The sequence below is a fragment of the Aquarana catesbeiana genome, linkage group LG11 (assembly GCF_042186555.1).
Source record: "Aquarana catesbeiana isolate 2022-GZ linkage group LG11, ASM4218655v1, whole genome shotgun sequence".
NCBI classification, from domain to species: domain Eukaryota; kingdom Metazoa; phylum Chordata; class Amphibia; order Anura; family Ranidae; genus Aquarana; species Aquarana catesbeiana.
The window spans coordinates 282,919,468-282,991,556 of record NC_133334.1 but is presented as its reverse complement, the minus strand read 5'-3'; the positions used below and the strand labels follow the sequence as shown (position 1 = coordinate 282,991,556).

Here is a 72,089-nt window from a genome sequence, read left to right as displayed (position 1 = left end):
CACTAGCAGTTCCTCCCATCCAATTTCAAGTATCCTTCAAGCTGTTATGGGAACTCTGCCTGTTCTCCTTCAATGATCAGACTTGTCCTGACACCCCTCCCCCGGGAGCTGCTGCTTCTCCTCCCCCAGCTCTTATGCAGCTGAGAACGGAGGGTGTGTGGTCGCTTATAAAAAAAATGGAAAAAAGGTATTTATGTTTTTTATATCTATACACAAATGTTTTTCCTTTAATAATGTAAATGGGTTGTTTTAAAGTGATTGTAAATGGTTAAATTAAAATAAAGTTGAAGTTCAAGGACCTGAAGAGAACTATTTTTTTTTTAAGAATTTGGAATATATTTGACCTTAACCTTGAACCCTTTTGGTTGACGTGGCCTTTCACTGTATTGTCCATTTAAACACAAGAGACTCCATCTTGTTCACGCTATTGAAATGTGTTCTGTAGAAGATATCCAAAAAGAGCTAAAGCTCTATACTTCCAGACCAACGACCAGCCTGACTGTGATGGGGGAATTCTATGGGAAGCCCATAAGGCAGTGATGGGGGGGAATCCTTATCAAACATGGGTCACGGCTCAAAGGGCTACGGGAAGAGAAACTTGCTTCTCTCCTAAACAGAATCCACAAACTAGAACGCCAACATAAACAGACCCTGACTCCTGCGCTCGAACGAGAACTCACGTCCCTTAGCAAACAAATATCGGATCTTCTAAACTACCGGGCCAAAGCGGTGATATAAAGGTGTCGCAGGCTTAGCTACGAATCAGGAGACAAATGTGGAAGACTGTCAGCCCACTCGATCAGAGACCAAAAATTGGCTTCTTGTATTCCCCAAATCATTACCCCTCAAGGCCACGAAGCAATACTCCCTCAACAGATTGTCGATGGCTTCCGAGAATTTTATTCTTCCACCTCAGACTCAAATAGAAGATTATATCATAGCCAGTGGTGGCTGGTGCTCAAAATTTTTGGGGGGGCGCAAACTAAAAAAAATAAAAAAATCAAACGCAACCACTGTGCCATCAAACGCAACCACTGTGCCATCAAACGCAGCCACTGCGCCATCAAACGCAGCCACTGTGCCATCAAAGGCAACCACTGTGCCATCAAAGGCAACCACTGTGCCATCAAACGCAGCCACTGTGCCATCAAACGCAGCCACTGTGCCCATCAAACGCAGCCACTGTGCCCATCAAACGCAACCACTGTGCCATCAAACGCAGCCACTGCGCCATCAAACGCAGCCACTGTACCATCAAACGCAGCCACTGTGCCATCAAAGGCAACCACTGTGTCATCAAACGCAACCACTGTGCCATCAAACGCAGCCACTGTGCCCATCAAACGCAGCCACTGTACCATCAAACGCAGCCACTGTGCCATCAAAGGCAACCACTGTGCCATCAAACGCAGCCACTGTGCCCATCAAACGCAGCCACTGTGCCATCAAACGCAGCCACTGTGCCCATCAAACGCAGCCACTGTACCATCAAACGCAGCCACTGTACCATCAAACGCAGCCACTGTGCCATCAAAGGCAACCACTGTGCCATCAAATGCAACCACTGTGCCATCAAACGCAGCCTGTGCCCCAGCAGATGCCCCCAGTGTGCCCCATCAGATGCCACCAGTGTGCCCCATCAGATGCTGTTAGTGTGCCCCATCAGATGCCGCCAGTGTGCCCCATCAGATGCCACCAGTGTGCCTTATCAGATGAAACCAGTGTGCCTCATCAGATGCTGCCCGGAACTTACCTGTCTCGGAGTGGGTCAGTGGTGGTCTCCTGCCTATGGCTCTAATAAAACCGTAAACATATATATATGTGGCAGCGCTCGAGTCCAATGGCATAGATCACAACAATAGTCCGATGCTGGTTGCTGGAAAGTATATATGGAAGAGTCTATAGATGGTCCGTGATAATAGGTGGGTATGGTAACCAGGGAGATCTTGGTGGACACAGCACTAAGGGCAGCTTCCTGTTGAGCTAAGTCAGCTCTCCATAACAACCATAAAAAAACCAAAAGAAAGCGCCTCTGAGTGCAAGTATTTAATAAAGAATAAAAGGCACATATTCACACTTACATAGAAGTAAATTGATTGCAGCTTCCAATGAAGAGAACATCCTGGGTTAGTCCTGAAATCATATGCAGTAGGCTGCGATGTAACTCCGAGGGGGTGGCTGCGGACCTCCACACGGAGAAGCAGGAAGCTGGGCTGCTGAGCTGGATCGGCACTTCCGCGTTCCAGCAAGGTGCTCGTGAGCGTGTGACATCACCAGGATGGCTCAGATGGGCGGGGATACACGACGCGTTTCCGAGCATGCGCGAGGCTCCCAGTGGGCATGCGCGCTCCTTTGTCAAGTGTTGCCCACTGGGAGCCTCGCGCATGCTCGGAAACGCGTTTTTTATGGCTCTAATAGGGTGCTTCCAAAAAACACCCCCGCCGCTATAATTCAGATGCCTGGTGCCCGAAAATGGGCCGGGCACCTGAATAGGGGGTGTCAGCAGCGCGTACATAGATTCATGCAAAGCATGAATCTATCTATGGTGATTAGAGAGTGACAGGAGAGGGGGCGGCGCTCCTGCGCCCTTTATGGACGCACAACCACTGATCATAGCATCCCAGCTTCCTCAATTGACACCTGAGATATGGGAAGACCTGGAAGCCCCAATAACTTTAGATGAACTTCGAACTGCAATTAGTCTTTCAAAGACAGGCAAAGCCCCAGGCCCAGGCGGCTTCTCGCTGCAATACTACAAAACTGTTTATCCCTCTTATAGGCCCCCATATGGTAGAACATTTCAATGCACTAGAATCGACAACTCCTTTCCCGACAGACTCCTTAAAAGCCCATATCACAGTGATCCCTAAAGAGGGAAAGGATCCGACATGCTGCGGTAGCTACAGACCTATCTCACTCCTAAATTGTGACCTTAATTTATTTACAAAGATAATTGCCAGGCACAACACTTACAACTATTGATTCATTTGGATCAAGTGGGGTTTATCCCAACTAGAGAGGCCCGCCATAACACGCTCAAAGTTGTAAACCTCATCCACGTAGCACAAAAGACAGGTACCCCGTGTGTATGTATCGGCACAGACGCGGAAAAAGCGATTGATCGCGTTCACTGGTGATTCGAGCTTGCAGTACTACGCCATATAGGCCTGGGGGAACATATTGCTCCAATGGATCTCCAAGATATATTCACACCCATCGGCACAAGTCAAGGCTAACAGGTTTCTCTCAAACCCCTTCCCCGTCACGAATGGGACTCGACAAGGGTGGCCGCTATCCTCACTGCTTTTCGCCCTCTCCCTAGAACCTTTCCTTAGCACTATCTGTCTTAACACAGACATTACTGGAGTCACTGGAGGCAACACACAACATAACATCTCAGGGTACGCAGACGACTTGCTCTTCACCCTCGCTAATCCATCAGTGTCCCTCCCAAACCTTATTCGGGAATTTGATGTCTATGGCCAATTATCCAACCTGAAAATAAATTGTAGTAAATCAGAAGCCACGGGGGTGGGAATATCCCCTTCACTACTTCAGTTACTGAAACTGAACTTTAAATTCAAATGGACAGATACAGCTCTCAAATATCTTGGATCACATATCCCTTCTGATCTGTCGCGGATCTTCAAACTTAACTTCCTATCAGAAACCATGAAATCAGGCCGAGACAGAAGTACAGTTAAATCACACTTGTTTAATAATAAAAGTAAAAAGAACAAACGTAGTCAAAACATAGCCAGAGTTCTGTAACCGCAATGGATAGTCAGCCAAGCCAGAATTCAGGGATCAATGTAGTGGAACAGCAAGCAATATCTGGAGCCAGAGGGGATGTCAAAGCAAGTCTTGAACAGGATCGCAGGAGATCGTTTCCGTGATGTTGACCAAGGCATAGGCAGAAATCCTCTGGACTGGACGGCCTAAATAGACAGGACTGATTGATGAGCAGGATATCATCAACAGCTGAGTAACTGTTGAGAGAGATAAGAGCTGGCAATTAGCTGACAGCTGAGCGGCCAGCTTTGAGAAGGAAGAGCTGAGCCCAGCCCTGACACTTCCCCCTCTTCTCACTAGAACCCGCATTTCACTAGAGTCCTGGCATCAGGAAATGCATTCATTATTAGGTAGATGCAATCTCCTTAAGATGTGTATCTAACCCAAATATTTGTACCTCTTCCAAGCCTTACCGATCAAGATATTCGCTATTTTCAACAGGTTCACAACAGGTAATTTATCAAATTTGTACGGGCACACAGACGACCCCGCAATCCACCGATGCCAATGACTCTACCTAAACAGAGGGGAAGGACACATAGCCAAATTCTGCCATCTTCCTGACCATAGACTGGAAAGGAGCTTAGAGGCCCCTCATGCTGATCCCAGTTCACATGCTTAGAAGTTCAGAGCCGTGTTGTCATGTTACAAAGGACAGTAGAAGCACATTAATGTTACATAAACAGGTATTTATCTGTACTTGCAGCGTGTTTAAAGCAATCCATTTCTTTTCAGTCTATGACATACAGTGAGGGAAAAAAGAATTTGATCGGCTGCTGATTTTGTACGTTCGCCCGCTGACAAAGAAACGATCGGTCTATAATTTTAATGGTCGGTTTATTATAACAGTGGGAGAATAACAAAAATAACCAGAAAAACGCATTTCAAAAAAGTTAGAAATTGATTTGAACTTTAATGAGTGAAATAAGTATTTGATCCCCGATCAATCAGCAAGATTTCTGGCTCCCAGGTGTCTTCTATACAGGAAATGAGCTGAGATTAGGAGCACTCTCTGTCTTTCTCTCTTAAAGGGAGTGCTCCTAATCTCATCTTGTTACCTGTATAAAAGACACCTGTCCACAGAAGCAATCAGATTTCAATCTCTCCACCACGGCCAAGACCAAAGAGCTGTCCAAGGATGTCGGGGAGAAGATTGTAGACCTACACAAGGCTGGAATGGGCTACAAGACCATCGCCAAGCAGCTTTGTGAGAGGGTGACAACAGTTGGTGGGATTATTCACAAATGGAAGAAACATAAAATAACGATCGATCTCCCTCGGTCTGGGGCTCCATATAAGATCTTACCTCGTGGAGGTTCAATGATCATGAGAACGGTGAGGAATCAGCCCAGAACTACACGGAGAATCTTGTCAATGATCTCAGCTGGGACCATAGTCACCGAGAAAACAATCGGTAACACACTACACCGTGAAGGACTGAAATCCTGCAGCCCCCGCAAGGTCCCCCTGCTCAGGAAATCACATGTACAGGTCCGTCTGAAGATCACTAATGAACATCTGAATGATTCAGAGGAGAACTGGGGGAAAGTGTTGTGGTCAGATGAGACCAAAATCGAGATCTTTGGTATCAACTTAACTCGCTGTGTTTGGAGGAGAAGGAATGCTGCCTATGACCCCAAGAACACCATCCCCCACCGTCATACATGGAGGTCCTATGATCCCAAGAACACCATCCCCCACCATCATATATGGAGGTCCTATGACCCCAAGAATACCATCCCCCACCATCATATATGGAGGTCCTATGACCCCAAGAACACCATCATACATGGAGGACCTATGACCCCAAGAACACCATCCCCCACTGTCCTACATGGAGGTCCTATGACCCCAAGAACACCATCCCCCACCGTCATACATGGAGGTCCTATGACCCCAAGAACACCATCCCCCACCGTCATACATGGAGGACCTATGACCCCAAGAACACCATCCCTCACCGTCATACATGGAGGTAGAAACATTATGCTTTGGTGATGTTTTCCTGCTAAAGGGACAGGACAACTTCACTGCATCAAAGGGACGATGGACGGGGGCCATGTACTACCAAATCTTGGGTGAGAACCTCCTTCCCTCAGCCAGGGCATTGAAAATGGGTCATGGATGGGTATTCCAGTATGACAATGACCCAAAACACACGGCTAAGGCAACAAATGAATGGCTTAAGAAGAAGCACATGAAGGTCCTGGAGTGGCCCAACCAGTCTCCAGACCTTAATCCCATAGAAAATATGTGGAGGGAGCTGAAGGTTCGAGTCACCAAACATCAGCCTGGAAACCTTAATGACTTGGAGAGGATCTGCAAAGAGGACAAAATCCCTCCTGAGATGTGAGCAAACCTGGAGGCCAACTCCAAGAAACGTCTGACCTCTGTGATCACCAACAAGGGTTTCTCCACCAACTACTAAGTCATGTTTTTTGAAGGGATCAAATACTTATTTCATTCATTAAAATGCAAATCAATTTATAGCTTTTTAAGAAAAGTGTTTTTCTGGATATTTTTGTTGTTATTCTCTCACTGTTATAATAAACCGACCAAAAAAATTAAAGACTGATCGTTTCTTTATCACAAGATCAGCAGCCAATCAAATACTTTTTCCCCTCACTGTACACCTTCATTTTGGTTAAAGTATTTATACCAACACAAGCACATTTTTTGCTGGTGACATACTGATGATATACTGGTGATATACTGGTGACATACTAATGACATACTGGTGATAAACTGGTGACATACTAATGACATACTGGTGACAAACTGATCGCAGTCCATTTACCAGCAGAAAAGACTGGGTGATTGAACTCTGGTGGGCAGGAACAAGGAGAGGGGTTTGTTCACAAGTCATTCAATATTTTGCTTTGGGGGACATCCAGTGATGTGGATTTGCTATATTTATCGGGGAAATAAATGAAGCTTTTGTAGCAAAGAGTAAAAATATCACATCTGATGTTTGACATGGGTGAGAAGATTTTAACCACTTGAAAACTTCCACACCACAACAAGGAGGCTGATCTAAGTGCAGGTCAATGACCTCCCTTCCCATGTAAGGGACTCCGGGCTTTTTCCGAAAAGCAATACGCAGTAGTGGTTATTCCATTTAGTCCTGGCCAAAACAGAAATATACCTACCTGACAATTCTCAGGGTCAGGAAAATTGTTATATAAGAGTTGTCAATAGGATTGCCCTTCTCTGTGAAGGAATGGTCCTGGAAAAATATGGCAGGCTATATTTCTATATTATCTTAGTGAAGGTCCACACTTTTCCAGCAGGTTCCTTTTCAAGAGTATCCAAATAGGTTCTAAATATATCCATAACACCTTTATCCTTTCCAACAGGAGTCTAATAGCATGCAGATTTTCTGAAAGACCCAGGTACTCCCATTGCTACCAGAGTACTCTAGTTCCTGCGCCATGGCCCTCTGTATCTCGGGGCCTTGTACGATATCCTCCCAGTTGTGCGCTGTGTTACCAGAGCCTTGGATCCTTCAAGCTGTTCAACTGTGTTAGCAGGGCCTTGGATCCTTCAAGCTGTTCACCTGTGTTAGCAGGGCCTTGGATCCTTCAAGCTGTTCACCTGTGTTAGCAGGGCCTCGGATCCTTCAAGCTGTTCACCTGTGTTAGCAGGACCATGGATCTCTCCAGCTGTTGGCCTGTGTTACCCTGTTTCCCCCAAAATAAGACCTAGTGTGATTGTCGGCGATGGCTGCAATATAAGCCCTACCCCCCAAATAAGCCCTACCCTGTTTCCCCAAAAATAAGCCCTACCCTGAAAAGAAGACCTACAAGGACTTTAACTAGGGCTTATTTGGGGGGTAGGGCTTATATTGCAGCCATCACCGACAATCACGCTAGGTCTTATTTTCGGGGAAACAGGGTAGCAGGACCTTGGATCCCTTCAGCTGTTTGCCTGTGTTAGCAGGGCCTTGGATCTCTCCAGCTGTTTGCCTGTGTTAGCAGGGCCTTGGATCCTTCAAACTGTTTGCCTGTGTTACCAAGGCCTTGGATCCTTCAAGCTGTTCACCTGTGTTAGCAGGACCTTGGATCTCTTCAGCTGTTTGCCTGTGTTAGCAGGGCCTTGGATCCTTTAAACTGTTTGCCTGTGTTAGCAAGGCCTTGGATCCTTCAAGCTGTTCACCTGTGTTAGCAGGGCCTTGGATCTCTCCAGCTATTTGCCTGTGTTAGCAGGGCCTTGGATCTCTCCAGCTATTTGCCTGTGTTAGCAGGGCCTTGGATCTCTCCAGCTATTTGCCTGTGTTAGCAGGGCCTTGGATCTCTCCAGCTATTTGCCTGTGTTAGCAGGGCCTTGGATCTCTCCAGCTATTTGCCTGTGTTAGCAGGGCCTTGGATCTCTCCAGCTGTTCACTCGTTAACAGGGCCTTAAATTCTTCCAGCTGTTCGCCTCTGTTACCTGTTATGTACAAAGTACAGGGGTATGTAACATACTGTGTGCAGGGGTTAGGAAAATGTAACACGCAGAGTGCAAGGGACAGGAGTGTGTTATGTACAGACTGTAGAAGTCAGGAGTGTGAAACATACTGAATGCAGGGGTCAGGAAAATGTGGCATACATATTGCAGGGGCTTAGGAGTGTGTTATGCACAGAGTGTAGGGTTCAGGAGTTGTAATGTACTGAGTGCCGTGGTCCAGGGTATGTCCAGAGTGAGGAAAATATAACACACAGATTGAATCAATAATTTGGTACACAGGAAATCCGCCCCCTCCTATGTGCCAAACGCTGCGCTCGTGGAGTCAGAGCCTAAAATTGAGCAGCCGCTTAAAATAATTTATAACACACAGATTGCAGGAGTGTGTTGTGTGCAGGAGTCAGGTTACATAGTTACATAATAGGTGAGGTTGAAAAAAGACACAAGTCCATCAAGTCCAACCTATGTGTGATTATGTGTCAGTAAGGTGTATGTAACATACAGAGATCAGGGATCAAGAGTGTGTTATGTGAAGGGGTCAGGTGTATGTAGCATATAGAATGCAGAGGTAAGGAGTGTGTAATGTACATTGTGCAGGGTCAGTAATATGTAATATACTGAGTGCATAATTCGGGAGTATGTAACATACAAAACACAGGGACCAGGAGTGTTCTATGTACAGCGTGCAGGGGTCACAAGCATGTAATCTACAGAGTATAGGGGTCAGGTGTATGTATCGTACAACATACAGGGGTCAAAAAGAACACCGCAGATAAACACAGACTGACATCCACAGACATTAACACACACACTAAAATACACAGCAGCCTTCACTCACATTTCTCTCCCCTCTGGCAATATGACTGGGAGAACGTCGATCCAGCTTCAGTGACCTTTTTCCCGCTCCTGCAGGAGACGGTGCGGGGGTCAGCAGGGAAGAGGAGGAGCAGCAGGACAAGCTATGCCCTGTAGAAGGATGCCCTCCTCGGTACAGCTGTGGATGCCCAGTAGAAACACGTTGGGCAACCACAGCAGCAGAGAGAAGTCATAGGTAGCAGTGGCATAGGGACCCAGGAAACCAGGCAAAGGATAGGGGGCATATACCCGGGGTGTCTGGTGCTAGTGACACCCATGAACATGAGGAAGCAAAGATGAAAGTGTCTTTGAATACTATAGCACAGAGAGTGTCCTCCTATTGAACTTTACAGCCAGGAGCATCCCATACCCCACACCCTCCCCCATTATTCAAGTTTCAGCAATAAATGATAAAAAAGACATCCCCTAGACTGCTCCTTGTGTCGGTGTGCCCTGTACTGTGCTCTGTATTGTGCTCTGGCCTGTGCCCCGTGCTGTGCTCTGGTCTGTGCCCTGTACTGTGCCCTGGTCTGTGCTCTGTACTGTGCCCTGGTCTGTGCCCTGGTCTGTGCCCTGTACTGTGCTCTGGTCTGTGCCCTGGACTGTGCTCTGGTCTGTGCCCTGTACTGTGCTCTGTATTGTGCTCTGGCCTGTGCCCTGTGCTGTGCTCTGGTCTGTGCCCTGTACTGTGCCCTGGTCTGTGCTCTGGTCTGTGCTCTGTACTGTGCCCTGGTCTGTGCCCTGGTCTGTGCTCTGGTCTGTGCCCTGTACTGTGCTCTGGTCTGTGCCCTGGACTGTGCTCTGGTCTGTGCCCTGGACTGTGCTCTGGTCTGTGCCCTGGACTGTGCTCTGGTCTGTGCTCTGTACTGTGCTCTGGTCTGTGCCCTGGACTGTGCTCTGGTCTGTGCCCTGGACTGTGCTCTGGTCTGTGCTCTGGTCTGTGCCCTGTACTGTGCTCTGGTCTGTGCCCTGGACTGTGCCCTGGACTGTGCCCTGGTCTGTGCCCTGTACTGTGCTCTGGTCTGTGCCCTGTACTGTGCTCTGGTCTGGTCTGTGCCCTGGACTGTGCCCTGGTCTGTGCCCTGTACTGTGCTCTGGTCTGGTCTGTGCCCTGGACTGTGCTCTGGTCTGTGCCCTGGACTGTGCTCTGGTCTGTGCTCTGGTCTGTGCCCTGGACTGTGCTCTGGTCTGGTCTGTGCCCTGGACTGTGCTCTGGACTGTGCCCTGGTCTGTGCCCTGTACTGTGCTCTGGTCTGTGCCCTGTACTGTGCTCTGGTCTGTGCCCTGGACTGTGCTCTGGTCTGTGCCCTGGACTGTGCTCTGGTCTGTGCCCTGGACTGTGCTCTGGTCTGTGCCCTAGACTGTGCTCTGGTCTGTGCCCTGGACTGTGCTCTGGTCTGTGCCCTGGACTGTGCTCTGGTCTGTGCCCTGGACTGTGCTCTGGTCTGGTCTGTGCCCTGGACTGTGCTCTGGTCTGTGCCCTGGACTGTGCTCTGGTCTGTGCTCTGTACTGTGCTCTGGTCTGTGCCCTGGACTGTGCTCTGGTCTGTGCCCTGGACTGTGCTCTGGACTGTGCCCTGGTCTGTGCCCTGTACTGTGCTCTGGTCTGTGCCCTGTACTGTGCTCTGGTCTGGTCTGTGCCCTGGACTGTGCTCTGGACTGTGCCCTGTACTGTGCTCTGGTCTGTGCCCTGGACTGTGCTCTGGTCTGTGCCCTGGACTGTGCTCTGGTCTGTGCTCTGTACTGTGCTCTGGTCTGTGCCCTGGACTGTGCTCTGGTCTGTGCCCTGGACTGTGCTCTGGACTGTGCCCTGGTCTGTGCCCTGTACTGTGCTCTGGTCTGTGCCCTGTACTGTGCTCTGGTCTGGTCTGTGCCCTGGACTGTGCTCTGGACTGTGCCCTGTACTGTGCTCTGGTCTGTGCCCTGTACTGTGCTCTGGTCTGTGCCCTGTACTGTGCTCTGTGCCCTGTACTGTGCTCTGGTCTGTGCCCTGTACTGTGCTCTGGTCTGTGCCCTGGACTGTGCTCTGGTCTGTGCCCTGGACTGTGCTCTGGTCTATGCCCTGGACTGTGCTCTGGTCTGGTCTGTGCCCTGGACTGTGCTCTGGTCTGTGCCCTGGACTGTGCTCTGGACTGTGCCCTGTACTGTGCTCTGGTCTGTGCCCTGTACTGTGCTCTGGTCTGTGCCCTGTACTGTGCTCTGGTCTGTGCCCTGTACTGTGCTCTGGTCTGTGCCCTGGACTGTGCTCTGGTCTGTGCCCTGGACTGTGCTCTGGTCTATGCCCTGGACTGTGCTCTGGTCTGGTCTGTGCCCTGGACTGTGCTCTGGTCTATGCCCTGGACTGTGCTCTGGTCTGGTCTGTGCTCTGGTCTGTGCCCTGGACTGTGCCCTGTACTGTGCTCTGGTCTGTGCCCTGGTCTGTGCTCTGGTCTGTGCTCTGGTCTGTGCCCTGGTCTGTACTCTGGCCTGTGCCCTGGTCTGTACTCTGGCCTGTGCCCTGGTCTGTACTCTGGCCTGTGCCCTGGTCTGTACTCTGGTCTGTGCCCTGGACTGTGCTCTGGACTGTGCCCTGGTCTGTGTTCTGGTCTGTGCCCTGGACTGTCCCCTGGATTGTGCCCTGTACTGTGCTCTGGTCTGTGTCCTGGATTGTGCCCTGGACTGTGCTCTGGTCTGTGCCCTGGATTGTGCCCTGTACTGTGCTCTGGTCTGTGCCCTGTACTGTGCTCTGGTCTGTGCCCTGTACTGTGCTCTGGACTGTGCCCTGTACTGTGCTCTGGTCTGTGCTCTGGACTGTGCCCTGGACTGTGCTCTGGACTGTTCCCTGGACTGTGCTCTGGACTGTCCCCTGGATTGTGCCCTGTACTGTGCTCTGGTCTGTGCTCTGGACTGTGCCCTGGTCTGTGCCCTGGACTGTGCCCTGGTCTGTAATCTGGTCTGTGTTCTGGTCTGTGCCCTGGACTGTGCTCTGGTCTGTGCCCTGTACAAAATATTTCAAAGATCAAATCCACCTCATATGCTGCTGCTGGCTGTGTTTGTCAGAGCCTTATGTGAAGTGGCAGAAGGTATGCAACCAAGGTGCTGTCCTTATGTTCTGCCTTTGCCAGCCACGGCTTTTAGCACCACTTGCATACTTGGAAAACATGCAGGACTCTGATGGCATGGTTGGATCTGAACCGATAACCCCAGGGCTGCCAGGTAGAAGCACTAACCACCAAGCCACTGCGCTGCCTATGCAAAATATGGGTATACCTCTGCTGTACCAACATTTCTTTTAGCACAAGGAAACATAAATGCAGCAATATAGTGCAGACAGTGCACACACCCAGACACTTGGACTGGGAACCCACGCTGCCCGGGCCGGTTCCTGTCAAGGGGGTATGCCACTTCCAGTCATGGCCTTCGCCAGGCACAGAAGGACAAAGGGAACCGGGGGGTTATTTACTAAAAGCAAATCCACTTTGCACTCCAAGTACACTTGGAAGTGCAGTCGCTGTAAATCTGAGGGGGACATGCAAGGTAAATAAAGAAAAAGCATTCTTGCTTGTACATGACTGGATGATAAAATTAGAAGAGCACCACATTCCTCTGAGGAGTCGTCTTGGAGGGTCATCCTGCAGAAAATCCTACTAGCTGCTCCCAGTGGAGCCAAGTAGGTAATGATGTGGGGGGAACAAAAATAAAGCCAGAGAACAGAGGCCTCCCTCACACAGGTTCCAGGTGATAAATCTCCTCCAAAAACACCAACCAGTTCAGCAGAGGGACTGCCTTTTAACGTGTATTGGTGATGCTATTCCTGTTCCTGTTGGAGGAGGAGCTTCTCTCATGGGCTGTCCTGAAGACGACTGGGGAAAACACGTCAAGCCTGCTAGGACTCGAGCAGAACACAGATACACGCTGGTCACAGGATGGGTCACTGGGTCACTGTCCCATCCCCCTGCTGGGAGCCATATAACCTGAAAGATAAAGACTTCCTATGTCCCTCCATACACAAGAAAGAAGAAAATACTTTATATGTGAAGACTGGAGCCCCTGTCCGATATTTATTTCCCTCACTTCCTGTCAGGTGGAATTGTTGTCAGCAGGACAGGAAGTGAGGGGAAATCTCTCAACAGATCCCCGAATAGCAGTAAAAACCTAAGATTGGTCCTAATCGTTCCCCACAATATCCAAAACAAGAAAAGAGGTTTTTGTGACACCTAAACCGGGTACAATGTCCGCACGCTCCCCTCTAAATAATGACACCCCACCAGCATTGTGTTCTCTATTTTTATTTTATGTTTCTGACTGTACAACGTTGTCATAAAGAAAAAAGGTGCGTCCATGGTCAACTTCTTATTGAGGCTGATGGATGCCTGGCTGGTCATCCTCATCTTCTGGCTGTGTGTGGTATTGGGTCCGTGTCACAATAGAACAGAGGTCAAAGGTTAGGACTCATCTGGCTACATACTGGCTGCAGGTAAATGACAAAACTACAGGAGGAGCAAGAAAACCAGGGAACCGGAATCTTCCAAAAGGAATTGTGAATGGCACCGATATTTCCATCATGACAGGTTCACTTTTCAAGAAGTGTGCTAGAAAAAGGGGGAAAATTTAGTCCCATTCCCCATCAACTTCCTCATCAGGATTGTCTTCTCTTGGGGGTTCCTGGAACTGGATATTTGCCAGCATGTCTCGCATGGCCGCCATGAGCCGGTTCACACCGCGATTCAAGTCCTGAGCAGCACCTGCGTTCTCCCCCTCCGGCAGAGCCTCCCCCTGCAAACAAAACCCAGATCACCGTTATTTGTCAACCCCTTGTCTTACCAGTGGTCTTCAAACTGGGGCCCTTTGCTTGCCTTTATCTGGCTCTTGGGACTATTCCTCCCACTGACACCAATGATGGGGCACTATTCCTCCCACTGACACCAATGATGGGGCACTATTCCTCCCACTGACACCAATGATGGGGCACTATTCCTCCCACTGACACCAATGATGGGGCACTATTTCTCCCACTGACACCAATGATGGGACACTATTCCTCCCACTGACACCAATGATGGGGCACTATTCCTCCCACTGATACCAATGATGGGGCACTATTCCTCCCACAATGATGGGGCACTATTCCTCCCACTGACACCAATTATGGGACACTATTCCTCCCACTGACACCAATGATAGAACACTATTCCTTCCACTGATACCAATGATGGGGCACTATTCCTCCCACAATGATGGGGCACTATTCCTCCCACTGACACCAATGATGGGACACTATTCCTCCCACTGACACCAATGATGGGGACACTATTCCTCCCACTGACACCAATGATGGGGCACTATTCCTCCCACTGACACCAATGATGGGGCACTTTTCCTTCAACTGATATGGACATCTGACTGCCCATAGAGAGAGTGGGCTGTGTCCATGTTTGGTCTGTATAAGCAGAGTGGACACAGATCTGTCATCCACCTGCAGGGATCAGCAGACGGATTCCTCTCTGAGCAGGCGGATTTCTGGCGGAGTTCACTCCATGTGGAAGGGGCCTTAGATTATCAGAATTGGTCTCATCAAATTATAATTATTTTTTTTTTTTTTAATAGTAGAAAAACAGCAGAGAGTTGTGCAAAACAATCATTTACTGACTCAATTTTGCTGCCCTTTCATAATTGACAATCTACCAATGTAGAATGGACAGCGCGGTCTTCATAGTGTGCGGCGCATCGCACGGCGCTGGCAGTAAAAGGTGTCTGGAAGCTGCAGCTGCTAAATAATGCAAATCGCCTTTAAAACTCACCTGCAGGTTAAAATTTGGCAATAGGGATCTAAAGAAGAGAGAGAGAGTTCCTTCATTAGACGGTCGATTTGTTCTAAAAAGAAACAGAAAAGAGACAGATAAGAATCAGTTACAAACCTTCTATAATAACGCAAATCTTCATGTGCCCAGATAAAGGCTACAGCGCATGTGCAGCAAAGCCGCGTGCGCCATGGCCGCCAAACAATCTGCTGAGCCCAGTGGCGCTCTTGCGAACGCACGAGCGCCATGGCGAAATGGCGCACAGTCGTGCGCCATCATACAGGTAAAAAACAGCCAGACACAAGCAAAAAAAGGTACACTTTGCAAACACCCACAGCTAGCCCAAAAGCAGCCCCGTATGGTCACCGCACACAGGTGTCCACCCTCTAGATAGCTTGACTGATCGTTACAAAGACTGGGACACCCCATAATTAAAAAATAAAGCAGTTTCACTTACCCGTCCAGGCGCAGGGCAGCTTAGAAACTAAGAGCCCAATCTTCACCCTTCACGGGCGGCAGGGGCAGACTGACCATTCGGGCACTGCCCGAGGGCCCCATGCCACTAAGGGGCCCCATCAGGGTTGCCAGCCTCAATAAAACCAGGGACAGTATGTAAAAATCTGTTTTATTTTAAAATCCCAAGATTATAGCTGCCCCGCCTCTCCAGTACCTTTTCAGTGTGTGTATGTGTATTCTGTGTGTGTATACTGTGTGTCTGTGTGTGTATACTGTATGTGTGTGTGTATACTGTATGTGTGTGTCTGTGTATACTGTGTGGCCCCATAATCTATTGCCTGGGGGCCCCATAATCTCCTATTGCCCGGGGGGCCCCATAATCTATTGCCGGGGGCCTCATAATCTTCTCCTATTGCCCGGGGGCCCCATAATCTCCTATTCCCGGGGGCCTCATAAGTTGTCAGTCCAAACCTTGACGGGCGGGTTCCTATTACTTGAGGACCTTCAAGGACCGGGTACCCTTTTCATGTTTACGGTCCACTCCCTTGGACCTGTATAGCACCCTGCAGGAATGCCTTAGCGCTGCGGTGTCCAGGATTCCACTTCTCAGGGTCCAGCGCCCGGAGGCTGCATTTACAGGCAAAACCTCACAGGATCTTGAGTGTTCTTTGCGAGGCTCGGGTACCATTTATCTAAGCATATAAAGCCTGTGTCAAATGGATCCGATCGGTCAATCCCTTGATTCTTTTAAGAACCGTTTGTGGGACTAGAGACCTGGAGCTCAGAGAGCTCAAACAACTGTGTCATCCACCTTGCAGACAATGGTAAAAAACTGAAGTACTTCCTGTATGGGAGGGGTTATATACGGGATCACTTCCTGTCTGGTCTACCAGTGTCCATTCACCTGGAGATGAAGTATAACCCAGCAGGTCATGAATATTAGCCTCACTCTGTGTCCCATGATGTATGAAAAATACATTTGTTTTTTAACTGTGACAAGTGCAGTCCTCATTCTCTCAGAAGTTTGTATTTGTTGTGTGTTTATCAATAAAAGTGAACTCTGTTACCTCTCAGGTCTTGTATAGGACACAACAGAATCCAGCGGAGGTAGCGGATCGAAGCTGAGCACAGGCTGTGATGTCACTTCCTGCGGGTACAACAATGAGCAAAAAAAAAAAAAAAAAAAACAATAAAAAGAGTTACACAAATAGTCACATTGACAATCACTGACCATCTGACGAGCATGCAGAAGCCATTTTCATGGTGAAAGGAGAAGGTTGTACAAAGCAGGTCAGTGTTCAGGACCCATAGATCTGCATTTATAGGACAGGCGAGCATTCATTTCCATTTATAACATTTGTTCACAGGCAAAAAAAAAACATTCATATCCTCATCTCATGAACAGTAAATACAAAATAACATGACCGATGACGAATGAAAGACCTGCTTGTACCATACAGAGTTCCCGGAATCTGCTGGGTGTAAGGTACAATGATGGCACGATATGGCCAGAGCTGTGATCTATCTCCAGTATATATCTACAGTATATATCTCCAGTATATATCTCCAGTATATATATCTCCAGTATATATCTCCAGTATATATCTCCAGTATATATCTCCAGTATATCTCTCCAGTATATATCTCCAGTATATATATCTCCAGTATATCTCTCCAGTATATATCTCCAGTATATATCTCCAGTATATCTCTCCAGTATATATCTCCAGTATATATCTCCAGTATATATATCTCCAGTATAGCTCTCCAGTATATATCTCTCCAGTATATATCTCCAGTATATCTCTCCAGTATATCTCTCCAGTATATCTCTCCAGTATATCTCTCCAGTATATCTCCAGTATATATCTCCAGTATATATCTCCAGTATATATCTCCAGTATATCTCTCCAGTATAGCTCTCCAGTATATATCTCTCCAGTATATATCTCCATCTCCACTGACAGATAACAGAACGATCGGCTTCCAAGGGCAACCAGACCTGAGAAATCGGTCAGTTTCCCGGACATGTTGTTTGTTGGTCTCCATCGTCACCTATACTGGTTACTTTTTATTTTTTATTTATGCATCTTCCCCTGGAATAATCAACCCACTTCACCCTCCAATAAGGGAAGAAAGTGCTTGTAATAGTTATACAATAAACAATGTAATCAAAAGGTATAATATTAACCCCTTCTCACCGAGTGTACGTAGATCGCTGTACTCGGCTTTCGGGGGTTAAACTGGGATGATGTCCACAGCTGCAGGCATCATCCCAGTACCGTTTTGTAGAGCCGGCGATCGGCTATCCCAATATAACAACCCATGTGGCTAAAAGCCGCTTGGCTGTTATACCAGAGGAGCGGGAGCGGGAGAGGACTCCCCCCCCCCTCCCGCCGCTCTAACCGGGCCTCCCGATCCACCGGGAGGTCCGATCACCAATCCGCCGCCTCCGGCAGCTGCTGGCAGTATGGAACGAAGCCGTGAGCGTCTTGGTTCCAGCCTTCTAATTGTAAACACAGAAGCGACGTGATGATGTCATTTCCCGTTTATTCGTCTGCCAATGACGCCGGTTTTAAAAAAATATACAGTATTCAGAATCGCCGTTTTCGGCCATCTGAATACTGTGAAGTGCAAAGGAGGGATCGGGGGTCTTTTAGACCCCCCCCCCCCAAATCCCTCCATAAAGAGGACCTGTCACCTCCTATTACTGTCACATGGGATGTTTACATTCATTATAGACCCCAGATCTCTCCATAAAGAGGACCTGTCACCTTCTATTACTGTCACATGGGATGTTTACATTCATTATAGACCCCAGATCTCTCCATAAAGAGGACCTGTCACCTCCTATTACTGTCACATGGGATGTTTACATTCATTATAGACCCCAGATCTCTCCATAAAGAGGACCTGTCAGCAACTATTACTGTCACATGGGATGTTTACATTCATTATAGACCCCAGATCTCTCCATAAAGAGGACCTGTCACCTCCTATTACTGTCACATGGGATGTTTACATTCATTATAGACCCCAGATCTCTCCATAAAGAGGACCTGTCACCTCCTATTACTGTCACATGGGATGTTTACATTCATTATAGACCCCAGATCTCTCCATAAAGAGGACCTGTCACCCCCTATTACTGTCACATGGGATGTTTACATTCATTATAGACCCCAGATCTCTCCATAAAGAGGACCTGTCACCCCCTATTACTGTCACATGGGATGTTTACATTATAGACCCCAGATCTCTCCATAAAGAGGACCTGTCACCTCCTATTACTGTCACATGGGATGTTTACATTCATTATAGACCCCAGATCTCTCCATAAAGAGGACCTGTCACCTCCTATTACTGTCACATGGGATGTTTACATTCATTATAGACCCCAGATCTCTCCATAAAGAGGACCTGTCACCGTCTATTACTGTCACATGGGATGTTTACATTCATTATAGACCCCAGATCTGTTCATAAAGAGGACCTGTCACCGTCTATTACTGTCACATGGGATGTTTACATTCATTATAGACCCCAGATCTCTCCATAAAGAGGACCTGTCACCGTCTATTACTGTCACATGGGATGTTTACATTCATTATAGACCCCAGATCTCTCCATAAAGAGGACCTGTCACCTCCTATTACTGTCACATGGGATGTTTACATTCATTATAGACCCCAGATCTCTCCATAAAGAGGACCTGTCACCGTCTATTACTGTCACATGGGATGTTTACATTCATTATAGACCCCAGATCTGTCCATAAAGAGGACCTGTCACCGTCTATTACTGTCACATGGGATGTTTACATTCATTATAGACCCCAGATCTCTCCATAAAGAGGACCTGTCACCGTCTATTACTGTCACATGGGATGTTTACATTCATTATAGACCCCAGATCTCTCCATAAAGAGGACCTGTCACCGTCTATTACTGTCACATGGGATGTTTACATTCATTATAGACCCCAGATCTCTCCATAAAGAGGACCTGTCACCTCCTATTACTGTCACATGGGATGTTTACATTCATTATAGACCCCAGATCTCTCCATAAAGAGGACCTGTCACCCCCTATTACTGTCACATGGGATGTTTACATTATAGACCCCAGATCTCTCCATAAAGAGGACCTGTCACCTCCTATTACTGTCACATGGGATGTTTACATTCATTATAGACCCCAGATCTCTCCATAAAGAGGACCTGTCACCCCCTATTACTGTCACATGGGATGTTTACATTATAGACCCCAGATCTCTCCATAAAGAGGACCTGTCACCCCCTATTACTGTCACATGGGATGTTTACATTATAGACCCCAGATCTCTCCATAAAGAGGACCTGTCACCTCCTATTACTGTCACATGGGATGTTTACATTCATTATAGACCCCAGATCTCTCCATAAAGAGGACCTGTCACCCCCTATTACTGTCACATGGGATGTTTACATTATAGACCCCAGATCTCTCCATAAAGAGGACCTGTCACCCCCTATTACTGTCACATGGGATGTTTACATTATAGACCCCAGATCTCTCCATAAAGAGGACCTGTCACCTCCTATTACTGTCACATGGGATGTTTACATTATAGACCCCAGATCTCTCCATAAAGAGGACCTGTCACCACCTATTACTGTCACATGGGATGTTTACATTATAGACCCCAGATCTCTCCATAAAGAGGACCTGTCACCTCCTATTACTGTCACATGGGATGTTTACATTCATTATAGACCCCAGATCTCTCCATAAAGAGGACCTGTCACCCCCTATTACTGTCACATGGGATGTTTACATTATAGACCCCAGATCTCTCCATAAAGAGGACCTGTCACCTCCTATTACTGTCACATGGGATGTTTACATTCATTATAGACCCCAGATCTCTCCATAAAGAGGACCTGTCACCCCCTATTACTGTCACATGGGATGTTTACATTATAGACCCCAGATCTCTCCATAAAGAGGACCTGTCACCCCCTATTACTGTCACATGGGATGTTTACATTATAGACCCCAGATCTCTCCATAAAGAGGACCTGTCACCTCCTATTACTGTCACATGGGATGTTTACATTATAGACCCCAGATCTCTCCATAAAGAGGACCTGTCACCACCTATTACTGTCACATGGGATGTTTACATTATAGACCCCAGATCTCTCCATAAAGAGGACCTGTCACCTCCTATTACTGTCACATGGGATGTTTACATTCATTATAGACCCCAGATCTCTCCATAAAGAGGACCTGTCACCCCCTATTACTGTCACATGGGATGTTTACATTATAGACCCCAGATCTCTCCATAAAGAGGACCTGTCACCTCCTATTACTGTCACATGGGATGTTTACATTCATTATAGACCCCAGATCTCTCCATAAAGAGGACCTGTCACCTCCTATTACTGTCACATGGGATGTTTACATTTATTATAGACCCCAGATCTCTCCATAAAGAGGACCTGTCACCACCTATTACTGTCACATGGGATGTTTACATTCATTATAGACCCCAGATCTCTCCATAAAGAGGACCTGTCACCTCCTATTACTGTCACATGGGATGTTTACATTATAGACCCCAGATCTCTCCATAAAGAGGACCTGTCACCACCTATTACTGTCACATGGGATGTTTACATTCATTATAGACCCCAGATCTCTCCATAAAGAGGACCTGTCACCTCCTATTACTGTCACATGGGATGTTTACATTTATTATAGACCCCAGATCTCTCCATAAAGAGGACCTGTCACCACCTATTACTGTCACATGGGATGTTTACATTCATTATAGACCCCAGATCTCTCCATAAAGAGGACCCGTCACCTCCTATTACTGTCACATGGGATGTTTACATTCATTATAGACCCCAGATCTCTCCATAAAGAGGACCTGTCACTTCCTATTACTGTCACATGGGATGTTTACATTCATTATAGACCCTAGACCTCTCCATAAAGAGGACCTGTCACCTCCTATTACTGTCACATGGGATGTTTACATTCATTATAGACCCCAGATCTCTCCATAAAGAGGACCTGTCACCTCCTATTACTGTCACATGGGATGTTTACATTCATTATAGACCCTAGATCTCTCCATAAAGAGGACCTGTCACCGTCTATTACTGTCACATGGGATGTTTACATTCATTATAGACCCCAGATCTCTCCATAAAGAGGACCTGTCACCTCCTATTACTGTCACATGGGATGTTTACATTCATTATAGACCCTAGATCTCTCCATAAAGAGGACCTGTCACCGTCTATTACTGTCACATGGGATGTTTACATTCATTATAGACCCCAGATCTATCCATAAAGAGGACCTGTCACCTCCTATTACTGTCACAGGGGGTGTTTACATTCATTATAGACCCCAGATCTCTCCATAAAGAGGACCTGTCACCTCCTATTACTGTCACAGGGAATGTTTACATTCATTATAGACCCCAGATCTCTCCATAAAGAGGACCTGTCACCTCCTATTACTGTCACATGGGATGTTTACATTCATTATAGACCCCAGATCTCTCCATAAAGAGGACCTTTCACTTCCTATTACTGTCACATGGGATGTTTACATTCATTATAGACCCTAGATCTCTCCATAAAGAGGACCTGTCACCGTCTATTACTGTCACATGGGATGTTTACATTCATTATAGACCCCAGATCTCTCCATAAAGAGGACCTGTCACCTCCTATTACTGTCACATGGGATGTTTACATTCATTATAGACCCCAGATCTCTCCATAAAGAGGACCTGTCACCTCCTATTACTGTCACATGGGATGTTTACATTCATTATAGACCCCAGATCTCTCCATAAAGAGGACCTGTCACCTCCTATTACTGTCACATGGGATGTTTACATTCATTATAGACCCCAGATCTCTCCATAAAGAGGACCCGTCACCGTCTATTACTGTCACATGGGATGTTTACATTCATTATAGACCCCGGATCTCTCCATAAAGAGGACCTGTCACCGTCTATTACTGTCACATGGGATGTTTACATTCATTATAGACCCCAGATCTCTCCATAAAGAGGACCTGTCACCTCCTATTACTGTCACATGGGATGTTTACATTCATTATAGACCCCAGATCTCTCCATAAAGAGGACCTGTCACCTCCTATTACTGTCACATGGGATGTTTACATTCATTATAGACCCTAGATCTCTCCATAAAGAGGACCTGTCACTTCCTATTACTGTCACATGGGATGTTTACATTCATTATAGACCCTAGATCTCTCCATAAAGAGGACCTGTCACCTCCTATTACTGTCACATGGGATGTTTACATTCATTATAGACCCCAGATCTCTCCATAAAGAGGACCTGTCACCTCCTATTACTGTCACATGGGATGTTTACATTCATTATAGACCCCAGATCTCTCCATAAAGAGGACCTGTCACCTCCTATTACTGTCACATGGGATGTTTACATTCATTATAGACCCCAGATCTCTCCATAAAGAGGACCTGTCACCTCCTATTACTGTCACATGGGATGTTTACATTCATTATAGACCCCAGATCTCTCCATAAAGAGGACCTGTCACCGTCTATTACTGTCACATAGGATGTTTACATTCCTTGTGACAGCAATAAAAGTGATAAAAAAAAAAAAAAACACAATTTCTCAATATAAAAATAAATAAAATAAATAAGAATTTTTTTTTTTAAAGTGCCCCCGTCCCCGCGAGCTCGAGCAGCAAAGAAAACACATACGGAAGTCGCACCTGCATATGTAAACGGTGTTCAAATCACACATGTGAGGTATCGCCGCGATCGTCAGAGCGAGAGCAATAATTCTAGCACTAGACCTCCTCTGTAACTCTAAACTGGTAACCATAAAAAAATTTAAAGCGTCGCCTATGGAGATTTTTAGGTACCGTAGTTTGTCGCCATTCCACGAGTGCGTGCAATTATAAAGCGTGACATGTTTGGTATCTATTTACTCGGCGTAACATCATCTTTCACATTATACATAAAAATTGGGCTAACTTTAGTGTTTGTTTTTTTTTTAATTCATGAAAATGTCCCTTTTCCCAAAGAGTTGCGTTTAACCACTTGCTTGCAGGGCACTTAAACCCCCCTCCTATCCAGACCAATTTTCAGCTTTCAGCGCTGACGCACTTTGAATGACAATTGCGTGGTCATGCAACACTGTACCCAAATGAAATTTTTATCATTTTTTCCCCACAAATAGAGCTTTCTTTTGGTGGTATTTGATCACCTCTGCGGTTTTTATTTTTTGTTAAAATTTAAAAAGACCGAATTAAAAAAATTTTTTTTTTTTTTTTTTTTAATATTTTGTTATAAAATTTTAAAAAGGGTAATTTTTCTCCTTCATTGATGTACGCTGATGAGGCGGCACCAATGGGCACTGATAGGTGGCAGTGATGGGCACTGATAGGTGGCAGTGATGGGCACTGATCTTGTACACTGCTAGGTGGCACTGATTGGCACCACTGGTGGGCATTGTTAGGTGGTAATGATGGGCATTGATAGGTGGCACTTAGGGGCATTGATACGTGGCACTGGTGGGCACTGTGGGCACTGTGATGTGGCAATGTCAGGTGGCACTGGCAGGGGGTACTGGTGGCACAATTGAGGCACGTATGAGGCATTATTGCCTCCTCCTCTTCGGGACCGATGTCCCTTGCTGGTGAGCGGCTTTTTTTCTCCTCGCACTGTCAGCGCGAGGAGAAAAAAAAAACGATCACAGAGCTTTTGTTTTGATCATGTGATCAGCTGTCATTGGCTGACAGCTGATCACATGGTAAGGGGCCGGGACCGGCCCCTTACTTGGATCGGTGATCACCCGAGTCTCAGTGACTCGGTGATCACAGCGCGCCCTGCAGGGCGCGCGCAGGGCACGTGCACAGGGGAGGCCGTCATATGACGGCCTCCCGGGAATTCAGATCCGCGCTGTAGCCGTCATTCGGCTATAGCGTGGATATCAAGTGGTTAAAACACTGCTGCACAAATACCGTGTGATAAAAAATATTGCAACAATCACCATTTTATTCTCTAGATTCTCTGCTAAAAAAATATATATAATGTTTGGGGGCTCTAAGTAATTTTCTAGCAAAAAATACGGATTTTAACTTGTAAACACCAAATGTGAAAAATAGGCATGAAAGGGTTTAATCGCTTCACCTCTTTCCTGCCCGGCCAATTCTCAGCGCTGTCACACTTTGAATGGCAATTGCGCGGTCATGCTACACTGTAACCATGTGACATTTTCACAAACTATGGACATATGGAGATATATATATATAAAAATGTATATCTGAAAGTTGATCAATCCGGATGTATTGACGGCGGATCTCATTTTTTGAGGCCTGAAAACGCCAGGACAGTACAAATACCCCCCAAATAACCCCTTTTTGGAAATTAGACAGTCTGAGGTATGTAGTAAGAGATGTGGCGAGTTTTTTGAAGTTGTATTTTTTTGTCACAATTTATTTGAAAATGAAAAAAATGTTAAAAAAAAAATAGTTTTAACAATTTTTTTTTGTTTGTTTGTTTTATACCAGTGACTTTCATTTAACCACTTCAGCCCTGGAAGATTTGGCTGCTCAATGACCAGGCCATTTTTTGCGACTCAGCATTGCGTTGCTTTAACTGACAATTGCGCGGTCGTGCGACGCTGTACACAAACAAAATCAATGTCCTTTTTTTTCCCCCACAAATAGAGCTTTCCTTTGGTATTTTATCGCCTCTGCAGTTTTTATATCTTGCACTATAAACAAAAGAAAAGCGACAATTTTGGAAAAAAAAAAACACAATGGGGGTTGATTTACTAAAAGGCAACTCCAATCTGCACTACAAGTGCACTGTGAAGTTCAGTCGCTGTAGATCTGAGGGGAAGATCTGAAATGAGGGGAAGCTCTGCTGATTTTATCATCCAATCATATACAAGCTAAAATGCTGTTTTTTATTTTCCTTGCATGTCCCCCTCAGATCTCCAGCGACTTCACTTCTAAGTGTACTTGTAGTGCAAAGTGGATTTCCCTTTAGTAAATGACCCCCAATATCTTTTACTTTTTGCTATAATAAATATCCCACATTTTTAATCAAAAAAAACAAATTTTTTCCTCAGTTTAGGCCGATATGTATTCTAAATATTTTTGGTAAAAAAAAAAAAAAAATCGCAATAAGTGTATATTGATTTGTTTGCGCAAAAGTTATTGCGTCTACAAAATAGGGGATAGATTTATGGCATTTTTATTAATTTTTTTACTAGTAATAGCGGTGATCTGCGTCGTTTCGCCCAGCCGTGCCATTCTGCCGCAGTTTGGTCGGCGAGCGGTTAAGCAATTATTTTTTACTAAACAAAATTGATTCATTTGGTGTGTATTGTTGTGATTAGCTATGATTGGCCCTGTCTGTAACATCTGATCACTTTGACCAATCACAGCTAGCAACAAAATAGTACACAATGAATGGCATGAAGGGAAGCTGTCCAATGCTTTGCTGTGATTGGTCACAGCGATCACATGGTAACATGGAAGGTCCCGCCCGGCCGTCATTTGAATACAGGCCAGGGAACTGGTTAATAATTCTTATCAATTGTGAGAAAAAAACATGAAAGTCACTCGTATAAAGTCCAAGTGGTTCAGTGCCACGCCCTGGACCGGCGATTTGAGGTCCATCTCAGTGTGCCCCAAATTCTCATATTGCTCTCCCCAGATTATATTGACTTCTTGAATAAACACGAATGTGAAAAAAAAATGCCAAAACAAGAAGTATCAAACTCCATAGGTCCCTCTCTGGTATTCTGCATCTACTGGTGTCCCTTTATGTTCTCATTTGACAATTAGAGATGTGTGACCTATCCAGAAAAGGGGAGGAGCTTCTCATAGTGTAAAGATGTTTATTATACATGTTAAAAACAGATCCAATGCACTTACATGTCTGAGAACAAACATCAGGAAACGTTGCTGTTCCCTCCAGCGTGCGATTGAAAAAGCAGAAGTGAGGTCACTGGAAGCCCCACATTACACGTTTCGTCATCAAATCACAACATCCTCAGGAGCTAGCACAGCTAAAATCATTGTCTAGGAAGTGGCACTGAGCACGATCACCATTTGGACTTCATATAAGTGACTTTAAAAAGGAGACGTACGGGGGAAACTAGTTTGGTTAAACTCTTCCTGTGGATGACAGGAGTGTAGTTCGTTCTGCACTCCTAAGACTCGTTTTCAGCAGACAGCGGACTGAAGCTCGCTGCCGGCTGACATCACCGAGCCGATCCAGGCTGGGGAAAGATTGTGACCATATGGTTGGGATCCGCCTGGATTGGAACCTGTCTCCACCTCAGCGAGCTGCTGAGAGCCTGAGCCAGCCGTTCCCATCCTCTCCACAGTACAGTGCTCCGGTGAGATCCGGGGGGTTCAGAGCAGACAGTCACCAGCACTCTGCTCAGGGAGCTCTGCAAATCGAGCGATCAGTGGTGTTTGATCACTCGGTTCTCACCCTTAGAGCTTGTGCAGAACTAGTGCTGCATCCACCTAAGTATGATTAGAAAAAAAATACAAAACTTCTCTTTTAATGTTTTTTTTTTCTCACAATTGATAAGAATGTGAAATATCACATATTTTGTTTATTATTGTATGAGTATTACAAGCTCTGTCTCCCCTTATATGAGGATGAAGTGACGGTTTTCAGACTTTGCATGTGACAGCAGCTGTTTTTCACGGTTCTTTTCTTTTTGTATTGTTGGTATGACACAAGTGAGTGAATATTGGATTATTATCACCTGGAATAATGACTGCCTGCAAGTCAGAATGAACCTCATAGTCTCATACACTCACATTGCTCTGCCCCCTAGTGGTGGAGAAGTACCAGACACAGATGTGCACACAGGAGAGATCCCAGAACATTTCACATCTTGTGACATTCTGGATATGATGGTCTCTGGATTTTTCCCAGTGCCAAACTCATGGATAAAAACAAAAAAAAAAAACACAGAACGAGGGAGCTGAGCGCAGGAGACACACAGAGGCCTTTCACTCACCACCGGCAGTGCCGAGCTCGCTCCCTTGATCTCAGACAAGATGACATGACGATGGATGTTCCTGGGGGCGCTCTGATACCGAATCTTCCTCCTGGCGATGGGAAAAGCAGAGAATTATCAGCCAAGCAATCACAAGTCTTTCATGTTCTCATAGCACCGGGTGATGATACTATTTCTGGATGAACACAAAGTGTTTTATGTCATCTGTAGGCTTTTGTTCTGGGCTGTTTACATGTTCTCCAGCTTAGTGAGCGGCAGAGAAGGAGGGAGGAGGAAGTTTTACATTATTATTCTCTAAATAGCAAAACAGATGGAGTTCCTTCCAGACCGACCCGTCTGTGTCCTGTACCAAACCTCCCTCCTCTGGAGGTATAAAGCCAAGACAAGGATGCCTAGGAGGAAACTGCGGGGTGTGATTCTGTCTGCACATTATTAGCCGCTATTCACGTCTACAGTCATTTTTACTTACTTGCTGTTCCATATTTCTTTAACATAATTTCCTATACAAAAGGATCTTTATGTCCAGAATATGATTTACATAAATGCTTAAAAGAGAATCTATAGCGTAGTTATATACAGTTGTGTTCATAAGTTTTCATACCCTGGCAGAATTTATGATTTCTTGGCCATTTTTCAGACAATATGAATGATAACACAAAAACTTTTCTTTCGCTCATGGTTAGTATTTTGGCTGAAGTCATTTATTATCAATCAACTGTGTTTACTCTTTTTATATCATACTGGAGGAACATTTCATTCATCAGCCAGGAAGCTGCGCATGGGACGTACTTGGACTTTCCAACATGACAATGATCCAAAACACAAGGCCAAGTCCACCTGTCATTGGATACAGCAGAATAAAGTGAAGGTTCTGGAGGGGTCATCTCAGTCTCCTGAGCTCAATATCATTGAGCCCCTCTGGGGAGATCTCAAACGTGCCGTTCATGGAAGACAGCCCAAGAATTTACAGGAACTGGAGGTTTTTACCAAGAGGAACCATCTGAGAAGATAAAGAGCCTCATCCACAAAAGACTTCAAGATGTCATTGATGTTAAAGGGGGCAATATACGGTATTAAGAACTGGGGTATGTAAACTTTTGATCAGGGTCATTTGGGTAGTTTCTGTTGTGATTGTGATATAAAAAGAGTAAACACATGTCAGAAGATTTGGGGTTAAAAGAATTTATATTCATATATATATATATATATATATATATATATATATATATGGGCCTTTATATTGTATATTTTTCAAATTAACATGAGAGGAGCCATTTTGGCTCTAAAGTTGAATCAGAGTTCATAGCCCATGAATAGACATTGTTGCAAAAGTTGCTTTATGTCTTGAGACTGTGTAAAAATACCAGTATCCCAGGTTATATATCTTTTGTCTTTGACACTTATAGATAAGGGGAGTTGGTACAAACTTACACAGCCTGCAAAGCTAAATAGTATTTTCAGAATAAACCACGTAACAAAAAAGGGCTTATCCACAAATGATATATTTTAAATAATAATGTTTCTTTTATACATCTTTACAATGTATCTTTATTAGGTAGCATTATATATACCTGTTAACTACATATATATTATTATAAGAGTGCAAATATGGTATCTTATTTAGGAAACCATTCATGAATAACTGGTAGGCTTATCGTAAGAATCCTGACTACACTTTCATGGCATTTACAACCCCAGTTAATTGTGTGGGGTATATTTTCTCATACACATATATTTTAAGAAGTGCCAGGACGGCTGGGGATATTGACACTTGATTGTCAACCATTAGACAATTAGTGATGTTTTGCTAAGCCAAGGTCAGAAGGTCATGTCAATCACATTAAAAGTAATTTCTGATCCAACACCGCCCCTAAGAGGCTGAAATTGGTAATTATTCAAAAATGGCGTTGGTCTTGGTTGTCAAGGTAACATATAAACTCCATCGTCATATGACATCATCAGTTACATAGAAAAGAGACATACACCCATTTTTGGGGTGAGATAAAAAGGAGAGACAGATAGCCGGAAAGGGGGAGCGATGGGAAGATCTGGAGGAGCTCTGAGGATGACTGGACGGGTCTGTCTCTAAAGGTGGAAAGAAGTCTCTTTTGGGACTTTGCTTCTCAAACTGACAGAATTCTTAAAGACCTGGTAAAGTATTAATCTTTCCAAAGTATACCTTTTTAGGTAATTGAAGTTTGGTTGAGCATATTCTTGACTAATCCAATCCATTGTTAGTTTTGCTTTGGAGTGAAATGAATTCTAACTGCAGTATGAATTTGTTTTGCTTCTAAACCAAGGGAGATACATATATATTGTTATATCTCATAATACTGACTTCAACGTTTTAGAATTGGATTGGTTATGGTATGTGTTAAACCATTGATTCATTCTAAATCTAAAATAGAAGCTTTGATCAAATTATCAAGCTGTGCACAATATAACAATTTTTGTTTGTGCATTTAGGAGTGTAATAAGAAGGTCTGTTGGTTTTGAGAAGAGATGACATCATAGTATTAAGGTAAACAATATTTGTTTACACAAGTCCGTGAAGTCACGGAAGGCTATTCACAAGTTACCAGGTTTAAAATGTACAAGTATCATTTATGGTATTGAAATGTTGTATTTTATTATAAGAAATTGACTAAGAGAACTGTGAATATTACCTGAACCATCATTGATCTTTGATATGTAGAAGTATATCCATTTATTTGTTTTATCACAAAATAAACCTGATATTATTTTGCACTCTATTTTTAGTTAATAAATATATATTTTTGAGCAACATCATTTGTATCACTTGTCTTCAAAATAGCATGGATAAACGAACTTGAATTTCTTGTTAGTATTGGTAGAAAATTGTAAATCTCCCAAATCAAAGATTTGCATATTTTCATGATTACAATACTATTTTATTATTTCAGTATAAACATTCTGACACACAGATGATTGATAATAAATGGCTTCAGCCAAACACTAACCATGAGTGAAAGAAAATGTTTTGTGTTATTCATATTCTCTGAAAAATGGCCAAGAAATCATAAATTCTGCCAGGGTGTGTAAACTTATGAGCACAACTGTATTTGCTCATTTCTTATTGCAACTTTTGCAAGAGATTAGCACAGATAAGGCTCTGATGAAGAAGGGACACCTTCGAAACGCGTTAGCCAGCAGCGGTTCGTACGTCCTCTTCCTAGGACCTAGAAACTGATACCAGTGGACCAATCGCCTTGTGACTGTATATAGTGCGATTTTTTCTTCCTACCTTTGTGAGTAGATTTTATTCTTGGTTTTAATAAATTTACCTTAGGATAATGCATTAGGCTGGTGCGCTCTCTTTTTTTCTTATCGTTCACTAGGAGGATAATCCCATCCTGGAGAGCAGCAAGGCCGAAATTCACTGTCCTTTCTGAACCCTTGGGATCATCTAGCTTACACACCTGTGCGCAAGAGTATTTGCTTCTGTAGTACGGTACACTTTTTGGGCAACCAGGCTTGTTGTCAGAATGAAAACTAAAGCTGCTTGGTAGCCAGGCTGTGTCCTCCAAGCCCATATATATATATATATAAATACTGGCGCTGATGAGGCTGCACTGATGGGCGCTGATGAGGCTGCACTGATATTTGACACTGATGGGCACTGTTGGGGATGCACTAATAATCAGGACATTGATGATCGGTGCCACGATGATCAGTGTACATATTCCCTTTCACACTTGCCGGGTACCAGCTCTCCTCTCCTCGCACCGTGGCAGAGTGTGAGGAAAGGAATGGCATTAGCTGGCAAGTTTGTTTACATGTGATCAGCTGAGTCCGAAGGACACGGCGGTCACAGAGGGCGCCGGATGCGCACCGCAGCAGAGGGTTCGTTCCGGGAGGACGTCTCTCAGAACTGGACAACCACGCTGTAGCCGTCTTTTTCCTATAGCGCAGTCAGGATGTGGTTAATATACATTCGCAATCCCGCTTACCTCATCTCGCACTCCTTCACAATGGGTTCGCTGTTGTCCACCATGCGGAGAACTTCCCGCACATTCTCCTCCAGCCAGGACATGACGGAAGGCTCCTTCCACAGGCTGTGACACCGTCCCACATATAGGGAGATCAGCTGGGACAAGGCTGCAGGCTGGCTGCATAAAAATAAAATGGAAAAAATGTGTCAATTATAAATATCCAGAACCAGAAAGAAGACAAAGCAGAGCGGACCATCCATCCAGCAACCAAAGGTAATTACTGGTAGATGTAGAGGAAAAAAACATCAAACTCCATGCCGGTATTTCATAAGACATAATGTAAAATGTACCGGGAGCCCATTCCCTGCAAACCCAACCACAACCCTTTACAGGGACCCCCAAATATTAGATTCTAGAAAGCTTGAGGCCCAGGGATCCCCCAAAAAGTTTAGGATGGTCTGGTTTTGGATGGGTGGACTCTACCAATACGCTAGAGGGGGAGGGGGATATTTGCAGATACATGAGTAGGGTTGAGACCTGATGTTCATGGGTATCACACACTTTCTTGACTTAAGGGTAATGTGTCTAATTTTCCCTGTTTATATTTCTTCTAAGGTCTTTTTTTTTTTTACATCTGGAAGTCGAGGCCTGTTGCCTTTTCTCTGGGGTTGGGATAAAAAAGGGAAAAAATGTATTTATCAGACTCTGAGGGGAAATGGTTCTAGTACTTACATGATGGAAGAATGCAGGTGGTGATTGGTCCAAGCAAATGTCTGCTGTATATCCAATATCAATGTATATGTGAATATGAGATACAACAGTCTGTCACATTAAACAAACAAATGTGAAAAGACACATAATATCAAAGCGGCGCTCCTGTCAAATTGCTGAGAATTGACACAATTGCATATAGGATAAATATACATAAAGTCGCTAAACATTAAATCGCAGATCTGACAAGTGGATAAACGTGAAGGTAAAGTTTGTGGCTAGCTTCATAAGTGAAAAAAAGAAGTGAAGATGTTCGGATAGTGCACCAATCACCGTATTCAAACCCGTCCTCCGCACGCCCCTCTGGGGTTCAAACTCACCACAAAGTTGCAGATAATAAGCATTCACGATCTCCCACTGATTTACTGCTGGGCCGGCTTGGAAATCCACATCATCAGCCTATATAAGGAAAAAAAGACAGGCTCCACATAGAGTAGTACTATATTCCAAAGGATTTATTAAAGATGTGTGTTGTCCAAGTTGTATATAAAAAAGCCTTGCTGTTTCACATAACTGCCGTCAATATCCTCTCATCCAGTGACTTAGTGTCAGGTTTCCAAGCTGACAGTGTTCAGCCAAAGGAACGGAAATGGATCGGAAATGCCAAAAAGCCGTGCGGGAGACACTGTAAACCAGTGAGCCGCTCAGTACAAATCCTTCCCAAAAACTATGCTGGACATTAGAGCGCAGTATATGTAGATCTATTAAATACGGCATGAGATCGTTCCCTGATCGATTTCGTCTTTCCGACTTTATCAAAGGGGTTTTGAAAACCCCTTTGGATGAGAGGATATTGACGGCAGTTATGTGAAACAGCAAGGCTTTTTTTTATATACAACTTGAACAACACACATCTTTAATAAATCCTTTGGAAAATAGAGTAGTACTATGTGGAGCCTGTCTTTTTTTCCTTATATATGCTGATGATGTGGATTTCCAAGCCGGCCCAGCAGTAAATCAGTGGGAGATCGTGAATGCTTATTATCTGCAACTTTGTGGTGAGTTTGAACCCCAGAGGGGCGTGTGGAGGACGGGTTTGAATACGGTGATTGGTGCACTATCCGAACATCTCCACTTCTTTATTCACTTATGAAGCTAGCCACGAACTTTACCTTCACGTTTATCTACTTGTCAGATCTGCGATTCAATGTTTAGCGACTTTATGTGCATTTACCCTTTATGCAATTGTGTCAATTCTCAGCAATTTGACAGGAGCGCCGCTTTGATATTATGTGTCTTTTCACATTTGTTTGTTTAATGTGACAGACTGTTGTATCTCATATTCATTTATTTTTTAGTTTAAGTGGCAGCCAGATGATATAATTCTCTCTTATTGTGATTAATCACAGTGCCAGCATGTGCTGGATTGGAAGGAGATAAGTGAGCCTAGTTTTATTTCTTTCCTCTTTTTTCAATGTATATGTATAGATCTTATGAGGCATGCTTTTGACACTGTTTGTAACCTTTATTTTCATGTAATAAAAACTTTTTTCAAAAAATAAATACATAAATAAATAAATAAATCAAAAGATTCTAGAAAGTTTAGACTTTATTCATGTAGAGCAGGGGTGACCAACCAGTGGCCCGCAGAGTCCTCTGATGTGGCCCGTGGCCTCCTGCTCTGGGATGACGGATCCCAAGGCCACATTATGGGTTGCTGACCCGCTATCCTAGAGGATCAGTGTTGTTAATGAAGCCGGCAGTAGAAGAAGCAAGCGGCTGCAGAGCTGCATAAGCTGATCCTTCCTGTGTATCGAGGCTCCTGTCACAGGTGGAGTCATACCAACTGCACTCTGCCTGGGACAGCAACAGCCGGCAATACCTTAATGGAAGACTGTTATTAAAGGTAAGTTCATTACTATAATCACAGTGTATATATACAGGCATATCTGTTCTGCAGTGGTTAATGGCCTGCTTTCAAACTGATCTGCAGGTGCAGAGCAGTGCACCCGGGTGCGGGTTACCTGTACTGAGCCATAGACTTCTGTTATTACCTGTACTGACCCATAGACTTCTGTTATTACCTGTACTGACCCATAGACTTCTGTTATTACCTGTACTGACCCATAGACTTCTATTACTACCTGTACTGAGCCATAGACTTCTGTTATTACCTGTACTGACCCATAGACTTCTATTACTACCTGTACTGAGCCATAGACTTCTGTTATTACCTGTACTGACCCATAGACTTCTATTACTACCTGTACTGTGCCATAGACTTCTGTTATTACCTGTACTGACCCATAGACTTCTATTATTACCTGTACTGACCCATAGACTTCTATTACTACCTGTACTGAGCCATAGACTTCTGTTATTACCTGTACTGACCCATAGACTTCTATTACTACCTGTACTGAGCCATAGACTTCTGTTATTACCTGTACTGACCCATAGACTTCTATTACTACCTGTACTGAGCCATAGACTTCTGTTATTACCTGTACTGACCCATAGACTTCTATTACTACCTGTACTGAGCCATAGACTTCTGTTATTACCTGTACTGTGCCATAGACTTCTGTTATTACCTGTACTGACCCATAGACTTCTGTTATTACCTGTACTGAGCCATAGACTTCTGTTATTACCTGTACTGACCCATAGACTTCTGTTATTACCTGTACTGACCCATAGACTTCTGTTATTACCTGTACTGAGCCATAGACTTCTGTTATTACCTGTACTGACCCATAGACTTCTGTTATTACCTGTACTGTGCCATAGACTTCTGTTAATACCTGTACTGTGCCATAGACTTCTGTTATTACCTGTACTGACCCATAGACTTCTGTTAATACCTGTACTGTGCCATAGACTTCTGTTAATACCTGTACTGGGCCATAGACTTCTATTATTACCTGTACTGAGCCATAGACTTCTGTTATTACCTGTACTGAGCCATAGACTCCTGTCATTACCTACACTGAGCCATAGACTCCTGTCATTACCTGTACTGACCCATAGACTTCTATTATTACCTGTACTGACCCATAGACTTCTATTATTACCTGTACTGAGCCACAGACTTCAGTTATTACCTGTACTGACCCATAGATTTCTGTTATTACCTGTACTGACCCATAGACTTCTGTTATTACCTGTACTGAGCCACAGACTTCTGTATTTACCTGCACTGACCCATAGACTTCTGTTATTACCTGTACTGACCCATAGACTTCTGTTATTACCTGTACTGAGCCATAGACTTCTGTTATTACCTGTACTGAGCCACAGACTTCTGTATTTACCTGCACTGACCCATAGACTTCTGTTATTACCTGCACTGACCCATATACTTCTGTTATTACCTGTACTGACCCATAGACTTCTGTTATTACCTGTACTGTGCCATAGACTTCTGTTATTACCTGTACTGACCCATAGACTTCTGTTATTACCTGTACTGACCCATAGACTTCTTTTATTACCTGTACTGTGCCATAGACTTCTGTTATTACCTGTACTGACCCGTAGACTTCTGTTATTACCTGTACTGACCCATAGACTTCTGTTATTACCTGTACTGATCCATAGACTTCTGTTATTACCTGTACCGACCCATAGACTTCTGTTATTACCTGTACTGAGCCATAGACTTCAGTTATTACCTGTACTGAGCCACAGACTTCTGTATTTACCTGCACTGACCCATAGACTTCTGTTATTACCTGTACTGACCCATAGACTTCTGTTATTACCTGTACTGACCCATAGACTTCTGTTATTACCTGTACTGACCCATAGACTTCTGTTATTACCTGTACTGACCCATAGACTTCTGTTATTACCTGCACTGACCCATATACTTCTGTTATTACCTGTACTGACCCATAGACTTCTGTTATTACCTGTACTGTGCCATAGACTTCTGTTATTACCTGTACTGACCCATAGACTTCTGTTATTACCTGTACTGACCCATAGACTTCTTTTATTACCTGTACTGTGCCATAGACTTCTGTTATTACCTGTACTGACCCATAGACTTCTGTTATTACCTGTACTGACCCATAGACTTCTGTTATTACCTGTACTGAGCCATAGACTTCTGTTATTACCTGTACTGACCCATAGACTTCTGTTATTACCTGTACTGTGCCATAGACTTCTGTTATTACCTGTACTGACCCATAGACTTCTGTTATTACCTGTACTGAGCAATAGACTTCTGTTATTACCTGTACTGACCCATAGACTTCTGTTATTACCTGTACTGACCCATAGACTTCTATTATTACCTGTACTGACCCATAGACTTCTGTTATTACCTGTACTGTGCCATAGACTTCTGTTATTACCTGTACTGACCCATAGACTTCTGTTATTACCTGTACTTAGCAATAGACTGATGTGCTTTCAGAAAGTGCCCCACACCTGCAGGATTTAATAGAAGTCTTTGGCAAAATGCAGCTAACCCACAGGAAAGCCACAGGTGCACTGCGCTGCATACACAGTGTGGGTAAGCCACAGAGCATCATTGTGAAAGCAGCCTTTGGCCCCTATCACACGATCGGTCTGACCCAATCAGACCCTCTATTCACCTCTATGGAGTTGCAGATGTCCCTACCTCCAATCCACTAAAAAAACAGAAGGGGATCCGTTCCCTTCCTTTGGAGGCCTCATAGAGTAGAGTGGGCTGTGTCCGTGTCGGCTTTGGCATATGCAGAGTGGACATGGACCTGTCAATCGCCCGCTCCGCTCATGGTTGCCTGCGACCAGAAGGTTGGGCACCCCTGATGTAGGGAATAGACATGGACACCTGGAATATTTGCAACTGTAAACTGCCCCCCCCCCATACACTAAAGGCCAACACCAATACAATGACACTGGAAACAGCAACTCATTATCTTTTTTTTACAATTTCATAATTTTTTATTTTATTTATCACAGTGAAGTCATTTCCAGGGTCACTGCAGCGTTTTTGTTCAACAAATCCAAACTTATCACCTGGAAATTCCTGTCATCTAAACAAGACAAATGCTAGAGAAGAAGGTTGGATTCAGTACAAAGTGCAGAAAACGTCTTCTTTACCGAACTGGAAATGTGGAAATAGATCTGCTGATCGCTGACAAAGACTTTAACATTCAAACAGGTTCCCCTGGGCACATTTTTTTATTAATTGATGCACAAATCACACACACAGTCTCCTGGGGAAGTGAAAACATTTTTTGTAAATTTTGGCATCCCCAGCATCTCATAACCTGACGTGTTCTTTTGTATTGGGAGCTGCAGTCTATGTAGTTTCTATAGAAGAACAACTCATCCATGTAGACAGGGATGCAGGGGAAGCCAAGTCTCATACATTTGTACGACTTGGAGCTGCTCGCTGTAAAGGGCAGCGGAGGAGGGGCAGCCATACAATAATGTGAGACTGCCTAAATCTTTACCATCTAACAATCACATAAAAAGAAGGTTTTTTTTTTTTGTTTTTTTTTTTAACTTTACCTTAGTTGGGCAACAGTTCCAAAAAATGGATGAGAAGCCACAATATTATCCGGCTGAACTCCACAGGCATCCAAAAGCGGTAAAAGAACTAAAAGGAGGGGAAGCAACAGAAAGGAATCAAACTAAAATATTTTATATCACAATCTCAGCAATAATAGAGGCCGGGAAGAGTCACCCAGGCCTGAAACTAAGAAGTTACTTTAAAGTAGTTGTAAAGGCTCAAGGTTATTTACCTTTGTGAATTCTATGTATGAAGGTAAAAAACCTTCTCTGTGCAGCAGCCCCCCCCCCCCTCCCCCCAATTACCTACCTGAGCTCCTTCTCTCTCCAGCGATGTCCACGATTCCCTCAGCCATCCAGTACACTCCTCCTGATTGGCTGAACCAGAGCAGCAGCGCTATTAGCTCCCACGGCTGTCAAAGTCAGTCAGCCAGCCAATCAGGAGAGAAAGGGGGCGGGGCCGGGTTGGGGCTCCGTGTCTGAATGGATACACGGAGCTCTGACACGGCTTGGGTGACCCCTGTAGCAAGCTGCTGGCTGAGGGTCACTCAAAGGAGGGAAGGGCTAAGAGCAGCAAAGAGGGACCCGAGAAGAGGAGGATTGGGGCTGCTCTGTGCAAAACCAACTGCATAGAGGAGGTAAGTATAACAACATGTTTGTTATTAAAAACAAAAACAAAAAAAAAACGAGCCTTTGCAATGACTCTAATACTTACCTGAGCCCCATCTCCATCCAACAATGACGAGAGCCATTGGTGCAGTGTATGAGTTTAGCATGACACAAATAAGGACCTGAACCATGAAAGTAAAATTTTGAAGACTGCCATCATTGGGTTCATGACTTCTATTATCACTTTCTATGACATATGTGATCAATATGTAGCAATTAATAGCAGTAGAGAAGAACCAAACTGGAGATCAGAGAGTGAGTGTGAAGGGAGCACAGCCAACTTGGAGCATGTATGACACAAATAAGATCTTGAAGACCACCATAATTGGGTTCATGATTCAGTAAGATCCTGAAGACGACCATCATTGGGTTAATGACTCTGTAAGATCTTGAAGACCATCATCATTGGATTCATGACACAAATAAGATCTTGAAGACCACCATCATTGGGTTCATGACTCTGTAAGATCTTGAAGACCACCATTGTTGGCTTCATGACTCAATAAGATCTTGAAGACCACCATCATTGGGTTTGTGACTTAATAAGATCTTGAAGACCACCATAATTGGGTTCATGACACAAATAAGATCTTGAAGACCACCATAATTGGGTTCATGACACAAATAAGATCTTGAAGACCACCATAATTGGGTTCATGACTCAGTAAGATCTTGAAGACCACCATCATTGGGTTTGGGACTCAATAAGATCTTGAAGACCACCATCATTGGGTTCAAGGTAAAAACCTTCTTTATGCAGCAGCCCCCCCCCCCCCAGTCCCCTTTAATACTTACCTGAGCCCCATGTCCATCCAGCAATGTGCACGAGAGCCTCGGCTCTCCAGAGACTCTCACTCTTCACTGGCTGAGGCAGCATCGGGAGCCATTGTCAATCACAGCTAGTGATCCACTGAATAGACAGAGGGGGTGGGGCGGAGCCATGGCTCTGTGTGTGAATGGACATGCTCTGGGGACACTCAGCAGGAGGGAGGGGGCCAGGATTGCTGGGGACCCCATAGAAGAGGAGGATCAGGGCTGCTCTGTGCAAAACCATTACAGAGGAGGTAAGTATAACATTTTTTTTTTTTTTTTTTTTAAACCAAGCCTTTAATATCACTTTCGAGGGGGTGTAAACTTTCCCTTTTCTATAAAAATAATAAACATGTTATACTTTTCTGCTCTGTGGAATTGTATTGCACAGAGTGACCCCCAAACCTCCTCTTCAGGGGGTCCCCTGCTGGCGCTCTAGGCTTCTCCTCTACCCTGTGTGTCACCATAGGACGCAGTTTTGATAGATGCAATTCCACTTGGAAGATGCTTGATGCAGATCCATGGGGAAAGGATGCCGAATACAACTTGGAATATCTCCCCATCGATTAAATAAGAAGCTCCACCTCCAGGTTCTGCTTTCAAGAAAATGTTTACAAACCACCACATCAGGTAAAGTCGCCACTTCATCCCTTTAAACCCGAACAGCTTTCAATTACATGTGTTCTGAGGCTGATTGAATGCAGATAAGGCACCAACTGAATTTAATTACCACCTTAATCAGCCCCAGAACCCGAGTAATTCATATGTGTTCGGGTTTAAAGGGATGAGGCGACCATAACATCAAGTAATAGAAGGGAACTCACCTCCGGGGAACATTATCAGCGCTTGCTGTAGGAGATTTGCCGCTCGGCTGGAGGCGGTTTTCTCCTCGTTCTCCGATATTTCATCCTGCTGGCTGAACTGTAATAGAGCGAGCGGGACGGAGAATGCAAAGTTCGGGAGCTGAGACAAGTTCCGGTGGGACTAAAAGTATAAATGACAGGTGATCACCGGGTGTTATTGGCCTCTCTGCTACACAATTGGGTATCACATTATTACAAATGTCACTAAAAACAATATATCTGTCTGAGGGTGGGGACACCTCCAATGTTCCCATCATTCCCGGAAGGATAAACTACGGATGTATTCAATATACTGCCGCCTAGAGGAGGTTTGGGCACAATGCAATTTAAAAGTGGTCAGCTCCCTCTAGTGGCCACACCCCCCCTTACACCTTCTTTATAGCTCAATCCTCTAATTTCAGGGATATGCAATTAGCGGCATGACACCCAGCGGCAGAGGCATGATGGGACTTGTAGTTTTCCAACAGCTCGAGGTCCGCTAATTGCATATCCCTGCTCTATTTTATCCAAAACAAAAAGTTTTATCCACACCTTAAGGAGAAAAGCCTCGTACACAACATCAGAATATCACACGAATGATCGTCTTTTATTTTTTTGCATTCTAATCTCATATTGGAAATAAAAACTGAAGTTACAAAAATCCTCCTATGACAGAATACAGATTGAAGTGATGGGAAGTGATGTAATGTGCTGTATTGTATGACATTCCTTTGCTTCTGAGCATGCGCAGTCTTGGTCTTCCAACACTGTGCTGATAAACCACTTCACCTATGGAAGATTTACCCCCCCTTCATGATAGGCCATTTTTTGTGGCACTGAGTTACTTAAACTGACAATTGCGCGGTCGTGCGACGCTGTACATAAGTGAAATTTATGTAATTTAGAGCTTTCTTTTGGTTGTATTTAATGATCACCTCCCGGTTTAATATATAAACAAAAAAAGATCAAAAATTTTGGGGACAAAAAAATTTTTTTATTTTCTGCTATAAAAACATTCAATAAAATTAAAAAAAAAAAAAAATTCTTCATCAATTTAGGAGAACATGTATTCTGCTACATGTCTTTGGTAAAAAAAAATTGAAAAAATCCCAATAAGTGTATATTGATTGGTTTACGCGAATGTTATCGCGTCTACAAACTACGGGATATATTTATGGAATTTTTATTTATTTATTTATACTAGTAATGGTGGCGATCAGCGACTTATAGTTCACATAATACAAAGGCTTCTGTGAATGGGCAGAAGGAGGGGAGGGGGCAGGCACAGCAGTTCCGGTGACTCTGCTCTTGAAAGAACTGAGACTGCAATGTTGCAGCGGATAATCTGACACCAACTGACACTTTGGGGGGAACCAGTGACACTAATACAGTGGTCAGTGCTAAAAATGTGCACTGTCACTGTACTAATGTCACTGGCTGGGAAGGGGTTAAACATCAGGGGTCAATCAAAGGGTTAAATATGTGCCTAGCCAGTGTGTACTGTATGTGCTGCTTTTACTAAGGAATGTACTTTGCAGCAAAAACAAAATCCATCACATCCCTGCTGACGGGACAGAGCTCTGTATTGGTTACATATGCAGACATATTCCGTCCAGCCTCTCTCCTCGCTGATCAGCAGGTGCCGGCGGACATCCATTGGTTGGCACCCGCTCATCGAATTCTGCTGTGACTAATCATAGCAGAAGCAGTGTGCCAGCGGTGCGCATGCTCCCCTAACCGGAAGTACATAGTGTATATATATATGTATATGGTAATGGAAATTTGTAAGTTCTGTATATAATTGTATTGTATTTTGTATGTATTGCACACTGCCCTCACTGTGCACACAGCACTAATAATGTTTTCATTAAGTGTTTACATTCTTTCGAGTCCTGATTAGAATTAGCCTGCCTATGTTACGCCCCTTCTTACCATAAACGTACAATTGTAATATTAATGTGATACCTACGTAATCGTGTGTATAAAAACCTTCAATTGTGTCATAATAAAGCAGAACAGTAATTTGGAAAGATGCTGAGCGTATCTTTTGTCTGTTCCCTACTGCAGTAGTTATTATTAATTTGGAACCACTAATCAATATGAGGATAGGAGTTGCCTATCTATAAATTTCTAGGTCAGATAGACATAAAGATATATCTATAAATATATATTAGAGCTGAGCGATTTTCTCAAAAAAAAAAAAAAGAAAAACAACTTGATTCACGATTCGAATTGAGTTTAATTGTTTTTTTTTTTATGGACACCGCGCCCGTCCTGAAGAGCTGTGGGCAGGAGTTTTTAGGCGAGGCTGTGGCTTCGGCCTAGTCCGCGACATCCGGCCAAAGCCGCGGCCTCGCCTAAAAACTCCTGCCCGCAGCTCTTCAGGACGGGCGCGATGTCAGCGCTGGTCCTGGTGAAAAGAAAAAAAAAGAAAAAATCTAAAAAAATTTGATTTGCTGAAAATTTGAATTGATTTGACCTCTCAACTCGATTCAAGATTCAAATCGATTTTTTCCCCAGCCCTTATATATATCTATATCTATATATATCTAGATATAGATATATATAGATATCTCTCTCTCTCTCTCTCTCTATATATACACACACACACACACATATATACTGAATATACACGTGGTTCTGCACGATCTTCAGATTATCGCACGATCGCTCCAAAACCCGTATTTTTTGTCCTATTTTCTCATCGTGTGTACGAGGCAAAAGGCTGCACGGTAGAAAGTTCCTGGGAAAGAGGCCGCACTTTCCTCAGGTACTGCAAAAGCCTATTTTCTGGGTGCAAGAGAGAATAGGAAATACAAATAAATAAATAATAATAATTAAAAAAAAAATAAAAAAAACAGCTGAAGGCAAACTAGATTGAATTTCTGATATTGCTCGCAGTGATTCTGTTGGAGTTCCCCTTTAGAATACACTTCACCAGGTGGAAAATAGAGCCCAGATTGCTGGTTTGAAGTCATGGATGTATTTTCCTGCACTGCCTCATTAATCATGCTTTACACTTCACTTATTCTCCTTTCCACCAGATTAGTTTCCTGCTGTGTCCCCGATATGGTGATAAGGAGGCCAGCCAGTGTGGGGTCAGCCTCACCTCCCATTCCTCGTACATCCTGCTGAGGAACATGTACTCCCGCGCACGCAGAGACAGGTAATCGATGAGAAGCAGCATACACAGGGGGTCATCGTCCGGGTCCAGACTGCAAACAGAGAGAGAGAGAGACAACAACATCAGGAATCGGATTAAAACACACAACGATAAACCTGACCAAGCAAAGCCGATCGATATGCCAAATCCCATTCTGCAGAGTTGTGTAGAAGAGCGCAGAGTTCTAACCAAAGTTCTACCTACAGTAATGCTTTAACCACTTCCATACCAAAATTCCGGCACTCCTCTCCCACATGTAAAAAAATCATCATTTTTTTTTGCTAGAAAATTACTCAGAACCGCCAAACTTTATGTATATTTTTTTAGCTAAGACCCTAGGAAATAAAATGGCGGTCATTGCAATTTTTTATGTCACACTGTATTTGCGCAGCAATTTTTCAAACGTGATTTTTTTTTTTTTTTAAATACAATTTCATGAATTAAATAAAAAAAACAGTAAAGTTAGCCTAATTGTTTTGTACAATGTGAAAGACGATGTTACGCCGAGTAAATAGATACCTAACATGTCACGCGTTAAAATTGCGCACACGTGTGGAATGGCGCCAAAGGTACTTTCCTGTCGCATCATGGCAGCATACACTTTGGGTTGTGACTCCGCCCCCACAACCTGATAGGACTATATAGCTATAAGTTGTAGAGATGGCCCCTGCCCAGTATTCTCTTATTTTTCCTCACCTGAAGGACTGAACATATCAGAAGCACCCCCTTACCGAATTCGCCCCAGCCAGGTTCTAGCCTCTCCTGGGTGGAAGTCCTTACCTGTACAGCCTCTAAACGAGCTAGATGGAAGGAGCCCCGCTCTGGTGATCTCGGGGGTATGTTGCGGTCTAGTATAAGCCTTAAACAGGCTTAGTTGTTGTGCAGCGGTCGCCATGCCTCCTTTTTTCACTTTGTGTTTTTCTCCCTCTTTGCTGGGCTCTGTGGTCCCTCTGTGCCTCCCTACAGGCTTCCCGGGCGTCTCGGCGCTCCCGCGCATGCGCGGTGCGCGCCGTCAGGGCGTCCTTTCGATTTTGCCAGTTTCCAAGATGGCGCCGGGCGCCTCGCGCCGCTACTGCGCATGCGCGAGCGGGTCGTGACCTCGGCGGCCATGGCGGCAAATTTAAAAGCCCTGTTTGTCATTTCTGAGCTCTCCTTGCTTCCTGGAAGACTTCTGACTGCTGTGTTTTGAACTTCTGCATTCCTAAAGCTCCCTCTCTCTCTGGGTAAGTGTCTAATACTTATGCACTGTTTTGTGGGACCTGGTTGCATGTTCTTACCTTCCTATACCTTTCTCAGGTATTCACCTTCCTCTCCTATGGAGGCCGCTGCCCCAGCAGATCACCACCAGCCTAATAGGTAAGGGGGGGGGATTCCAGCGGTAAGTAGAGAAGATTGAAAGAGAGCAGGACCGTACTAATGCTACCTAATTGGTCAGCCCTGTCAGGTCCGCAAGATCATCTAAATCAGGACGAAGAGAATCTTCGCACAGGAGAAGCCGCTCCGGCCATAGACGCAGCCGCTCACGCGGAAGAAGCCGCTCAGGCCGCAAGGGGAGTCGCAGACGGAGTCGATCCCACTCAAGGCACAGCCGTTCCTACCGCAGAAGATCCCCTGCACGAGGACACCAATCCTCTACGCACCCTTCCCGCCCAGCCGGGAACGCTTGCTGGGTATGTGGGGCCACGGCCCTCCCAGACAAACTAGCCTGCCGCAAGTGCATAGATGAAGCCACCAGGGAGAAAGAGCCGGATTCCATAGAACCCACTGGAGTCTCTACTCCCCAGGTCTCAACTCCTGATGTGGAGTTTACGGCCTATAGCACCTCACCCACCATTCCCAGTGCATCAAGAGAGCAAGAACTACCGTCGGATGATGAAGAGCCGGAAGCTTCAGCTGGCTTTGATTTTGCGCTCATAGAACCGTTCATCAGATCGGTTAAGGAAGCGATTAACTGGGAGGAGCTTGAGGAGACACAGCCTAAACAGAGAAAATATTTCCCAAACCTCAAGAAGGTTCCGGAGGCTTTCCCATTCATCGACGAGTTAGAGGAGCTCATTAAGGAGGAGTGGCAGAATCCGGAAAAGAAGTTCAGTCTGTCCAACAGACTTACCAAACTGTACCCTCTCAAGGAACCCAAAGTATCTCCTTTACTTTCTCCTCCAGTAGTGGATGCATCTTTGATGCGTCTAGCCAGGCACGTGACGCTCCCCATTGAAGATGCAGTAACGTTCAGAGACGTGCTTGACAGGAAGGTGGATACAGACCTTAAGAGAGCTTACCTGTTCGCAGGAGGCGCCTGCAGGCCAGCGGTGGCATTAGCGGCGGTTGGGAAAGCTATCTCCAGCTGGTCCTCAGCTACAGCGAGGCTCGTCACTGAGGGCGCAGATCAAGAACAGATCACTAAGGCCTTACAAGAACTTAGCCTTGCGGGAGATTTCGTGGCGGAGGCTTCCGTAGATACTATCAGATCCACCTCAAGGTCTATGTTAGCCTCTGTAATGGCCAGAAGGGCACTGTGGCTCAAACCTTGGTCGGCTGACCCCGCCTCGAAGTCAAACTGGTGCAGGATTCCGTATGATGGGGTGAACCTCTTTGGAGCAAAGCTGGATACCGCAATCTCTAAAGTAACAGGCGGGAAGTCGGGTCTCATACCATCGGACAGAAGGCCGAAACAACAAAGGCCACCTCCCTTTAAACGTAACCTTCCGGAAAGATATAGGGATGCGAAATCCTATAGACCCGGGAAGGAATACAGAAGGAGCTGGAAGAACCCCCAGACGTCCTTCCTTAAGTTCCAGAAACCCAAGACCCCTGCCTCCAATGACCAGAAGTCCTTTTGAAGGTTCGCCCGCCCAACCAGCGGTAGTGGGGGCCAGACTCACAAAGTTCAAGTTGGTCTGGGCGGGAATGATAAAAGACCCATGGACGGTGTCCACCATTCATTTCGGTCACAGGTGGGCATTCAGAGGTCGTCCTCCAAGAGACCAATTCTGCTCAACCAGACTTCCTCCTTCTCAAGAGAAAAGACTATCCCTAGTCCAGTATATCCAAGAGTTGCTCCAGAAACAAGCAATAGTGGAGGTTCCGCCATCCCAAAGAGGCAAAGGGTTCTACTCCCCACTTTTCTTAGTGAAAAAGAAATCAGGGGACCTTCGTCCAGTCTTGGACCTAAAAAACCTCAACCGGTCGATACGGTTAGAAACATTCAAGATGGAAAGCCTTCAATCAATCCTCCAAGCAATAAACTTGGGAGATTGGATGCTGTCAATCGACCTCCAGGACGCGTATTTGCATATCCCTATCCATTCCGAGTTCCAAAAATTTCTCCGGTTTACCCTAAATCATCGGCACTTCCAATTCCGAAGCCTTCCGTTCGGGATCTCTACCGCACCCAGGACGTTTACAAAAGTCCTATTACCTGTAATAGCCCACCTGAGAGAAAACGGGCTGAGGGTCCACCATTACCTGGACGACATCCTACTTCTCTCAGACAGCCAGGACTCTCTTGTCCTTCACAGGGAAATCCTGGTCTCCACACTACAGTCCCTAGGGTGGCTGATAAATTGGAAGAAGAGCAACATCCATCCCACACAGAGAATGGTCTTTCTGGGGGCCGAATTGGACACAAGGGAGAATACGGTGGAACTTCCGGGGGAAAAAATCCCTCCTCTAATTCAAAAGGTGAAAAGGGCAATCTCCGCTACAATGCTCCCGGCCAGGACCTGTCTCAGTATCCTGGGCTCCCTAGCTTCCACCATTCCAATGGTCCAATGGGCGCAATGGAATTCGAGGCCTCTTCAGATCTCCTTCCTACGTCAGTGGAAGGGCACATCAATGTCCCAACCAATCCTCATCTCTCAGGAGGTAAAGCAATCGTTGATGTGGTGGGTACGTCCTCACAACTTGAGAAGATGCAGGCATATAGTCACTCCCTATCAAGAAACCGTGACCTCAGATGCCAGTCTACAGGGATGGGGAGCCCACTATCAGGACCTTGCGGCTCAGGGTCGTTGGCCTTTCAGGGCACAGGATACAGTGTCGAACGTTCTGGAGATGAGAGCAGCGTTCCAGGCTCTCCTGGCCTTCAGTTCTCACTTGAGGAGGAAGCACGTCCTCCTGAGGATGGACAACAAGGTGGCCGTTGCCTACATCAACAGGCAGGGGGGCACCAGAAGCAGGTCCATGTTACAGGAGGTCCGTCCTGTTCTGGAATGGGCGCAGCTGAATCTACTGGACCTAAGGGCGGTTTATGTCCCGGGAGTCCAGAACACCTTAGCCGACTCACTAAGCAGAAATTTCCACTCCAACAACGAATGGTCTCTGAGTCCACAAGCCTATGCTCTCATATCCCGAACCTGGGGTCCTCCAGAGATAGACCTAGCAGCAACTCCGGAGAACACAAAGTGTCAGAGATTCCTATCAAGGACACCGTTTCCTTCGGCAGAGGGGACAGACTGCCTCCAATACCCCTGGAACTTTCACCTGGGGTACATTTTCCCCCCGACGCCTCTCATAGCGAGATTCCTCCTGAGGCTCAAGAAGTCAACAGCATTGGTGGTAGCAGTGATCCCTTTCTGGCCGAGGAGGCCATGGTTTACTACCCTCATGCAGCTGAACACGGCAGAGCCTCTGCCTCTCCCATTGACGACAGACCTACTCTCCCAGGGACATCTTCTTCACCCGAACCCGGGGAAGCTACACTTGATGGCCTGGAGACTGAAAGGGCTAGGTACCTAGAGCAGGGCTGTTCCCAGAAGGTGGTGGATACCTTACTCCAGGCCAGAAAGCCTACTACCAACATCACGTACAGAAGAGTTTGGGAAAAATTTGTCTCCTTCTCCCACCAGCAAGGTTGGGACTCGTCCTCCCCGTCGGTGTCTCACATCTTGGAGTTCCTTCAATCAGGCCTAGAGAAAGGCCTTAGGTCAAGCACCCTGAAGGTCCAGGTATCGGCCCTGTCCGCCTTGACAGGAGTTAAATGGGCGCAAGAGCCTCTGGTGGTTCAGTTTCAGAGGGCCTGTCTAAAGCTGAGGCCCCCCAGAAAACCGTCATTCCCGGTCTGGGATCTCTCAATTGTTCTAGAGTCATTATCCAAGGAACCCTTTTTTCCAATGCAGAGCATATCCCTCTGGGATCTAACGCTGAAGGTTTCATTTTTAATAGCCATAACATCGGCGAAGCGAGTGTCAGAAATGCAAGCTCTAATGGTTAGCGAACCATACTTGGTTGTTCTTCCAGACAGGCTAGTCCTAAGACCTTCGGATCGATTCATCCCCAAGGTGTCCTCATCCTTCCATTTTAACCAGGAGATTAATCTTCCAGCACTCAGCACGGATCAGGGAGACCCTCATCCACTAGATGTTAAGGGTACCGTTATAGAATACCTCTCAGCAACAAAATCCATCAGAAAGTCGGAAAACCTCCTAATTATCCCACATGGTTTCAGGAGAGGTCAAGCGGCATCCTCACGCACCATTGCTTCATGGCTAGTAAAGACCATCAAGAGATCTTACTCACTGAGTAACCATCAAGTACCTGAGGGCTTAAGGGCACACTCCACCAGGGCAGTGGCAACCTCCTGGGCGGCATATTGTAGAGTCTCGGCGGAGACGATTTGCAGAGCGGCTACCTGGTCCTCCAGGAACACCTTCATGTCTCATTACAAGGTGGATTCCGCCTGCTTATCCACGGTGGATTTCGGAAGATCCGTTATCCAGGCCAATTCCTCTATTATTTGATTAATAAACTTAGTTTGAATTCCCACCCAGTCTTTGCGAGTTACTCCCCAAAGTGTATGCTGCCATGATGCGACAGGAAAACGGAAAATTGTATACTCACCTTTCCGTAATTTTCCTTTCCTGTCGTATCTTCATGGCAGCATACAATCTCCCACCCGTCTAAGGTGAGATATATATATATACGGAGAATACTGGGCAGGGGCCATCTCTACAACTTATAGCTATGTAGTCCTATCAGGTTGTGGGGGCGGAGTCACAACCCAAAGTGTATGCTGCCATGAAGATACGACAGGAAAGGAAAATTACGGAAAGGTGAGTATACAATTTTCCGTTTTTAAGGTACTTAAAAATCTCCATAGGGGACCCTTTACATTTTTTTACAGGTTACTAGAGGTGGACTTGTAACAGAATTATTGTTCTCGCTCTAACGATCACAGCGATACCACACATGTGTGATTCGAACACCGTTTACATATAGGTTTCCTCCGATTGCCCGGGCTTGTCTACTTCTGGACCCAAAGTGGTTGCCCAGTACAGTTTATGAACCTTTATGGGTTGTCCGATTCACCTGAGCAATAGTGAGTTCACATAATACAAAGGCTTCTGTGAATGGGCAGAGGGAGGGGAGGGGGCAGGCATATCAGTTCCAGTGACTCTGCTCTTGAAAGAACTGAGACCACAATGGACCTTTGGAAGTTCTCCTCCTGGAGCACAATAAACCTGCCAGATGAGAATAATAGAGAGAAGTCTAGGAGGCGGCAGGCACCTCATTAGACTTAACTAACGGTGTTATGCCTGAAGATTTTACAAAGTAGCTGAAATTCTGAAATTCACCTTTAACTGATATATAAATGGTTGGCGCCTCTCGAGAGTGAGGATTGACCAGACAGGTCCAAAAATCCCATTGAATCGCCACTGTCCCCCTCAGATATGCTACGCCAAGGAGACACCTCCAGCCTGTCCCTCTTGCCACCAGCATAACAACATAAAAGGCTCCAGTGGCTCGGGTGCACATGAAACCAGTCAGAGAGAACCCCTCAGATGACAGCCTGCCTAACCAGTCATGACTCGGGGTCTATGGCCCCCCTGTACCCCATTACTACACAGATCAGAAGAGCCGTCTATGAGGGCGCACTCACCTGAGGATAAGTTTACAGAACTCCAGGGCAGTTCTTGGACAGCCTCTCTTCTCCAGGAACAACATGTGTTTGAAAAGAGCCAAGTAAAACCCTCTGTGGAAAGCAGAACATCAGACTCAGGTCACGTGACTCCTTTAGTCTTTAGTATTCAAAAGTGCAATTGATAAAAAGTAGTTGATCTCAGAAGAGAATATACAATCCGGTGACGGTAACAGACCTGTTCTCTGATCGGCGGTAGTCCAGTCTGCAGCTCCCACTGGTAAGGCTGAACACGGGGTGAAATGCACACTCCAGACTGTAGAGGGCTCTCTCTGCAAAAAAAACATTTTTCAGCTGCTGGATGCCATTTTATTATAATGACCCCCATAAAGAGAGTACAACCACAGGGAGGTTTGCTGGTGATGGTTCATCTATATCATCACTTCGACTTGCAGCAAAAAACGAGGGACTTCAGGCGATGTGATGCACGACTGACATAACACGCCTCAAAACAGGCAATCAGATCTGCCTGGAGTGCACCAAGAATTGCCCAACTATCATTACAACACACACAGGAAACACAGCAAGAGCAGCACCTTACCAATCAGGTCTCTGGCCATTTCCTGGTCTTCTTGGAGACGACAGACATCGCTGAGCTGCAGCAAGGAGTCCACATGGTACGCGTTCATCTGCAGGAGGAGCTAATCCAGAAACAGAACATATACGATCAATAACTGATCCTGTGCACCAAGGAACAAATATGATCAATAACTGATCCTGTGCACCAAGCAACAAATATAATCAATAACCGATCCTGTGCACCAAGGAACAAATGTGATCAATAACCGATCCTGTGTGCCAAGGAACAAATATGATCAATAACTGATCCTGTGCACCAAGGAACAAATATGATCAATAACTGATCCTGTGCACCAAGGAACAAATATGATCAATAACTGATCCTGTGCAGCAAGGAACAAATATGATCAATAACTGATCCTGTGTGCCAAGGAACAAATGTGATCAATAACTGATCCTGTGTGCCAAGGAACAAATATGATCAATAACTGATCCTGTGTGCCAAGGAACAAATATGATCAATAACTGATCCTGTGTGCCAAGGAACAAATATGATCAATAACTGATCCTGTGCAGCATGGAACAAATATGATCAATAACTGATCCTGTGCAGCATGGAACAAATATGATCAATAACTGATCCTGTGTGCCAAGGAACAAATATGATCAATAACTGATCCTGTGCACCAAGGAACAAATATGATCAATAACTGATCCTGTGCACCAAGGAACAAATATGATCAATAACTGATCCTGTGTGCCTAGGAACAAATATGATCAATAACTGATCCTGTGCACCAAGGAACAAATATGATCAATAACCGATCCTGTGTGCCAAGGAACCTTCCCGCAATATAGCTTCCTCTGGGTTTTCTGTATACATTAACCACTTCACCTCCGGAAGGTTTACCCCCCTTCGTGACCAGGCCTTTTTTTGTGATACGGCACCGCGTTACTTTAACTGACAATTGCGCGGTCGTGCGACGCTGTACCCAAATAAAATTGACGTCCTTTTTTTCCCACATGTAGAGCTTCCTTTTGGTGGTATTTGATCACCTCTGCGGTTTTTATTTTTTGCTCTATATGTTTACCAAAGAAATGGAGCATAAAATACATTTTGGATTCAATTTTATTGGATGTATTTATAACAGAAAATATTGTTTTTTTGTTTTCTTTTTTTAATTTTCAGTCTTTTTTTGTTTTATATAATAAAAAATAAAAGCCGCAGGAGATAATCAAATATCACCAAAAGAAAAAACTCTATTTGTGGCAAAAGAATTATATAAATTAGAGAGGCATCAAAATTTCGGCCAAAAATGTTGTTATCAGCACTCGGCCGATAAGAGAAGAAGGTGCCGCGGCGGTGATTTTGCGGTGATTTTACAGCGTATGGTGAGTCTTTCAGAGGTCATGTGACTCAAAAAAAAATGCATCAAAAATGTAACGCGGGTACATTAATGACGCATTCTTGCTGCGTTTTCAATGCATCTGAACTGGGAGGTGAGTTTTTTGTGCATTTTTTTTAAACTGACCAGAAAATGCAACAAGTGAGATTTTTATCACCACAATAGAAGCCCAACAAAGCAGTGTGCAGACATACATAGAATTTAAAGGGACGCGTTTTTCTTGCACTAAAAGGTGCCAATAATGGCCAAAAATAAATTCTTATTAATTAAAATAAATGATATTAAAAGGGATTGTAAACCCTCGAAGTTCACCACATTCTATGCATTAAGGTGAAAAAACCTCCTGTGATTCAGCCCCCCCCCCCCAGCCCCCCTTTTACTTACCTGAACCCGATCTTTTCAGTGACTGGGAGGAGCTCAGAAGCTCCAGCTGGTGTCTCGGGTCCTGATTGGATAGATTGATAGCAGCGCAGCCATTTGCTCCTGCTGCTGTCAATCAAATCCAATGACGTGGGGGGGCAGCAGCAGGACACGAGAGCGCGCCCGCATGAGTGCCCCGAGGAAGAGCGGCTCTCCAACGAGGCACTCGAGAAGAGGAGGAGCACTGCAGGGGGACCCCAGAAGAGGAGGATCGGGGGGCCACTCTGTGCAAAACCAACTGCACAGAGGAGGGAAGTATCACATGTTTGGGTTTTTTTTTTATTTTTAACCACTTGCTTACCGGGCACTTCAACCCCCTTCCTGCCCAGACCAATTTTCAGCTTTCGGAACTGTCACTCTTTGAATGACAATTACGCGGTCATGCTACACTGTACACATAGGACATTTTTATAATTTCTTTCACACAGAAAGAGCTTTCTTTTGGTGGTATTTAACTGCTGTTGGGTTTTTTATTTCTTGCTAAAAAAAAAAACAAAAAAGGACCAAAAATTTTGAAAAAAAAGACCCAAAACTGTTTCATAGTTTGTTATAAAATTTTGAAAACAGGTAATTTTTCTCCTTCACCGATGGGCACTTATAAGGAGGCACTGATGGGCACTGGTAGGTGACACTGATGGTTGGAACTGATCCGTGGCACTGATGAGACACTGGTGGGCATTGATGGATGGCACTGCTGGGCACTGGTAGGTGACACTGATGGTTGGAACTGATCCGTGGCACTGATGAGACACTGGTGGGCATTGATGGATGGCACTGCTGGGCACTGGTAGGTGACACTGATGGTTGGAACTGATCCGTGGCACTGATGAGACACTGGTGGGCGTTGATGGATGGCACTGCTGGGCACTGGTAAGTGACAATGATAGGAAGCACTGAACTGTGGCACTGATGAGACATGGATGGGCATTGATTGGCAGCACTGGTGGGCACTGGTAAATGGCACTGTGGGGCACTGGTAGGTGGAACAGTGGGCACTGGCAGCTGGTGGGCATTGATGGAAGGCACTGGTAGGTGGCACTGGTGGGTACAAGAGTGGGCACTGGCAGCCTACACTGGTGGGCACAGAAAATGCAGCCGCGGCTCTCTGTGTGAAGGACTGACATCCCTCTGACAGAAGCCGGTGATTGGCATTTTTTTCTATTTACATCACATGATCAGCCGTCACTGGCCGATAGCTGATCACATGCCGGGGACGCCCTCCTGGCAGCCGTCTTTCGGCCATAACTCAGGTGGCAAGTAGTTGAATTGAACCTTTAGTTATCCTTTAATTTAAAAAGTCGAATGTAATACAATTCTATATAAAAATATAAATATTTTTTAAAAACTGGCATTTTCGGTTTTCCATTCGGTGGACCTCTAATATAAATGTAATTTGGGTACAGCGTCGCACAACCGTGAAATTATCCGTTAAAGTAACGCAGTGCTGAATGAGGGGGGGGGGTGTTAAACCTTTCAGAGGTGAAGGGGTTAATTGCAGGCCTGTGGTGTGTTTTGGAGACATTCATTTTGAGTGGCACCTCTCAGTATTACTACAATTAGCCAACAATGCACCCCCCCCCCCCCCCCCCCCGACATTGCACAGGACATGCGTTTTGGATAAAACATGATAAGAATTATGAATGGGCTTCCTTATTGCTGCACTCGGACATTTTCTCTTCAGTGTTGCTCATCAGCTCTGGAAAGTCTCCCATCAGAAGCTGCAGCGGCCGCTCCACTCACCACAATGTTATTGGGATCCATGGACTCCACGGCATCCAGGAACTTGAACTGGACTTGCTGGTAATCTCTCTGGTGCTCGAAGGTGAAATGCTGGACCCCTCGTTTGGTCTCTAGAAGGCTCATAGCGATGCCTGGGGGGAGGGGAGAAGGTGAGATCTATGACAACACAGAGATAATAATAAAGGGGAAGGATCTGTATATATAACAAAGGACTCATCTCACCCGTTTTACTGTATCTTGGCCAAGTGCTCTTCGGAGACGTCAGCCATGTGCTCCTGGGATGGGGGCGCTGTCTCTGGCGCAGCCTGGCAAAAATACAAAAAAAAACAATTCAATGCACACAGCAACCAATTACATGACTGGACCAAGGATCTGTATACAGAGAGAGAAAAATAAATGCTGGGAGGAGGCTCTAACCCCTTCCAGTCCGGACCAATTCTGACATTCCTCTCCTACATCATTTGGGTGATCTCCGTACATTGCAGGGAATAAACCCCTCCCCCCTCTGGGTGATCTCTGTACATTGCGGGGAATAAACCCCTCCCCCCTCTGGGTGATCTCTGTACATTGCGGGGAATAAACCCCTCCCCCCTCTGGGTGATCTCTGTACATTGTGGGGAATAAACCCCTCCCCCCTCTGGGTGATCTCTGTACATTGCAGGGAATAAACCCCTCCCCCCTCTGGGTGATCTCTGTACATTGCAGGGAATAAACCCCTCCCCCCTCTGGGTGATCTCTGTACATTGCAGGGAATAAACCCCTCCCCCCTCTGGGTGATCTCTGTACATTGCAGGGAATAAACCCCTCCCCCCTCTGGGTGATCTCTGTACATTGCAGGGAATAAACCCCTCCCCCCTCTGGGTGATCTCTGTACATTGCGGGGAATAAACCCCTCCCCCCTCTGGGTGATCTCTGTACTTGTGTAGCGATTCTATATATGATATGTTATTTTTTAATTTGCTGCTTTATTTTTCCCATGAGAGCTTCACTTTAAGGTAAAGTGTACAGACCAGTATTTGACCCTTTAATTGCAGAATTTACTGAAAAGTTAAACATTTTGGAATAAATATTTCCTATTATCTCACCTCTGATCTCCCATCACGGCCCGGGAGCCGAAATATTTTTTCAGTTCAGTCTCCGGGTTCAAATTTCTGTGTTAAAAGAAAAGAAAAACGTTAGAAAAGTGTTCATCAGTTATATGAGGACAATCCAAACCAGAGGAACCCGTACTAATATAGGAGGGGATATATTCAGTTCACATCACCTATATACATCATCTATATACATCACCTATATACATCACCTATATACATCATCTATATACAGTTAGGTCCATCTATATTTGGACACGGGCACATTTATCATACTTTTGGCTCTGTATTCCACCAGAATAAAATTAAACGAAACAATCCAAATCCCACCACCATGCTTGACTGTAGACAAGACACACTTGTCTTTGTACTCCTCACCTGGTTGCCGCCACACACGCTTGGTGCCGTCCAATCATTGGCTGAATCTGGGCTGACAGTATATCTCTAAACAGCACAGAATTCATCCGGCTGCTTCTGTCACATCATCAACCACCAATGACCCAGTGCCACTGGAAGCCATGCATGCCCGTCATTCTGGGTATAGATTAATCTTAGTTTCATCCATCCAAAGTCAAAGTCTAATCTGGCTTTTCTATTCTTCAGGCTTATGAATGGTTTGCACCTTGTGGTGAACCCTCTGTATTTGCTCTCTTGAAGTCTTCTCTTGATTGTCAAAGTCTACAATGATACGCCCACCTCCTGGAGAGTGTCCTTCACTTGTCTCCACTTCCCTGGAGAGGGTCCTTCACTTGTCTCCACCTCCTGGAGAGTGTCCTTCACTTGTCTCCACTTCCCTGGAGAGGGTCCTTCACTTGTCTCCACCTCCTGGAGTGTCCTTCATTTGTCTCCACCTCCCTGGAGAGGGTCCTTCACTTGTCTCCACCTCGTGCAGAGGGTCCTTCACTTGTCTCCACCTCCCTGGAGAGTGTCCTTCACTTGTCTCCACTTCCCTGGAGAGGGTCCTTCACTTGTCTCCACCTCCTGGAGTGTCCTTCATTTGTCTCCACCTCCCTGGAGAGGGTCCTTCACTTGTCTCCACCTCCCTGGAGAGTGGCCTTCACTTGTCTCCACCTCCCTGGAGAGTGGCCTTCACTTGTCTCCACCTCCTTGGAGAGTGGCCTTCATTTGTCTCCACCTCCTGGAGTGTCCTTCATTTGTCTCCACCTCCCTGGAGAGTGTCCTTCACTTGTCTCCACTTCCCTGGAGAGGGTCCTTCACTTGTCTCCACTTCCCTGGAGAGGGTCCTTCACTTGTCTCCACTTCCCTGGAGAGGGTCCTTCACTTGTCTCCACCTCCTGGAGTGTCCTTCATTTGTCTCCACCTCCCTGGAGAGGGTCCTTCACTTGTCTCCACCTCCTTGGAGAGTGGCCTTCACTTGTCTCCACCTCCCTGGAGAGGGTCCTTCACTTGTCTCCACCTCCCTGGAGAGTGGCCTTCACTTGTCTCCACCTCCCTGGAGAGTGGCCTTCACTTGTCTCCACCTCCCTGGAGAGTGGCCTTCACTTGTCTCCACCTCCTGGAGAGGGTCCTTCACTTGTCTCCACCTCCTTGGAGAGTGGCCTTCACTTGTCTCCACCTCCCTGGAGAGGGTCCTTCACTTGTCTCCACCTCCTGGAGAGGGTCCTTCACTTGTCTCCACCTCCTTGGAGAGTGGCCTTCACTTGTCTCCACCTCCCTGGAGAGGGTCCTTCACTTGTCTCCACCTCCTGGAGAGGGTCCTTCACTTGTCTCCACCTCCTGGAGAGGGTCCTTCACTTGTCTCCACCTCCTGGAGAGGGTCCTTCACTTGTCTCCACCTCCCTGGAGAGTGGCCTTCACTTGTCTCCACCTCCCTGGAGAGTGGCCTTCACTTGTCTCCACCTCCTTGGAGAGTGGCCTTCACTTGTCTCCACCTCCCTGGAGAGTGGCCTTCACTTGTCTCCACCTCCCTGGAGAGGGTCCTTCACTTGTCTCCACCTCCTGGAGAGGGTCCTTCACTTGTCTCCACCTCCTGGAGAGGGTCCTTCACTTGTCTCCACCTCCTGGAGAGGGTCCTTCACTTGTCTCCACCTCCCTGGAGAGTGTCTTTCACTTGTCTCCACCTCCTGGAGAGGGTCCTTTACTTGTCTCCACCTCCCTGGAGAGTGTCCTGAACTTGTCTGGATGTTGTGAATGGGTTTTTCTTTACCAGAGAGAGGATCCTGCGATCATCCACCACTGTTGTCTTCTGTGGAATGTCCAGGCCTTTTTATGTTGCTGAGCTCACCTGTGCGTTCTTCTTTCCTCAGAATGTACCAAACTGTTGATTTGGCCACTTCTAATGTTGCTGCTATCTCTCTGATGATTCATTTTTGAAGCCTTACAATGGCCTGTTTTACTTGCATGGACAGCTCCTTTCAATGCATGATGTAGGTTCACAGCAACAGATTCCAAATGCAAATACCACACTTACAATCAACTCCAGACCTTTTACCTGCTTAATTGATGAAGAAATAATGGAGTAGCCCACAACTGGCCATGAAACAGCTTTTCATTTGATTGTCCAATTACTTTTGGTCCCTTGAAAAAGGGGGGTGGCTATTCTTAAGAACTGTAATTCCTAAAACCTTCCCCTGATTTGGATGTACATACCCTCAAATTAAACTTGAGAGTGTGACCTTTCACCCCATATCCATTATAGAATTAAAGCTTGAATATGTTTTGGTAAATACCTGACAAAACTAAAACTGTGCCTGTGTCCAAATATATATGGACCTAACTGTACATCACCAATATACAACACCTATATACATGAGCTACTGTATATACATCACCTAATACATCACCTAATACACAAGATGAAACCTAATTCACAGGAAAGTGGACTATGAGGTCCATTACTGCAGGGACCTCAAGATATCAGACTGAATTGTCTGCACCCCATAAACAGAAATACATCCCCCAATTTGCTGCATTGTAGGCAGATCTATCAGGCGGTGGAACTACAATCCAAGACAACCTCTTGCCCCGGACTGTCAGCAATAGACTAACAGGACCCCATGAGGTGCAGCACTGCGGGGGTCTGTAGCGGACATTGATGGGTTAGATTGGGTGTTGATCCTCTACCTGTGCTCCACATATAGTAAGGGGCGGCTGTCGGTGTTCCCGGTGCTCTGTCCCTGGAAGGTGACGCCGTTGCTGCTCTCGATTCTCTCCAGAATGCTGTCAATGTCCCCCAGATCATCCTTACTCTCTGTGCTGCCATCTAGCTGTGGAGGGAGAAACAGAGAAATAAAAATGGTCAAAAACTGCCGGGATTTCATGTTTACAGGATTGGCTGATTTATGGAGATTCCTCTGTCTCCTCTGTGTGAAGGGATCCCGGCTGTGTAATGCAGTCCCAGGATCCCTGGAGGAATGGGAGAGCCCAGAAACCACAGAGAGTAGCGGTTCTCTGCACCATAAAAGTGATCCGGCAGCTGTAGAACCATCCGGATCATCTTTACTGGACAGCTGATTGCCGGCTGTATAAAACATGCACCAAAATTATGGCTGCAGCTGAAGCTGAGATCTTGTAATGACCGCTTGCTGATGAGATGTTGTTATACAAATGGCAGTCAGAAGGAAAAGAATTAGTCAATTCCATTTCTTCTCCTTCATTCTTATTTGTCCCCACAGGAGGTTCAAAAAAGTCCCTGTCGAGGGGCGCCAGTCTTGTACACACCTGACCTACCTACCTGATTGTCTGTTGGTGTCTTTTTAGCTTTCCTCTTCTTTTTCTTCTTCTTTGTTTTGTTCAGTGTTGCAGCCTGGAGAGAAGAGGGACACAGATTACTGACCTGCAGCAGAGTGAGCGCTGCAGGGAAGCGGTACAGTCACAGACGTCCAAATAAAAGCATTGTGTGTGCTGATGGAGTTCAGTGGAATTCAGCCCGGGGATTTCCCAATAGAAGGCTCGTGTTAGAAATGATCAATAATTGGAATTACATATAGTTATTATAACCTCTAAATGAGTCCTGATGAAGCTGAAAGAGAAAAGCGTTGACCGATGAGGAACTTACACATGTATTCAAAATCTGGCAATTCAGCTGTGTAGTGCGTGATACTGTATTTTTCATGATAACTACTTCACTATATTTTATTTAACATAGGTTAAAAATGATATAAAAACAGTATCACAGTAAGTACATATAGTACGGTCCTTATGGATACAGAAAATATGATGTAGTTTCCGCCCTTAATCTGGGCTTCTTCAGGGGATGCTGTCCACTTAGAGCACAAGCCTTCCCAGGAAGGCTTGGCCCTTTACCTCGACCTGTGATCAGCTGTATCCAAAGGACAGAGCCCGCCCCCTAGGGGCCACCGGGAGGCGGAGTTCTGGGAGAATGTCCATGGATGCCCTCCTGCTGTAGCCGTCTTCTGGCTATGGGGAGGGCAGGAATCAGCATCTACAAATCCTCTACAATCCAGAGCCTGCTGACTTCTAATGGAAGGACACTCACCTGTCCAAGGATCCAGCACTCTCCTCATCGGTCTTCGGGGCCCCTGGGCCGCCATGTTTAGTGTGGGAAGCTGTCCGTGACTCCTTGTGGCTTCACAGCCGGCTCCCCACTGCGCATGCACGAGCCACACTGCACTTTGTGAATAGTCCCACAGCCTCCTAGGACCTGTGATGGAGAAGAAGGTGCAGAAGGTACCCCCCCCCAATAAAAGCCCCAAAAGAAAACAGAAAGGGGGGGCATATAATGTGGAATTTCCCCTTTAGGGGATTTACTAAACCTGGAGAGTGCAGAATCTGGTGCAGCTGTGCATGGGAGCCAATCAGCTTCTAACGTCAGCTTCTTCAATGAAGCTTTGACAATAAAACCTGGAAGCTGATTGGTTGCTATACAGAGATTCTGCACTCTCCAGTTTTAGTAAATCTTCCCCCAGTGTGTTGCTGTGTGTTGGGGGCTGGGCGTCACCTCCGGAGGCCTCGCTGGTCCGGGGACCGTCTATACCGGGTGCACACACACGGCCTTCCATGCAATCCTCCAATGGAAGAGACGGCTCCGGAGGTAACACATATTAGGAGGCCCCACCCATAAGTGTAATATGACTTGTGATTGGACATCCATACCTGGGAGGAGAGGCTCCGCCCATTTTCCTGAGCCTCCTCTCCGTCCACCTCCTCTTCATCTGTCAGTCTGGACGGAGCTGATGGGGCAGAGTCCAGCTCACTGCGATGATCTTCATCCGGGTCGGTGATCTGCAACAAAATGACAGATAATGGAGCGTGTGCATAACAGAGGGGTGGAGCCAGGCTGACCATTAGACTCTGCAGGGGCGGAGCCAGGCTGGCCATTAGACTCCGCAGGGGCGGAGCCAGGCCGGCCATTAGACTCCGCAGGGGCGGGCCTATGAGAGGCGCAGAGGAGACTTCCCCCATATAGTGTTCACCCACAAACTGTTCTTCCGTCCTCATCAGAAGGAGGATGGTCGCCTCATACAATTATTATTATTAGAAAGTCACATAGATTCCTGTCTCCTCATTGCTGTCTCCCTTTGGCTGCCGGTGTTCTGTCAAATTAGCCAACTCGTCAGAAACTCCAACCACCTCCTGGGATCTCTAGTTCCCCTCCACCCCTCCCCCAGCCATCAGACTCCCCCCAAGGTCACATTCCCCCCTCCAGCCTGCAGTTCCCCTTTCCCCCACTAGGTGGCAGCATTCACCCATTCCCCCCTCCAGCCTGCAGTTCCCCCTTCCCCCCGCTAGGTGGCAGCACTCACCCCTTCCCCCCTCCAGCCTGCAGTTCCCTTTCCCTCCTCTAGGTGGCAGCACTCACCCATTCCCCCCTCCAGCCTGCAGTTCCCCCTTCCCCCCGCTAGGTGGCAGCACTCACCCATTCCCCCCTCCAGCCTGCAGTTCCCCTTCCCTCCTCTAGGTGGCAGCACTCACCCATTCCCCCCTCCAGCCTGCAGTTCCCCTTCCCTCCTCTAGGTGGCAGCACTCACCCATTCCCCCTCCAGCCTGCAGTTCCTCTTCCCTCCTCTAGGTGGCAGCACTCACCCATTCCTCCCTCCAGCCTGCAGTTCCCCTTCCCTCCTCTAGGTGGCAGCACTCACCCATTCCCCCCTCCAGCCTGCAGTTCCCCCTTCCCCCCGCTAGGTGGCAGCACTCACCCATTCCCCCCTCCAGCCTGCAGTTCCCCTTCCCTCCTCTAGGTGGCAGCACTCACCCATTCCTCCCTCCAGCCTGCAGTTCCCCCTTCCCCCCGCTAGGTGGCAGCACTCACCCATTCCCCCCTCCAGCCTGCAGTTCCCCTTCCCTCCTCTAGGTGGCAGCACTCACCCATTCCCCCCTCCAGCCTGCAGTTCCCCCTTCCCCCCGCTAGGTGGCAGCACTCACCCATTCCCCCCTCCAGCCTGCAGTTCCCCCTTCCCCCCGCTAGGTGGCACACTCACCCATTCCCCCCTCCAGCCTGCAGTTCCTCTTCCCTCCTCTAGATGGCAGCACTCACCCATTCCCCCCTCCAGCCTGCAGTTCCCCTTCCCTCCTCTAGGTGGCAGCACTCACCCATTCCCTCCTCCAGCCTGCAGTTCCCCTTCCCTCCTCTAGGTGGCAGCACTCACCCATTCCTCGCTCCAGCCTGCAGTTCCCCTTCCCTCCTCTAGGTGGCAGTACTCACCAGCTGGAAGGGGTTGCTCACTCCTCGCTCCTCCAATAGTTTGCGGTTTCCTCGGTTCTTCCTGTTTCGTGGCTCCGCCGGGAGAATTTCCTCCTCCTCCTCCTCGGGGCCCCCCGGCTCTTCCTGGCCCCTCTGGTCCCCGCGCAGCCTCCTCAGGGCCCGGCGGGACATGTCCGAGGATTCCGCCCGACACCGGAGAGCACGCACCCGTATGCTGAGGAGCGAGCGCTGCGCATGCGTGCTACCAAAGCGTCCTTCCGCCTATTGGACGCTAGATGGCGACATTGATTACATTGCAGACTATGGGAGCACAGCGCCACCTAGTGCTCCAAGAGGAATCCTTCTAATTATTGTTCTTAAAAATAATACATATTTTATATTGTTAATTCTAATAATAAAATAAAAAACAGAACATTATTTCCTGGAAAACATAAACACCTTTAAATAATATATATATTGAGGTGACCGTTGTACAAGCTCTTCAAAAACCATCCCCCTCCCCCCACTCACAGACCTCCAAACCCCCTAAATACCACCCCTCCCCCCACTCACAAACCCCCAAAATACCACCCCTCATCACCCACTAACAAACCCCCAAAATACCACCCCTCCCCCCCACTCACAGATCTCCTATCCCCCCCAAATACCACCCATCCCCACAGACCTCCAAACCCCCCAAATACCACTTCTCCCCCCCACTAACAGACCCCCAAATACCACTCCTCCCTCCACTAACAGACCCCCAAATACCACCCCTCCCCCCACTCACAGACCTCCAAATACCACCCCTCCCCCCACTCACAAACCCCCCAAATACCACCCATCCCCCCGCTCACAGACCTCCAAACCCCCCAAATACCACCTCTCCCCCCCACTAACAGACCCCCAAATACCACTCCTGCCTCCACTAACAGACCCCCAAATACCACCCCTCCCCCCACTCACAGACCTCCAAATACCACCCCTCCCCCCACTCACAAACCCCCCAAATACCACCCATCCCCCCGCTCACAGACCTCCAAACCCCCCAAATACCACCTCTCCCCCCCACTAACAGACCCCCAAATACCACTCCTCCCTCCACTAAAAGACCCCCAAATACCACCCCTCCCTCCACTAACAGACCCCCAAATACCACCCCTCCCCCCACTCACAGACCTCCAAATACCACCCCTCCCCCCACTCACAAACCCCCAAAATACCACCCCCCCCACTCACAGATCTCCTATCCCCCCCAAATACCACCCATCCCCACGCTCACAGACCTCCAAACCCCCCAAATACCACCTCTCCCCCCCACTAACAGACCCCCAAATACCACCCCTCCCCCCACTCACAGACCTCCAAATACCACCCCTCCCCCCACTCACAAACCCCCAAATACCACCCCTCCCCCCACTCACAGACCTCCAAATACCACCCCTCCCCCCACTCACAGACCTCCAAATACCACCCCTCCCCCCACTCACAAACCCCCAAATACCACCCCTCCCTCCACTAAAAGACCCCCAAATACCACCCCTCCCTCCTCTAACAGACCCCCACAGGAGGTGCCTGGCTTCAGAGGAGACATTGGGGGTCTTTTAGCCACGGGATGTCTCATTAAAGAGAACCTGTCACTAAAAATGTATCACATACGGGACTTTTTTTCCTCTATGTGATAAAAAAAAAAGTTACACCCAAACACATAAAATCCCCCCCAAAAATTTGAGGTCACCCCCACATATGCGCATGTACGAACGTAAACACATTCGTCGGGGGCGGCTATGCTTGAAAACGCTGATTGCGATTCACATGTTACATATCGCCGGAGCGAGAGCGATAATTCTACACCAGACCTCCTCCTCCGTACTGAAGTCTGTCGCCATTTCACGGACACACACAGAATTAAGATTTGGCGAGTTGGGTATCTATTTACTCGGTGTGACCTCGTCTTTTATATTTTACCAATGTGGGTAATTTATTGAATTGTTTTCCCCTTTAAAATCACTTTAGTGTGTTTCTTACTGAAATTTAGCGTTTCCTAGACCTCTGCGGTAATATCATGTGACATAACAAATTGGAACTAGCGTTATTTTATTCTCTAGGGTGTCTGCGATCAGAAAATATATCATGTTTGGGGGGTTTATGTTAATCTTCAGGCCAAACATTATTATTTTTTAAACATGTCTGCAAATTTGATTAAAATTTTTTTTTAAAAAAACCCCAAAAAGGTCACATGATTCCTGTGGAGGGAGGAGCTCCAGTCCGCAGCCACACCCCCTTAGGGGGCGCTGGTAGGAGAAAGAGCGTATACAGGGGCGGAGTCTGCCGAGGGAAGGGAGTGTTCTATCAGAAAGCCGCTACCCATCAGAAAGTGCAGCCGAAGTGACATTCTGTCGTGGCCATCTTGGTACACCCGCACTCGTCCACAGTAAGCCTACAGTCAGAAGGTGGCAAGCAGACATCTTGCTACACCCACTGGAGTCTTGCATTTCACATGTATTTTTACCAGTAAGCTGACCTTATATAGTGAAATACAGGACTTAGAAATCCGTCTGACTGTTTCGATGTTGAAATATGAAATCAGCAGTGTTCTGTCAGATCAGCAAACCTGTGAGAGCAGCAGGCTCGCCGCTGCTTTTAAAATTCAACATCAGAACAGTCAGAGGGATTTCTAAATCCTGTATATCACTATATAAGGTCAGCTTAGTGGTAAAAATAAGTGTGAAAAGCAAGACACCAGTGGGTGTATAAAGATGTCCGCTTGCCGCCTTCTAACTCTATGCTTACCGCAGACGAGTGCGGGTGTACCAAGATGGCCGCAACATGACGTTACTTTCGTTGCATATTCTGATGGGTAGCGGCTTTCTGACAGGACACCTCCTTCTGATTGTAGGCTTACTGCAGGCGTGCACGGGGTGTACCAAGATGGCCGTGACAGAACGTAACCTCATTGCTGCTTCCCTTTGGCTGCCGGTGTTCTGTCAAATTAGCCAACTCGTCAGAAACTCCAACCACCTCACTTCCGGTTTGTCAGCAATTGGAAATTTAGACGAATTGCTGTTTGGACACAACGCCGGCAACTGAATACAGTCCGATACAGGAAGATTTTGCTGTTTTGACACCACAGTGGCTAACAAAGACAAAGTTGTCGCCACCTCGGACTCGGCCATTTTGTTTCTATTTGGTTGCTGGTGTTCTGCCGAGAAAGTTCCTCTCCGCGGATAAGGACCCCCTCTACTGCGCAGGCGCAGCGCTTGCGCAGTAGGATCCGGTGGAAATAGCCGAAGCCGAATAGGATAGAAATCAGCTGTACACGGCGCCTGTAAGAGGGCCCCTTGCGGGCTCGCTTCGCTCGCCACGCTTTGGGCGCGGCCTCGGTTCGCTCGGCACTTTTTTATTCTACCTCTAGGTCCACTTGGATGGTGGGGCTTGAACCTGGACTCAGGTCGCAGGCGCCGTGTACAGCTGATTGAAGTTTTTCAGCTTCGGCTATTTTCGGCGGCTCCTAGTCGTTCGTACTGCACAAGCGCTGCGCCTACGCAGTACAGGGGGGTCCTTATCCACCGGGGGAACTTTCTTGGCAAGACAGCGGTGTTGTGTCCGAACAGTAATTCGTCTAAATCTCCAATTACTGATGGCTTAAAGAAACCGGAAGTGAGGTGGTTGGAGTTTCTGACGAGTTGGCTAATTTGACAGAACACCGGGTTTTGTCAGATTAGGCGACCTGTCAGATTTCATAACGGAAGTGACGTTCTGTCACCGCCATCTTGCTACACCCCGCACTCATCCACAGTAAGGATACAGTGAGAAGGGGGCAAGCGGACATCTTGTTACACCCACCGGAGTTTTGCATTTCACACTTATTTTTACCAGTAAGCTGAACTTATATTGTGATATGGAGGATTTAGAAATCCGTCTGACTGTTTTGATGTTGAATAATAAAAGTAGCTGTGTTCTGTGAGATCATCAAACCTGTGAGATCATCAAACCTGTGAGATCAGAAGGCTCGCTGCTGCTTTTATAATTCAACATAAAAACAGACAGACGAGTTTCTAAATCCTGTATATCACTATATAAGGTCAGCTTACTGGTAAAAATAAGTGTGAAATGCAAAACTCCGGTGGGTGTAACAAGATGTCCGCTTTCCCCCTTCTCACTGTATCTTTACTGCAGACGGGTGCGGGGTGTACCAAGATGGCGGCGACGGAACGTCACTTCTGTTACAAAATCTGACGGGTTGCCTAATCTGATGAAACAGCGGTGTGCTACGTTCGTGATTCCAGGAGGAGGAGATGTGGGGTGTGAAGGGGCGGGATTAGTGTCCCTGGAAGTGAGCCTGTGTTTCCTGATCATAGAATGACATTCCGAGGGGATCAGAGCCAAAAACTCATCTATAAGACATCATATAATAATATCATACAAACCATTTCCTGTACGGGAGGCTGACAGTCTCAGACATTATATATGTTCAGTGATTTCCCATACCCCAGCGGACTGCCAAGCATGGGTTGCTATGCATAATGACACAGGTTGCTATGGTTAATGATACAGGTTGCTATGGATAATGACAACCGTTGCTATGGATAATGGCTCGGGTTGCTATGGAATATGATATGGGTTGCTATGGATAATAACACAGGTTGCTATGGATAATGACAGAGGTTGCTATGGATAATGACAGAGGTTGCTATGGATAATGACAGAGGTTGCTATGGATAATGACAAGGGTTGCTATGGATAATAATGCGGGTCGCTATGGATAATGACAAGGGTTACTATGAATATCAGTGGTATAATTTTGGGAGAAGTAGACAATGAGAGAAAACGAGTGATGGGGATATTATTATTATAAAGGATTTATATGGTGCCAACAGTTTGTGCAGCGCTTTACAACATGAGGGCAGACAGTACATTTACAATAGAATACAAGACGGATCAGAGGACCCTGATCCTGAGAGCTTACAATCTAGAAGGGAGGATCAAGTGATACAGAAAGGTAATAACTGTAGGAGATGATCAGATGGAGAAAATGAAAATACAGATATTAGGTGGGGGTAGGATAGTCTTCTCTGAAGAGAAGGGTTTTCAGGGATCGTCTAAAAGCTAATAGAGTAGGAGATAAGCGGACAGATTGGGGTAAGGAGTTCCAGAGGATTGGAGAGGCTCGGGAGAAGTCCTGGAGGTGAGCATAGGAGGAGGTGATGAGGGAGCTAGAGAGCAGGAGGTCTTGAGAGGAATGAAGAGAACGAGTAGGTTGGTATTTAATGATGTAGCTGGGGGCTAAATTGTGGATGGCTTTGTAAGTAGTTGTTAGTATTTTGAATTTAATCCGTTAGGTGAGCGGAAGTCAGTGGAGGGATTGTTAGAGAGGGATGGAGGACACTGAATGGAGACCACTGGAGGGATTGGTAGAGAGAGGTGGAGGACACTGAATGGAGACCAGTGGAGGGATTGGTAGAGAGAGGTGGAGGACACTGAATGGAGACCAGTGGAGGGATTGGCAGAGAGGGATGGAGGACACTTAATGGAGGCCAGTGGAGGGATTGGTAGAGAGAGGTGGAGGACACTGAATGGAGGTCAGTGGAGGGATTGGCAGAGAGGGATGGAGGACACTTAATGGAGGCCAGTGGAGGGATTGGTAGAGAGGGGTGGAGGACACTGAATGGAGACCAGTGGAGGGATTGGTAGAGAGAGGTGGAGGACACTGAATGGAGACCAGTGGAGGGATTGGCAGAGAGGGATGGAGGACACTTAATGGAGGCCAGTGGAGGGATTGGTAGAGAGAGGTGGAGGACACTGAATGGAGGTCAGTGGAGGGATTGGTAGAGAGGGGTGGAGGACACTTAATGGAGGCCAGTGGAGGGATTGGTAGAGAGGGGTGGAGGACACTGAATGGAGACTAGTGGAGGGATTGGTAGAGAGGGGTGGAGGACACTGAATGGAGACCAGTGGAGGGATTGACAGAGAGGGGTGGAGGACACTGAATGGAGACCACTGGAGGGATTGGTAGAGAGGGGTGGAGGACACTGAATGGAGATCAGTGGAGGGATTGGTAGAGAGGGGTGGAGGACACTGAATGGAGGCCAGTGGAGGGATTGACAGAGAGGGGTGGAGGACACTGAATGGAGACCAGTGGATGGATTGGTAGAGAGGGGTGGAGGACACTGAATGGAGACCAGTGGAGGGATTGGTAGAGAGGGGTGGAGGACACTGAATGGAGATCAGTGGAGGGATTGGTAGAGAGGGGTGGAGGACACTGAATGGAGGCCAGTGGAGGGATTGACAGAGAGGGGTGGAGGACACTGAATGGAGGCCAGTGGAGGGATTGGTAGTAGGGTTGTCCCGATACCACTTTTTTAGGACCGAGTACAAGTACCGATACTTTTTTTCAAGTACTCGCCGATACCGATTACCGATACTTTTTTTTTAATGTCACGTGACAGTTTTTTTTTTTTTTTTTTTTTTTTTAACAGTGCTTGCTTTTTTTTGGGGGGGGGGGGGAGGGGGTGAACGTTGTATGTGTGTGTTATTTTTTTTTTTTTTTACAATTTTTTTTTTTTACAATAATATTTTTTTTATTCTTTATTGTTTTTTTTTTTTTTTTTTTTTAATCAGCCCTTTTGGGGGGCTTTGGTGAGATATCAGGGGTCTTAACAGACCTCTGATATCTCCCCCTTGAGACAGAGAAAGAGACAGAGGATAGAGATTCCCCAGTCCCTTTCTCTGCAGCGTCAGCTGCACTGAGATGTAATCACAGGAGATTACAATGTTTCAGTTATGTGAATGGACAGAGTCAGCTGACTCTCTCCATAAACAAAGGAAGGAGGAGGGGGAGGACGGAGGAACTGAGGGGGAGAACGGAGGGGACAGATGAGGAGAGCAGAACGAGGGGACAGATAAGGAGAGCAGAACGGAGGGGACAGCTGAGAGGGACAGATAAGGAGAGAGGAATGCAGGGGACAGCGGAGAGGCACAGAGGAACGGAGGGGGCATGGAGGAGGATGCAGTGACAGTCAGCTGTGAGCGATCACAGCTGTATGTCACTAAAGCAGCTGAAAGCCGCTGGGGGAGAATCTTTGTAACTCCCCCACGCGCCGATCACAGCTGACTTCCAGGTATCGGTGGAAGCATCGGGAGCATTTGCCCGAGTACAAGTACTTGGGCAAATGCTCGGTATCGGTGCCGATACCGATACTAGTATCGGTATCGGGACATCCCTAATTGGTAGAGAGGGGTGGAGGACACTGAATGAATGGAGACCAGTGGAGGGATTGGCAGAGAGGGGTGGAGGACACTGAATGGAGGCCAGTGGAGGGATTGACAGAGAGGGGTGGAGGACACTGAATGGAGGGCAGTGGAGGGATTGGTAGAGAGGGGTGGAGGACACTGAATGGAGACCAGTGGAGGGATTGACAGAGAGGGGTGGAGGACACTGAATGGAGGGCAGTGGAGGGATTGGTAGTGAGGGGTGGAGGACACTGAATGGAGACCAATGGAGGGATTGGTAGAGAGGGGTGGAGGACACTGAATGGAGATCAGTGGAGGGATTGACAGAGAGGGGTGGAGGACACTGAATGGAGACCAGTGGAGGGATTGGTAGAGAGGGGTGGAGGACACTGAATGGAGACCGGTGGAGGGATTGACAGAGAGGGGTGGAGGACACTGAATGGAGGGCAGTGGAGGGATTGGTAGAGAGGGGTGGAGGACACTGAATGGAGACCAGTGGAGGGATTGACAGAGAGGGGTGGAGGACACTGAATGGAGGGCAGTGGAGGGATTGGTAGTGAGGGGTGGAGGACACTGAATGGAGACCAATGGAGGGATTGGTAGAGAGGGGTGGAGGACACTGAATGGAGACCAGTGGAGGGATTGACAGAGAGGGGTGGAGGACACTGAATGGAGGGCAGTGGAGGGATTGGTAGTGAGGGGTGGAGGACACTGAATGGAGACCGGTGGAGGGATTGACAGAGAGGGGTGGAGGACACTGAATGGAGACCAGTGGAGGGATTGGTAGAGAGGGGTGGAGGACACTGAATGGAGACCAGTGGAGGGATTGACAGAGAGGGGTGGAGGACACTGAATGGAGGGCAGTGGAGGGATTGGTAGTGAGGGGTGGAGGACACTGAATGGAGGCCAGTGGAGGGATTGACATTGGAAAGAAGAGGTGAACACTGGGAGCCTGCTGGAGTGAGGGAACGGGTATATTTGACAGCTTATTCCCCCCCCCCCAACAGAACAAACAGTTAAGCCTTGTAGTCAGGGTCACCCCCTCCCCGGAGTCCCCTGCCAGCTACATTTTATGTTTTTTTTTTCCATACCTTAATTAGATGCCCTCTGATTGGTCATTGGCTATATAAACAAGTCAGAATGGCGGTCCTATGTAAACAAGGCAGAACAGCAGTCCTATGTAAACAAGGCAGAACAGCGGTCCTATGTAAGCAAGGCAGAACAGCGGTCCTATGTTAACAAGGCAAAACGGCGGTCCTATGTAAACAAGGCAGAACAGCGGTCCTATGTAGACAAGGCAGAACAGCGGTCCTATGTTAACAAGGCAAAACGGCGGTCCTATGTAAACAAGGCAGAACAGCGGTCCTATGTAAACAAGGCAGAACAACTGTTTTATTTTTATTTAGGCTGAGAGATACATATGTATAGTTTTTTTGGTGGGCTCCACCCTTTATTTATTAATATTTTTTTCTATCATGCACATACTGCCTGCACGTCCACATAGTGCTATATTCCCTATGGTGGTTTAGATCACCATCCTATACCTCAGTAAAGACAAGAGTTGATACCCAGTACACCTAGATAGTATAATTTATTGTAGGATTAGCGCAGCACCATCCCCATTTGTCAGCGGTCTTATGTTAACAAGGCAAAACGGCGGTCCTATGTAAACAAGGCAGAACGGCGGTTCTATGTAAACAAGGCAGAACTGCGGTCCTATGTAAACAAGGCAGAACTGCGGTCTTATGTAAACAAGGCAGAACAGCGGTCCTATGTAAACAAGGCAGAACGGCGGTCCTATATAAACAAGGCAGAACGGCGATCTTATGTAAACAAGGCAGAACTGCGGTCCTATGTAAACAAGGCAGAACGGCGGTCTTATGTAAACAAGGCAGAACAGCGGTCCTATGTAAACAAGGCAGAACGGCGGTCCTATATAAACAAGGCAGAACGGCGATCTTATGTAAACAAGGCAGAACTGCGGTCCTATGTAAACAAGGCAGAACGGCGGTCTTATGTAAACAAGGCAGAACGGCGGTCCTATGTAAACAAGGCAGAATGGCGGTCCTATGTAAACAAGGCAGAACGGCGATCCTATGTAAACAAGGCAGAACGGCTGTCCTATGTAAACAAGGCAGAACGGCGGTCCTATGTAAACAAGGCAGAACGGCGGTCTTATGTAAACAAGGCAGAACGGCGGTCTTATGTAAACAAGGCAGAACGGCGGTCTTATGTAAACAAGGCAGAACGCCGGTCCTATGTAAACAAGGCAGAACAGTGGTCCTATGTTAACAAGGCAAAACGGGGGTCCTATGTAAACAAGGCAGAACAGCGGTCCTATGTAAACAAGGCAGAACGGCGGTCTTATGTTAACAAGGCAAAACGGCGGTCCTATGGAAACAAGGCAGAACTGCGGTCCTATGTAAACAAGGCAGAGCAGCAGTCCTATGTAAACAAGGCAGAACAGCGGTCCTATGTAAACAAGGCAGAACGGCGGTCCCATGTAAACAAGGCAGAACGGCGATCTTATGTAAACAAGGCAGAACGGCGGTCCTATGTAAACAAGGCAGAACGGCGGTCCTATGTAAACAAGGCAGAACAGCGGTCTTATGTAAACAAGGCAGAATGGCGGTCCTTTGTAAACAAGGCAGAACGGCAGTCTTATGTAAACAAGGCAGAACGGCAGTCCAATGTAAACAAGGCAAAATGGCGGTCCTGTGTAAACAAGGCAGAACGGCGGTCCTATGTAAACAAGGCAGAACGGCGGTCCTATGTAAACAAGGCAGAACAGCGGTCCTATGTAAACAAGGCAGAACAGCGGTTTTATTTTTATTTAGGCTGAGAGATACATATGTATAGTTTTTTTGGTGGGCTCCACCCTTTATTTATTAATATTTTTTTCTATCATGCACATACTGCCTGCACGTCCACATAGTGCTATATTCCCTATGGTGGTTTAGATCACCATCCTATACCTCAGTAAAGACAAGAGTTGATACCCAGTACACCTAGATAGTATAATTTATTGTAGGATTAGCGCAGCACCATCCCCATTTGTCAGCGGTCTTATGTTAACAAGGCAAAACGGCGGTCCTATGTAAACA

At 46.3% G+C, this 72,089-nt stretch overlaps 1 protein-coding gene across 1 annotated transcript; it reads right to left on the bottom strand.

The window, feature by feature from the left end:
* Positions 1-13,342: 13,342 nt before the first annotated feature.
* Positions 13,343-62,055, bottom strand: TCF25 (TCF25 ribosome quality control complex subunit). Its single transcript, XM_073605967.1, has 18 exons — positions 61,774-62,055; positions 60,225-60,353; positions 58,843-58,914; positions 58,233-58,375; positions 55,143-55,208; positions 54,280-54,362; positions 54,058-54,188; positions 50,514-50,613; positions 50,151-50,244; positions 49,934-50,026; positions 43,003-43,108; positions 39,876-40,035; positions 37,573-37,660; positions 31,369-31,527; positions 27,398-27,488; positions 16,394-16,473; positions 14,871-14,943; positions 13,343-13,845 (listed from the first exon to the last, which is right to left on the bottom strand). The coding sequence occupies exons 1-18, from the start codon at positions 61,942-61,944 to the stop codon at positions 13,681-13,683; spliced, it is 2,004 nt and encodes a 667-aa protein (XP_073462068.1). The 5' UTR covers positions 61,945-62,055; the 3' UTR covers positions 13,343-13,680.
* Between the last annotated feature and the right edge of the window lie 10,034 nt (positions 62,056-72,089).

Excerpts from the sequence above, each read along its gene's own strand:
- TCF25 (XM_073605967.1), bottom strand. The coding sequence starts at position 61,944 with ATGTCCCGCCGGGCCCTGAGGAGGCTGCGCGGGGACCAGAGGGGCCAG. Across the intron at positions 50,614-54,057 it reads TGGATCCCAATAACATTGTG|CTCCTCCTGCAGATGAACGC; the intron begins GTGAGTGGAGCG and ends TTTCTGGATTAG. Across the intron at positions 50,245-50,513 it reads AATGGCCAGAGACCTGATTG|AGAGAGCCCTCTACAGTCTG; the intron begins GTAAGGTGCTGC and ends TTTTTTTTGCAG.